The sequence below is a fragment of the Salmo salar genome, chromosome 14, assembly GCF_965601325.2.
Source record: "Salmo salar chromosome 14, fSalSal1, whole genome shotgun sequence".
NCBI lineage: Eukaryota > Metazoa > Chordata > Actinopteri > Salmoniformes > Salmonidae > Salmo > Salmo salar.
Genome location: NC_138304.1, coordinates 14343640 through 14404587, shown reverse-complemented (window position 1 = coordinate 14404587; position 60948 = coordinate 14343640). Strand labels below are relative to the sequence as shown.

General features: G+C 42.6%; 2 protein-coding genes and 1 pseudogene across 2 annotated transcripts; 2 read left to right on the top strand and 1 right to left on the bottom strand.

The window, feature by feature from the left end:
- Positions 1–19177: 19177 nt before the first annotated feature.
- rps28 (ribosomal protein S28) lies at positions 19178–20935 on the bottom strand. The gene is made up of 4 exons (XM_014139846.2): positions 20824–20935; positions 20487–20534; positions 19929–20053; positions 19178–19305 (listed from the first exon to the last, which is right to left on the bottom strand). The coding sequence occupies exons 1-3, from the start codon at positions 20860–20862 to the stop codon at positions 19931–19933; spliced, it is 210 nt and encodes a 69-aa protein (XP_013995321.1). The 5' UTR covers positions 20863–20935; the 3' UTR covers positions 19178–19305; positions 19929–19930.
- Positions 20936–23210: 2275 nt separating this feature from the next.
- On the top strand, positions 23211–24388 carry LOC106569004 (potassium voltage-gated channel subfamily V member 2 pseudogene; annotated as a pseudogene).
- A 4914-nt stretch (positions 24389–29302) lies between these two features.
- On the top strand, positions 29303–31882 carry insl3 (insulin-like 3 (Leydig cell)). The gene is made up of 2 exons (XM_045693765.2): positions 29303–29579; positions 31189–31882. Exons 1-2 carry the CDS (start codon positions 29393–29395, stop codon positions 31479–31481), a joined length of 480 nt encoding a protein of 159 aa, XP_045549721.1. The 5' UTR covers positions 29303–29392; the 3' UTR covers positions 31482–31882.
- The last annotated feature ends 29066 nt before the right edge of the window (positions 31883–60948 follow it).

The following is a 60948-nucleotide window of genomic DNA, read 5'->3' as shown; positions in this document are numbered from 1 at the left end:
ACAGTACACATTTTTATTGTAACCCTGGACAAGCACACCTTGTCAACTAATCATCAAGCCCTAAATTAGTTGAGTTTTTTTTGTCAAGGGTTACAACGAAACTGTGTACTGGTGGGGGTACTCCAGGACCAGGATTGGGAAACTCTGCGATAGTGGAAACCAGATTAGATTTAACCTTAGCCTGCAGCTTTGATATGTGCTGAGAGAAGGACAGTGGCATGTCAGTCAGAAAGATATGGTGCCCAACAACAGCAAGTGTCTTCAAAAGTCTGTCAAGCAACAAATTAAATTGGTCCAAACATATTATAATTCACACAGGTACTAATGATTTGATGGCAATGAGAGGACATGTAACTACTGCAATGCAGCAAGTGACAGTCAGAGCTGCAGAAAGATTTCCTAATGCCAAAATCACTATGTCCACCCTGTTGCCATGTGGCAACGTGTCCTTCAACATTATTCAGAGCAACAACACTGAGCTGTCTAGAGGCTGTGCTCACTTGGACAATGTTTGCCTAGCGATCCACAGTGACGTTCAACCCCAGCTGATGTACGACCTAGTACACTTGAACAAACAGGGCGTCAAGGTGTTTGTCATGTAACTGAAAGAAACTGCTCTGGGACAAAGCAAAAACCAGGAATTCTGCCATACATCCTCCAAGATCATGACCACCAGCCACCACCCAGAGAGACCAGCACCACCCTACAGTGTCTTGCAAAAGTATTCACCCCCCTGGCATTTTTCCTATTTCGTTGCTTGGATTTCATGTAATGGACATACACAAAATAGTCCAAATTGGTGTAGTGAAATTTAAAAAATGACTTGTTTAAAAAAATTCTAAATAATAAAAAACAATAAAGTGGTGCGTGCATATGTATTCACCCCTTTGCTAAGAAGCCCCTAAATAAGATCTGGTGCAACCAATTACCTTCAGAAGTCACACAATTAGTTAGATTGCACACAGGTGGACTTCATTTAGGTTTCACATGATCTCAGTGTACACATACACCTGTTCTGAAAGGCCCCAGAGTCTGCAACACCATTAAGGAAGGAGCACCACCAAGTAAGCGGCACCATGAAGACCAAGGAGCTCTCCAAACAGGTCAGGGACAAAGTTGTGGAGAAGTACAGATCAAGGTTGGGTTATAAAAAAATTGCCAAAACTTTGAACAGCCCACGGAGCACCATTTAAATCCATTATAAAAAAAATGGAAAGAATATGGCCCCACGACAAACCTGCTAAGAGAGGGCCGCCCACCAAAACTCACGGACCAGGCAAGGAGAGCATTAATCAGAGAGGCAACAAAGAGACCAAAGATAACCCTGAAGGAGCTGCAAAGCTCCACAGTGGAGATTGGAGTTGGAGTATCTGTCCATAGGACCACTTTAAGCCGTACACTCCACAGAGCTGGGCTTTACAGAAGAGTGGCCAGAAAAAAGCCATTGCTTAAAGAAAGAAAATAAGCAAACACGTTTGGTGTTTGCCAAAAAGCATGTGGGAGACTCCCCAAACATATGGAAGAAGGTTCTCTGGTTAGATGAGACTAAAATTGAGTTTTTTGGCCATCAAGGAAAACACTATGTCTGGTGCAAAACCAACACCTCTCATCACCCTGAGAACATCATCCCCACAGTGAAGCATGGTGGTGGCAGCATCACCCCCCACCCCACTACCCCCCCATACTAACAGGACAACACCACAATCAGAAGAGACCCAACAGTCCAGCAAGACAGCTATGCAGAAGTGGAATGAAGAGTAGAGCACCCTGGTGCAGCCAAGTTAAACCAGATAAGGCATCTGCTGAACATAAGCTGCTCATAAATCCATGAATTCCTTCTTTGTTATTATCAGAAATAGAATTATTAGAAATACAACCTAATTATGACCAGTTTTATGTAAGCTACCTAGGAAACGGTTCAAGTTAGCTTACATAAATATATGAAGCCTCAGAAACACAGTTTATGAAATTAGTAATGTGCTAATCTTAGTTAATATTAATGTATTAGTCATTTCTGAGACTCACTTAGACAGCACATTTGATACAGCAGTAGGAATACAAGGATATAACATCTATAGAAAAGACAGGAATGTCTACGGGGAGGTGTTGCTGTATATATTCAGAGGCATATTGCTGTAAAGCTCAGAGAGGATCTCATGACAAATGAAGTAGAAGTGATGCGGTTGCAGGTTCACCTGTCTCATCTGAAGCGTCTTATTTTAGGGTGCTGCTATAGGCCACCAAGTGCAAACTGTCAGCATCTGGAGAAATCAATGTCTTCGTAAAGTATTCAGACCCCTTGACTTCTTCCACATTTTGTTATGTTACAGCCTAAAATTGATTAAATAAAACATTTCTCTCAGCAATCTACATACAATACCCCATAATGACAAAGCAAAAACTGTTTTTTAGAAATGTTTGCAAATGTATTAAAAAAACAGATATACCTTATTTACGTAAGTATTCAGACCCTTTGCTATGAGACTCGAAATTTGCAGGTGTATCCTGTTTCCATTGATCATCCTTGAGATGTTTCTACAACTTGATTGGAGTCCACCTATGGTAAATTAAATTGATTGGAAAGGCACACACCTGTCTATATAAGGTCCCACAGTTGACAGTGCATGTCAGAGCAAAACACGAGCCATCAGGTTGAAGAAATTGTCTGTAGAGCTCTGAGACAGGATTGTGTCGGGCACAGATCTGGGGAAGGGTACCAAAACATTCCTTATATATTGAAGGTCCCCAAGAACACAGTGGCCTCTATCATTCTTTAATGGAAGAAATTTCGAAAGCAAGACTTCCTAGAGCTGGCCGCCCAGCTAAACTGAGCAATCGGGGGAGAAAGGCCTTGGTCAGGGAGGTGACCAAGAACCCGACGGTCACTCTGACCGAGCTCTAGAGTTCCTCTGTGGAGATGGAAGAACCTTCCAGAAGGACAACCATCTCTGCATCACTCCACCAATCAGGCCTTTATGGTAGAGTGGATAGATTGAAGCCACTCCTCAGTAAAAGGCACATGACAGCCCGCTTGGAGTTTGCCAAAAGGCACCTAAAGACTCTCAGACCATGAGAAACAAGATTCTCTGGTCTGATAACCAAGATTGAACTCTTTGGCCTGAATGCAAAGCGTCACGTCTGGAGGAAACCTGGCACCATCCCTACGGTAAAGCATGGTGGTGGCATCATGCTGTGGGGTGTTTTCAGCGGCGCTCAGGACCTCAGACTGGGGCAAAGGTTCACCTTCCAACAGGACAATGACCCTAAGCACACAGCAAGGACAACACAGGTGTGGCTTTGGGACAAATCTCAATGTCGTTGAGTGGCTCAGACAGAGCCAGGATTTGAACCCGATTGAACATCTCTGGAGAGACCTGAAACTAGCTGTGCCGCAACATTCCCCATCCAACCTGACAGAGCTTGAGAGGATCTGCAGAGAATGAGAGAAACTCCCCAAATACAGGCGTGCCAAGCTTGCATACCCAAAAAGACTTGAGGCTGTAATTGCTGCCAAAGGTGCTTCAACAAAATATTGAGTAAAGTTTCTGAATACATATATAAATGTGATATTTTATTATGTGTAGATTTATGAGGGGGAAAAAACTATTTAATCAGTTTTAGAATAAGGCTGTACCCTAACAAATGTTGAAAAAATAAAAGCATCTGAATACTTTCCGAAGGCACTGTAAGTGAAGCTTCTAGCTTCTAGGCCTTGAATCCAAAGTGGTCAAATGAAGCAGATGATAAACTACAGGACAGTTTTGCTATCACAGACTGGAACATGTTCCGGGATTCTTCCGATGGCATTGAGGAGTACACCACATCAGTCACTGGCTTTATCAATAAGTGCATCGAGGACGTCATCCCCACAGTGACTGTACGTACATACCCCAACCAGAAGCCATGGATTACAGGCAACATTTGCACTGAGCTAAAGGGTAGAGCTGCCGCTTTCAAGGTGCGGGACTCTAACCCGGAAGCTATCAAGAAATCCCGCTATGCCCTGCGACGAACCATCAAACAAGCGACAATACAGGGCTAAGATTGAATCATACTACACCGGCTCCGACGCTCGTCTTATGTGGCAGGGCTTGCAAACTATTACAGACTAAAAAGGGAAGCACAGCCGCGAGCTGCCCAGTGACACGAGCCTACCAGACGGGCTAAATCACTTCTATGCTCGCTTCAAGGCAAGCAACAATGAGGCATGCATGAGAGCATCAGCTGTTCCGGATGACTGTATGATCACGCTCTCCATAGCCGACATAAGACCTTTAAACAGGTCAACATACACAAGGCTGCGGGGCCAGACGAATTACCAGGACGTGTGCTCCGGGCATGTGCTGACCAACTGGCAGGTGTCTTCACTGACATTTTAAACATGTCCCTGATTGAGTCTGTAATACCAACATGTTTGAAGCAGACCACTATATTTAGTCCCTGTGTCCAAGAACACAAAGGCAACCTGCCTAAATGACTACGGACCCGTAGCACTCACGTCCATAGCCATGAAGTGCTTTGAAAGGTTGATAATGGCTCACATCAATACCATTATCCCAGAAACCCTAGACCCAGTCCAATTTGCATACCGCCCAAACAGATCCACAGATGATGCAATATCTATTGCACTCCACACTGCCCATTCCCACCTGGACAAAAGGAACACCTTTGTGAGAATGCTGTTAATTGACTACAGCTCAGCGTTCAACACCATAGAGTCCATGAAGCTCATCACTAAGCTAAGGACCCTGGGAGTAAACACCTCCCTCTGCAACTGGAACCTGGACTTCCTGATGGGCCGCCCTCAGGTGCTAAGGGTAGGCAACAACACCTGCCACGCTGATCCTCAACACTGGGGCCCTTCAGGGGTGCGTGCTTAGTCCCCTCCTGTACTCCCTGTTCACCCATGACTGTGTGGCCAAGCACGACTCCAATTGGTAGGCCTGATCACCGACGACGATGAGACAGCCTATAGGGAGGTCAGAGACCTGGCAGTGTGGTGCCAGGACAACAACCTCTCCCTCAATGTGAGCAAGACAAAGGAGCTGATATTGGACTATAGGAAAAGGAGGGCCAAACAGGCCCCCATTAACTTTGATGGGGCAGAAATGGAGCAGGTTGAGGGCATGACAACACCCTTTCTCCATCAGGAAATATCAGAAATATTTGAGAGAGAGCAAAAGCCAAATTGAATTCATACCAAAACATTTAACGAGCGATCATCTTTCTCTCTTTCATATCGTCTGAAATCCACAAAGATTGGAAAGCTGCCACGGTCATCCCCCTCTTCAAAGGGGGAGACACTCTAGACCCAAACTGCCACAGACCTATATCCTACCCTGCCTTTCTAAGGTCTTCGAAAGCCAAGTTAACAAACAGATCACTGACTATTTTGAATCCCACCGTACCTTCTCCGCTATGCAATCTGGTTTCCGAGCTGGTCATGGGTGCACCTCAGCCACGCTCAAGGTCCTAAACGATATCATAACCGCCATCGATAAGAGACAATACTGTGCAGCTGTATTCATCGACCTGGCCAAGGCTTTCGACTCTGTCAATCACCACATTCTTATCAGCAGACTCTGTTTCTCAAATGACTGCCTTGCCTGGTTCACCAACTACTTCTCAGATAAAGTTCAGTGTGTAAAATCAGAGGACCTCTGGCAGTGCCACGTGGTTCAATTCTCAGGCCGACTCTTTTCTCTGTATACATCAATGATGTCACTCTTGCTGCTGGTGATTCTCTGATCCACCTCTACGCAAACAACACCATTCTGTATACTTACATTTACATCATTTAGCAGACACTCTTATCTAGAGCAACTTACAGTAGTGAATGCATACATTTTATTTCATACATTTCTTTTTTTTTCCATACTGGCCCCCCGTGGGAATCGAACCCACAACCCTGGCATTGCAAACACCATGCTCTACCAACTGAGCCACAGGGAAGGCTATACTTCTGGCCCTTCTTTGGACATTGTATTAACTAACCTCCAGACGAGCTTCAATGCCATTCAACTCTCCTCCCGTGGCCTCCAACTGCTCTTAAATGCAAGTAAAACTAAATGCATGCTCTTCAACCGATCGCTGCCCGCACCTGCCCGCCCGTCCAGCATCACCACTCTGGACGGTTCTGACTTAGAATATGTGGACAACTACAAATACCTAAGTGTCTGGTTAGACTGTAAACTCTCCTTCCAGACTCACATTAAGCATCTCCAATCCAAAATTAAATCTAGAATCGGCTTCCTATTTCGCAACAAAGCATCCTTCACTCATGCTGCCAAACATACCCTCGTAAAACTGACTATCCTGCCGATCCTTGACTTCGGCGATGTCATTTACAAAATAGCCTCCAACACTCTACTCAGCAAATTGGATGCAGTCTATCACAGTGCCATCCGTTTTGTCACCAAAGCCCCATATACTACCCACCACTGCGACCTGTATGCTCTCGTTAGCTGGCCCTCACTTCATATTCGTCGCCAAAACCACTGGCTCCAGGTCATCTATAAGTCTTTGCTAGGTAAAGCCCCGCCTTATCTCAGCTCACTGGTCACCATAGCAGCACCCAACCGTAGCACGCACTCCAGCAGGTATATTTCACTGGTCACCCCCAAAGCCAATTCCTCCTTTGGCCGCCTTTCCTTCCAGTTCTCTGCTGCCAATGACTGGAACAAATTGCAAAAATCACTGAAGCTGGAGACTCATATCTCCCTCACTAACTTTACACATCAGCTGTCAGAGCAGCTCACAGATCACTGCACCTGTACATAGCCCATCTGTAAATGGCCCATCCAACTACCTCATCCCCATACTGTTATTTATTTTTGCTCCTTTGCACCCCAGTGTCTCTACTTGCACATTCATCTTCTGCATATCTATCACTCCAGTGTTTAATTGCTAAATTGTAATTATTTCGCCACTATGGCCTATTTGTATATATACTGTATACTGTATATATACTTTTTTTCTATTGTGTTATTGACTGTATGTTTGTTTATTCCATGTGTAACTCTGTGTTGTTTGTGTCACTTTGCTTTATCTTGGCCAGGTCGCAGTTGTAAATGAGAACTTGTTCTCAACTAGCCTACCTGGTTAAATAAAGGTGAAATAAAAAATTAAAAAAATGTACACCCTACACACCCTGGTAGATAAACATGTCCTCCAAAAGAATACCAAAATATATGCTTGCTTTTTCGACTTCCAAAAAGCATTGATTCTACACTGCTCAAAAATACTTTTTTCTTTACATAGTTGAATGTGCTGACAACAAAATCACACAAAAGTAATCAATGGAAATCCAATTTATCAACCCATGGAGGTCTGGATTTGGAGTCACACTCAAAATTAAAGTGGAAAACCACACTACAGGCTGATCCAACTTTGATGTAATGTCCTTAAAACAAGTCAAAATGAGGCTCAGTAGTGTGTGTGTGGCCTCCACGTGCCTGTATGACCTCCCTACAACGCCTGGGCATGCTCCTGATGAGGTGGCGAATGGTCTCCCCCAGACCTGGACTAAAGCATCCACCAACTCCTGGACAGTTTGTGGTGCAACGTGGCATTGGTGGATGGAGCGAGACATGATGTCCCAGATGTGCTCAATTGGATTCAGGTCTGGGGAACGGGCGGGCCAGTCCATAGCATCAATGCCTTCCTCTTGCAGGAACTGCTGACACACTTCAGCCACATGAGGTCTAGCATTGTCTTGCATTAGGAGGAACCCAGGGCCAACCGCACCAGCATATGGTCTCACAAGGGGTCTGAGGATCTCATCTCGGTACCTAATGGCAGTCAGGCTACATCTGGCGAGCACATGGAGGGCTGTGTGGCCCCCCAAAGAAATGCCACCCCACACCATGACTGACCCACTGCCAAACCGGTCATGCTGGAGGATGTTGCAGGCAGCAGAACGTTCTCCACGGCATCTCCAGACTCTGTCACGTCTGTCACGTGCTCAGTGTGAACCTGCTTTCATCTGTGAAGAGCACAGGGCGCCAGTGGCGAATTTGCCAATCTTGGTGTTCTCTGGCAAATGCCAAACGTCCTGCACGGTGTTGGGCTGTAAGCACAACCCCCACCTGTGGACGTCGGGCCCTCATACCACCCTCATGGAGTCTGTTTCTGACCGTTTGAGCAGACACATGCACATTTGTGGCCTGCTGGAGGTCATTTTGCAGGGCTCTGGCAGTGCTCCTCCTGCTCCTCCTTGCACAAAGGCGGAGGTAGCGGTCCTGCTGCTGGGTTGTTGCCCTCCTACGACCTCCTCCACGTCTCCTGATGTACTGGCCTGTCTCCTGGTAGCGCCTCCATGCTCTGGACACTACGCTGACAGACACAGCAAACCTTCTTGCCACAGCTCGCATTGATGTGCCATCCTGGATGAGCTGCACTACCTGAGCCACTTGTGTGGGTTGTAGACTCCGTCTCATGCTACCACTAGAGTGAAAGCACCGCCAGCATTCAAAAGTGACCAAAACATCAGCCAGGAAGCATAGGAACTGAGAAGTGGTCTGTGGTCTCCACCTGCAGAACCACTCCTTTATTGGGGGTGTCTTGCTTATTGCCTATAATTTCCACCTGTTGTCTACTCCATTTGCACAACAGCATGTGAAATGTATTGTCAATCAGTGTTGCTTCCAAAGTGGACAGTTTGATTTCACAGAAGTGTGATTGACTTGGAGTTACATTGTGTTGTTTAAGTGTTCCCTTTATTTTTTTGAGCAGTATATTTGGCATACAGGACTGTTCTACAAAGTTATTGAAAGTGGTGTAGGGGGTAAAACTTATGACATAATGAAATCAATGTATACTGGCAATACGTGCAGCATCAAAATTTGCAAGAAAATAACAGAATTCTTTAACTAGGGGTGGGGCCTTCGCCAGGGTTGCAATCTGAGCCCTGCACTCTTCAATATTTACAATATTTACAACGAATTGGCCACTATTCTAGAAACATCCTCAGCCCCCTCTCCACAATTCAGAGATGAAATGCCTGCTCTTTGCAGATTACCTATGCCTGATGTCACCCACTGCACATGGCCTACAGCAGAGCCTGGACCTGCTAGAGCAGTACTGCCAGACCTGGGCCCTGGCAGTAAACCCCAAAAAGACTAAAATAATGATTTTTCAGAGAAGATCCAGATCTCAGGGAATTATACCCAAGTTCTCAATTGGTACAAAATATATAGAGTACTGCACACACTATAATTACTTTTAAAAATAAGCTCAACTGGACACCTTCATAATGCAGTGAATGAACTGAGAGAGAAAGCACGCAGGGCATTCTACGCCATTAAAAAACTAATTCAAATTGAAATACCTATAAAGATTTGGATAAAACTAATTGAATGTGTCATTGAACCAATTCTACTTTATGGCAGCGAGGTGTGGGGTCCACTTGCAAAACAAGATTTCACCCAGTGGGCCAAACACCCCATTGAAACCCTGCATGCAGAGTTCTGTAAGATTATCCTACATGTCCAGAGGAAAACTACAAACAATGCATGCAGTACAGAATTAGGCCAATATCCACTAATAATACTTTTTTTAAAAAGAGCAATTAAGTTTTGGAAACATCTAAAATACAGTGACCCCTCTCATATCATTACCAAGCCCCGCATTACCAAGAGTCCGCTCATCCAGCTGGTCCTGGGGCTGAGTTCACAAACCTGTTCTACTAACACACTGAAGCCTCAAGGCCAGAACATCCAATCAATCAGAATAAACCAAATTACAACACAGTCAAAACAAAACTACATTACTTATTGGGAAACACAAACACAAAGCTAAATGCAGTGCTATCTGGCCCTAAATTGACAGTACACCGTGGCAAACTATTTGACCATGATTACTGATCAAAACATTAGAAAAACCTTGACAAAGTACAGCCTCAGTGAGCACAGCCTTGCCATTGAGAAGGGTAGACAGGAAAACATGGAAAGAATTCCTGTAGAGGAAAGAATGTGAAACCACTGCACCACAGCAGAACCCGAGACAGAGCTGCATTTCCTGACAAAATGACAAAAATATAAAACAATTAGAGTGTCATTTCCCCAAATTTGAAACCCTTATTCAAGGTTTCTATGACCTCTCTGATGAGGATAGGCTACCCGTCCTGTTGGGGGTGGACTTAGAGAGCTGTAGGTTGGCAGCACACATGAATTATTATTATTAATTATGTTAATATTTGAAATGTCCAAAGTAAGCTTTGGCAATATGTACATTGTTACGTCATGTCAAAAAAGCTAATTGAATTGAATTTAGAGAGAGAGCGAGAGAGAGCCACTCACACACACACACAGAGCCACCCACACACACACACAGAGCCACACACACACACACACACACACACACACACACACACACACACACACACACACACACACACACACACATACAGAGAGAGAGAGCCACACACACACACACACACACACACACACACAGGGAGCCACCCACACACACACACACACACACACACACAGAGAGAGCCACCCACACCCACACACACAGAGAGAGAGAGCCACCCACATACACACAAACACACAGAGAATTTAGAGAGAGAGCGAGAGAGAGCCACACACACACACACACACACACAGAGCCACCCACCCACCCACACACACACACACACACACACACACACACACACACACACACACACACACACACACACACACACACACACACACACACACACACACACATACAGAGAGAGAGAGAGAGCCACACACACACACACACACAGAGAGCCACCCACACACACACACACACACACACACACACACACACACACACACACACACACACACACACAGAGAGAGCCACACACACAGAGAGAGCCACCCACACCCACACACAGAGAGAGAGAGAGCCACCCACATACACACAAACACACAGAGAGAGGGCCACACACACACACAGACAGAGAGCCACCCCACACACACACACACACACACACACACACACACACACACACACACACACACACACACACACACACACACACACACACACACAGAAAGAGAGCCACACACACAGAGAGAGAGAGCCACACACACACACACAGAGAGAGAGTGCCACCCACATACACACAAACACACAGAGAGAGGGCCACACACACAAACAGAGCCACCCACACACACACAGAGAGAGAGCCACCCACACACAGAGAGAGAGAGAGCCACCCACCCACCCACCCACCCACACACACACACACACACACACACACACACACACACACACACACACACACACACACACACACACACACACACACACACACACACACACACACACACACACCCAGAGCCACACACAGAGGGAGAGACCCGCACAGAGAGCGAGACAGAGAGGGACCCGCACAGAGAGCGAGACAGAGAGGGACCCGCACAGAGAGCGAGAGAGAGAGGGACCCGCACAGAGAGCGAGAGAGAGAGGGACCCGCACAGAGAGCGAGAGAGAGAGGGACCCGCACAGAGAGCGAGAGAGAGAGGGACCCGCACAGAGAGCGAGAGAGAGAGGGACCCGCACAGAGAGCGAGAGAGAGAGGGACCCGCACAGAGAGCGAGAGAGAGAAGGACCCGCACAGAGAGCGAGCGAGAGAGGGACCCGCACAAAGAGCGAGTGAGAGAGAGACCCGCACAGAGAGCGAGCGAGCGAGCGAGAGAGAGAGAGAGAGAGAGAGATGAATTATATTGGAAAAACGCTAAAGAAAACTGCAAGACTGAGTAGGAGACAAAATGAGCAACAAACAAAGAAGATATGCTTTTAAAAAGTAACTATTTTTCATAAAATTGTACAGTTATCTTAGCTAGCTGACATCAAAGTAAAACAGTCCTCCAAAGACACAAGAGACAATAATACAAGAAACAACGCTTCTATTGCAACATTGTAGCGTTGCTATGGAAATTGTTTACCCACCAGTCTTCCAAACTGAGAAAGCTAAGAAAAGTTTCAAAGGTTTATTGATGGGACAGAACCATAAATGGCTGTTTGCAGATCTTACCAGTTGCAAAACCTTCAGAGAAGTCCTTCAGAGAAGTACACCACATGATGCAGTCCACACCATGTATCATTCAGATCATCAGCCTGAGGTAACCTCTGGCAAAAGACACCTAGAATAATCAGAGATAGGAGAGGTGCATGTAATATGCAGACTACTGGGCTAGACAGACCCTTTAATTCACACACACACACACACACACACACACACACACACACACACACACACACACACACACACACACAGGGTTGCAGATTGCATTGCACTTATTTTTTGTGCAATCTTATTCCATTCTTATTAATTTGTTTACAACTATTCTTTATTTTATTGGCACTGGTATTATAATAATAATATATATATATATAATATATATATATATATATATGTGTGTATACGAATTTTTTTTTTTTTCAATGTACTTTACTCAAACCAGTTTATATATCTTATTATAATTGAGATCATTAACTATCAGCTCTTGGAATATCCAGGGCCTATACTCTTCCTATTTTGGTTATTAAAAAACAAATCCAGAATTTCTTAAAAACATCAAGGGACAGGACATCATAATCCTACTGGAAACATGGTGTCATGGAGACATAGATACTCAGTGTCCCTCAGGCTATAGAGAAAGTTTTACTACCATCAATCAAACATAAAAATGTTAAACGGGGCCGGGACTCATCATTTGCCATAAGCAGGACTTAGCACTGAATGAAATGAAAAAAGGTACTAATCACATTTGGCTAAAACTTAACAAAGGTACAATCTATTGTGACAATGATGTATACATATGTGCAGCTTATGCTCCTCCTTCAGATTCATCATATTATGATGATCAGTTTTTTGACAATCTCCATACAGAAATCATGAAATTTCAGGCAGAGGGTAAAGTGCTTCTTTGTGGAGATTTCAATGCAAGAACAGGTTCTGAGCCTGACTACACTGATGCGGTTCTATACAGTTCTTCAATAACTCACAATACCAAAACAATAAAGGTGTCAATTCGGCTACTCAAAACATCAATTGCATATTCCAAAAAAGCAGCATCAAAAGCAAATTTGAGAAAACCAAAGAAATGCAACATTAGAAACAAAAAACAAAATGTTTCTGAAAAATGGTTTGATAACGAAGGTAAAACAATTAGAAAACACCTAAGACAAATGTCAAATGAAAAACATAAGCAGAAAAACAACCCAGAGCTACGCTATGAATACTTTGAAACTCTGAAACAGTATAAACATACACTGAAACGCAAGAAATTGAATTATACCAATAAGACACTTGACCAAAGTCAGTTCTGGGACATGTGGAACAATTTAAGCATGACAAAGCCATAAGAATTAGCCATACAAGATGAAGGAATTTGGAAAATATTTTGATAATCTATACAAAAACATCCTACAAAAAGACTTACAATATAACCAATTAGAAATTCAAGAAAAATTTAACATCCTTGAATCTGTCATTTAAAACAATGAAAATCCATTAGATTACCCAATAACCCAACAAGAACTAAATGAAAAGCTCAAATCTATGAAATCAAAGAAGACTTGTGGTCTAGATAACATCAGAAATGAAATGCTGAAAAACAGCACACCTGAGTTGCAAAATGCTGTGCTTAAATTGTTCAACATGGTATTAACTTCTGGCTGCTTTCCTGATGTCTGGAACCAGGGGCTCATCTCCCCTATCCACAAAAGTGGAGACAAATCAGACCCCAATCATTACAGGGGAATTTGGGTAAACAGCAACTTGGGAAATGTTTTCTGTAGCATTTTGAATTCAAGAATTCAAACCTTTCTTCAAGAAAAAAATAGAATAAATAAATATCAAATTGGCTTTATCCCCAACCATTGCACTACTAACCATATATACACCTTACACACACTAATTAATAAACATGTCCACTAGAAAAAAAGAGGGCAAAATCTTTGCTTGCTTTATTGACTTTAAAAAAGCAGCATTTGATTATATTTGGCATGAAGGGCTATTCTACAAAATTCTCCAAAGTGGGCTTGGTGGTAAGGTGTATGACTTAATAAAATGTATGTACACAGAAAACAAGTGTGCAATAAAAATCTAAAACCAAAGAACAGAATTCCTTTCACAATGTCGAGGTGTGAGACAAGGCTGCAGTTTGAGTCCAAATCTTTTCAACATTTATATCAATGAATTAGCAGACATGTTGGACCATTCTCCAGCCCCAGGACTCACACTATTTGACACAGAGGTAAAATACCTGCTATATGCTGATAATTTGGTACTTCTATCACCAACCAAAGACGGTCTTCAACAGAACCTTAACATTCTAGAGCAATATTGCCATATTTGGGCCCTGGCAGTAAATAAAAGTTAAAAAAAAATGAAAATCATGCTTTTCCCCCCCAAAAAATAGATGTCAGAAACACAAATATAAATTCACCCTGAACAACACCATAATTCAACACACAAAAAATTACTAATTTCTTGGTCTGACCATATCTGCATCGGGAAACTTTAATATGGCAGTGAATGTACTTAAAGAAAAAGCCTGCAGAGCATTGTATGCAATAAAAATGAAACTATTCAAAATCAACATCCCAATTAGAATTTGGATCAAAATATTTGACAGTGTAATCCTACCAATAGCTCTTTACAGAAGTGAGGTTTGGGGGCCATTCAATAAACTGAACTTTAAATGTGGGAAAAACATCCAATTGAAGCCCTACATGCAGAATTTTGTCGGAAAATTCTTCAAATCCAAAGAAATACACCAACTAATACATGTAGGGCAGAATTGGGCCGCTTTCCAGTGGTAATGACAATACAGAAAAGTTCATTAAAAATGTGGCTACATCTAAATTCAAGTCTGCAACTTAAAGCATTTCAAACCCAAGAGCTGAGCCCAGAAACGAGCCCTCAGTCAGCTAGTGTTGGACGTAACCGACCAAGCTGACACCAGCAATGCTTCAAAAGAAAGAATTCCAATAAACAATGTCATGAACCAATCAAAGGACTCATATTTACAACATTGGAAAAACTAAACAAAATCCCAAAGCCGACTAAACTGCTATCTGGCCCTAAACAGAGAAAATGAATTGGCTGATTATCTCTACTCTGTCAGAGATACGAAGCAAAGGCAGATCCTTACCAAGTACAGTCTGAGTGACCACCAATTGGCAATAGAAACCGGCAGACATAAAAATACATAAATATTCCTCACCAAGAGATTCATTATTCACAGAAATGACTACATTTATTCCAAATTTTTACTTATTAAACCCAGAGGAAAAACTAAAAATACTTATGGGCGAAGGAGCAATGGCTCCTCTTGCAGCCAAATATGTATTTGCCTGCCATAGCCTAAGAGACACTGAATAATAACATCTGCATAGTAAGCAGTAACTTACTTATTATTAGTATTATTGTTATTACTATTATTGTTATTACTATTATTATTGTTGTTGTGATTATCATTCCAAATAGTAGTGGTATGGGTAGTAGGGTGATGGTAATGATAGCAGTTTAGTGGTGGTGGTAGTAGTAGTAATGATGATGGTAGCTGTAGTACTGACGTAATGGTGAAGATGACAATTACATAGTTTTAAGTTAGTTTTCCATGTTTAGCTTTTTATATTTATTATATTTCTATATTGACTGTTTACCATTTTATTGTTGTTTTTGTTAAAAAATATATATTATTATTTACTACCATTTTATATTATTTGTTATTCTTTATACTTTTATTACAAGGCACACACACACACAGAGAGAGAGAGACAAACAGGCAACCCTTCGGTTGCTGGCTAGCCTCTCTAATCGCTAGGCTACCTGCTGCCCGTGTAGATGAGTCAGATATGAGTGTTGTGGAGTGATGAGAAGTAAGCTGACACCTTGTTGTTTTCACCCCTTTTGGAGATGTTGTTGACTAAGAAGTCTGATAAGCAATATGCTTGGAGTCTCTCCCTCTTATCAAGTGCCAGGCTGCTCTTCCTAGTCATTCACATCGGCCGCTTTCAATGAAACTTCGCCAAGGGTATCAAATGTGATTGAGACTAAATATGTTAGGTTATCAGCTTACCTAAGAGATATTATATTTATATCCGTAATGTCAACTGAGTTGATTACAAACTGTGACAACCCAACAACATGTTGTTTAGAGATTGATATGTATGGTAGTGTCTACTTGGCATGTTTTCCTCTGAGGTAAACATAGAATTGATAGATGTAGTTTCAATAATTGTAGATGGTTTCAATGACCAAAACTTCATTAATGAAGACCCTGAGTTTTACCTGAAACATTGGGCCCTGCTAAACTTCGGGCTCTTCCTGGTGAGGTCACATGGTTAGGTACAACTCAATATGATATGTAAACATGAAAGTGGGGTAAACTCGTGCATCCTAGTCATTTTGTATGTTGAAATGTTACTTCAGGAATGAAAACAATGGTTACCCCATGGTCTTTCATACACCTGTTTTCTGAGAAATGACAGCTCACGATAATGCCAAACGATACCACGTGTCATTGGACCCACTCTTCGAAGTCCATGAATAGCTTGGCAAAAGTTGATCCGGTCCATTTGCAAATGTATGCCAGTGAGAGGGGCCCGTAATAGTTCGGAAGTAAATCACTTTGGGTTTCAACTTACGTCTTTCTGAGTGAAAGTTGCACCAGGACACAGGGTAACTAACAGGTCATTTTTAATTGTGTCGAGCTGTTGATCCACTGAACAGTCACAGGACTCTACTAGACAGCAGCAAATGCTCCTCTGCTCTGTCATCCTTTTATCATATTTAAAACGGGTTTCCCCATTCGCCAAATTCCCTCTTAAACAAGACACGAGAGCTCACATTCTGATTGATTACTTTCATAATCATCATCCTTACTTACCAGAAGAGAACAAAATCACAATTGATCGGATAAGAGGAACGAGACATACATACAAAAGCATTATAGACAATGATAGGTCAGACACAAGTCCTGTTTAAAGGAACTTGTGAGGCATTTGTCACAGTATCGAGAAGCATAATGATATTGTCAATCAAGCTTAATTTAGATAGCATTCATATGCCATTCTGGTCTCAAAATACATACTCCACCACCTAGGTATTTGGACAGTGATGTCAAAATGTTTCATGAGGTGACAGTACAGAATGTCACATTTTAATTGATGGTATTTTCATACATAGATCTATCAAGTGGTTTCATTTCTAAAAAGTAAATCCGATACGTATGAAAAGACTGTCTCTACTGTCACCCTACAGGATATTTTGGATTTGAGATTAAATGTACTGGAGCCACATTTAACATCACTGTCCAAATACATGTGTAGATGAGTGGAATAGGTACCACAAACAGTATGTCCATGTCCTGTAGAAATAGGTAGACGGTAAGTGTTGCTGTTACAGAATAGAAAGCAATTTCACCACCAACCACACAGAGGTGTTGAAAAGGTGGACATAGCAAAAGGAATACTTTGAGATCACTCAAACTGTCAACGAGTTGACCTGCTTTTCTTTTCAGTTATTTATGGACTTGTTTAACTTTGCCCATTGAGGCTGGAATTCAAACTTGCACCGCAGAAAAACACTGTATTTAAAAAATATATGTTTACACTGCTTAGTGGGTGAAACACAATTGCATTTTGATGAAAGGGTGTATTTTTGCAGCCTTTTGCAAGTTTGCTTGAATCTGGCCCAAAATGTTGTAGACAGGGAGTTCATGAGTTCAAGTTAGTGTATCACCCAGTGACTGTTCATGAAACATCGGTGTAAAAATAACCCCGTTGCAGATGTCACAGCCCTCTCTGTGGACTACTGAAAAGTAATGTTAAACTAGGAACGATGCTTCCCTCTACTGGAAATGAGTTAACTCAACATGAACTTGATTTTGCATCATAACGAAAAGCCCCAACAGGGTAGTTCCATTACAATTATTTGGCAATTCAGGCTACAACAACCTTCAGACAAAAAAGTGTCAACTTCTGAAAAGATAAGTTTGATAGTAAAATATTGAACAATAAAGGGTAGGCTAAACTTTGTGGAAATGATAGTGAAATAAGATTTCAGCATCAAATATTTGACCTAAGATGCTGGAGCAGTGAAACTCTAGCTGTATAAGAATATAAAAAACTAAAAATCACCAATATCAACACAGTAGGAAATGTTGGGCACTACACATCCTGTCATATTACACTAGTATGTGGGATCAGGAATTTCCATTTTTGTAGACCAATGACCTATGTTCACACAGCATCATGCAGCCAGAGATGTAAGAGGAAGCGAGACATCCCACTTGCAAATATTTTTTTTCTGGTTCATATAGTCAATGAACAGACCAGACCCCGCTACTGTCACATTGGTCTACGGGAGAACCACCCCTTAAGCAGACTAACCATATCCCCCCCCCCCCCCAATGGTAAAGACGTCATAATTTATCCATCTTTGATTCATACCGCCCTTACCTACAGTAAACTCTGATCTGATAAAAGCGATCATGGAACCCTTGCTCTCAAATCATGATCAGGCTACAAAACCCAATCCAAATAAAGGGAAAAACATTCCATGTGCAAACATACATTCCACCTCAATATTTAAATCTAATGAAAAAACTAATTAAAGTTACTGTAGTGGCACTGTTTAGGCCTACAAATGAGCTAGTCCTAAGTACAGGCTCAAAATCCACCCTTAGCCCTCCTACCCACCCCTGTGGATCTGAAACTATCGGATAGGTGTAAGCAATATGGTGAAAATCCCACCCCGTCTAGCCAATCCTTTCAAATCTACAGGAGTGCAAAGGGGGGGCCATGGCTCAGTTTAAAATTCAGCAAACGTAGATGAGTGTTCCAAATACTGTACATTAGCAGCACACCATTTAGTTCGTGATGACCAAATCAGTACACCGCTGCCAATTCATCCCCCTGTACAGTACATTTCTGTATGCTGCTCTTCTGACAAAAGGAGAGCAATCATTCAAATCAAACCTTTTAAGGTTCTACTTCAGCACCTGCACACATTTTGCAGTAGGTGGGAATTGTATGTTCAAAATAGGATCATCAATGCAACAGGTGGCATCCATACCATATTCAAGGACAAACAAGAGTACTTTAAAATAAACCACCATTACAGTTAACTTTGATTCACAACATGTCTACACACATTGGTCATTGAACAGGAAAAACACAAATCTTCACCTTGAACAACAAATGTTTATTTTTTCTTAAACTGCACAAGTGAGATGTGGGGCCATTGCAGATGAACTGATGGGGTGTCTGCACCCCAGACGTTGGTTTGGCATCTCACAACTTCGCCAGGCACTGCAAGGAAAGATGTGGGAATTCATTAAATTTACGCACATACCATTTTTTAACAGCAAAATAACAAGACCCAAGGACACAATTTTAACAGACACCTATCCCTGGGATGACATACAAGTGGAAGTGGAGCCGAATGACTTCAGACAGTCCAGACAATTATTTACCTTATACCCTAAAGTAATAGTTTTATAGAGGTTGTGGTGAGTGGTTTTGACTTCCCTTGAAGGCCATTGATAGCAACATTGGTTTATAGTTCCCTTAGATTTTCACACCAAAAGCTACTTCAGGAATGGGCACCCATCCTGCAGGATTGGGTTCCAGCCCTACTTCGACACACCTGATTCCACTAAACTGCTCCTCACGACCACGATTAACTGAATCAGGTTGAAGCAAAAACATGCCCACCCAACTGCTGTCTAGGAGTACACATGACTGCCCTACTATACATCAGGGCTCTCCAACCCTGTTCCCGGGAGAACTACCATCTTGTAGGTTCACTCCAACCCTAGCACACCTGATTTGAATAATTAGCTGGCTGATATGCTGACTCAGGTGAGTTACAACTGGGTTGGAATGAACCTACAGGAACAGGGTTGGAGAGCCCTGCTTTACATGGCACACACCTTTATCGCAGCCTCCTGGCTTCCCTTTCAGACTCCAGAAGTGTCAGCACATCACCCTCTCTGACTGGCCCCTTCACATTCCTGATGATCGACCGGTTGCTGTCATCCATGAACTCCACACGGACCTGAAAGAGACAGGCAGGATACATTAGAACATGCAACAGCCACCCACGCACTACACTGTTTACAGATTCCATAACACAGAACCAAGGAGCTAAATACATCTGATCACACCAAGTGATTAAACTAGTGCATTTCTATTAATAAATTGCATTTCAATGTATTGACAGTTGGGATACACATGTCATTGATTAGCTACCTACTTTGTTTTACCATGGCTAATTTGGTTGTGGCGAAAGGTCACTAATCTAGCTAGCTATGCAGGATACTCTTATACATTAGCATGTGGTATAGCCAGAAGAACAGACGTGGAATCAAGGACTACTAGTTAGTACACAATACATCACCATTAGCTAGCTAACTTTGCTAACCATCGACATTGATTAACTGATTGGCTATCAAGTTAGCTAATACTACTAGCGTTTCAGTAACACATACCTGGGTACACTGTCCCTGGGAACCAGTTCTCCCGAGCACCTTGGTGACCTGGAGAAGTGTAAAACGGTTAGTTAGCCGACTAAACATCTGAGGTAACGTGGGATGTAAGAGTGCCTGTGTTTCAGCTAAATTACCTAGCGAGTGTTAAACTAGATACATTAACGGTTGCTGTAATTTAGCACTTCCAGCACGCGCAGCTCACCAAGCTAAGAGGCTCCGTTCAAGTATAAACGTGGCAGGAACTTTAACAAAAATTCGCTCAAATGAAACACTGAGTATTTACGATTGTACACATTAATATCTTGAAAGTCTCTTAAATATGATTGCGTTTTCTTACTCTTGCAAGCTTGATCGGCTGCACGCGGCTGGCATCCATATTGTCAGGTTGACTGGAAAGGAAGTCACGTGGTGAGAGTACGGTATATATTCAAACTGTAATCCAAAATATTTTCAACTTTTAATACATTTACGCACTTTATAATTGTATTATTTCATATTATGTATGATATGCTTTAAAAAATACACCTCCCTGGATTAAAAACATAGTATATTTAAAATAAATGTACATTTCCGGTTCCGGTATTGTGGTTCATTCCACTCCATAAAATAGGCGGATGGGGGCGATGAATAATCAGTATAATGCCTTTCATTTCTTATTATAGTTGCATAAAAAATATATATTATTTTATAGGTATATTTTAATTGCAAAGACAAAGCCCGATTAACTAATTAAAGCAGTGTGGAGTCTCATATCAATATAAAGTTGAATTTCGAAGGACTAGACAAAACAAATGCACTTGTAATGGCACTTACAAATTTAGTCTATCAATAAAATGTGTCTATCAATGAACATTTGAAAGATATTTTATTTTTTATTTATTTACATTTTTTTTTTTTTAAATTTATTAACCTTTATTTAACTAGACAAGTCAGTTATGAACAAATTCTTATTTACAATGACGGCCTACCAAAAGGCAAAAGGCCTCCTGCGGGGACAGGGGCTGGGATTAAAAATACAAAGTAAAATAAAAATATAGGACAAAACACACATAACGACAAGAGAGACACCACAACAGTACATAAAGTGAGACCTAAGACAACAACATAGCATGGGAGCAACACATGACAACACAGCATGGTAGCAACACAACATGGTAGCAGCACAAAACATGGTACAAACATTATTGGGCAAAGACAACGGCAAGAAGGTAGAGACAACAATACATCAGGCGAAGCAGCCACAACTGTCAGTAAGTGTCCATGATTGAGTCTTTGAATGAAGAGATTGAGGTAAAACTGTCCAGTTGAGTGTTTTTTTCCCCCAGCTTGCTCCAGTCTCTATCTGCAGCGAACTGAAAAGAGTAGCGACCCAGGGATGTGTGTGCTTTGGGGACCTTTAACAGAATGTGACTGGTAGAATGGGTGTTGTAAGTGGAGGATGAGGGCTGCAGTAGGTATCTCAGATAGGGCGGAGTGAGGCCTAAAAGTGTTTATAAATAAGCACCAACCAGTGGGTCTTGCGACGGGTATACAGAGATGACCACTTTACAGAGGAGTATAGAGTGCAGTGATGTGTCCTATAAGGAGCATTGGTGTGCAAAACTGATGGCCGAATGGTAAAGAACATCTAGCTGCTGGAGAGCACCCTTACCTGCCAATCTATAAATTACGTCTCTGTAATCTAGCATGAGTAGGATGGTCATCTGAATCAGGGTTAGTTTGGCAGCTGGGATGAAAGAGGAGTGATTACGATAGAGGAAACCAAGTCTAGATTTAACCTTAGCTGCAGCTTTGATATGTGCAGAGAGAAGGACAATGCACCGTCTATAGCAATACTCCCAAGTACTTGTATGAGGTGACTACCTCAAGCTCTAAACCCTCAGAGGTAGTAATCACACCGGTTGGGAGAGGGGCATTCTTCTTACCAAACCACATGACCTTTGTTTTGGAGGTGTTCAGAACAAGGTTAAGGGCAGAGATTACATTTACATTGTTTACTAACATTGGAGTAAAACAAGCTTATATTTTGGGTTTGAACTATGCTCACGAGGCATTTACAAGTTATGTTCTTCAAGAAACAATGGGAACATATCATTAATTTATTAGGTCCAAAAATGGATGTAGTAACAGCAGATTGCTACTTTAATGTATAAATACTGTCTATAGGCCAGTGGAAATAAGGGGGAATTGATCTGCACGATACAATTGCAACCAATGGGATTAATGTGAAATGATGGAGATTGGAATGAATGCATAGATATGAAGGTATACGTGAGGTTGTTTACTGTGATTCCTTTCTGTCCAGTTTGAACTGTATGTACCTGTACGCCTTTAATAGCCCTGTCACAAATGAACGACTGCTGTCTCTGCTCTGCATTTCCCTCCTCCCAGCACCAAATCCTTAAATCACAACGCTAATCCTCACTGACAGTATTTTTTTTAACTCCTGTTAGGATAGAAAGAACAGCAATGGAATTAGAGAATCAGTGAGGAGGATGAATCCCCAACTCATGCTCTAGATCGTCTTGCACGTCCAATCAAACACGGTATAGCTTTTCCTCTCCCTGCTGAATTTGTAAGAAAAGGATGAAGAAAATCTTCCTTTTGTTCTTCGTTTCGAGGAATAGAAAATGTGTGGGATATTGGATTTGCTGGTAATGTCTTTCTTTAATGACTTAACTTTCACTGGGTGAGCAAGATTTATTTTCTTCTCATACATTTCCAATGGAACAACCTTCAAGAATCCCTTGCCACCTAATAAAGTGGCGCTCCAGATTGTTTGCCAGTGTGAAGCTGAACACCAGCTTCTCCCAGAGCACAGAGGAACCAGACGCTAGCTTCCCTTTTGGGCAGGAAAGCTCTGTGAAAGCATGGACGTCTATGGACTACCTAGGCAGCCCTGCTCCTCAGACAGTGGTTCTGAAGGAGAAAAGGCCCGAGAACAATTGGGAGAAAGAAAAATGTGTCGCCAGACAATCCAACATATTCACAATCAATGTCGGTGGGAAAGTCTTTCAATTCCCAATCCACCTAGTTCTCCTCTACCCCAAAACCAGGATTGGCTCTCTGGCCCTCTGTACCGATCCTATGAAGAGGATGACACTCTGTGACGACTATTCGGTCCGCAAAAATGAGTTCTTCTTTGACCGGGACCCCACTTTCTTCCATTACATCTTCCACTTCTACTGCAGTAATGTCATGTGGGTGATGGAGAGTCTATGCCCGCTCAATTTTGAGGAGATGAACTTCTGGGGTCTGCGCATTAGGGACACTCCGAGGTGTTGCCGCATCCTGTTTGAAGAAAAGATGGATGAGATCAAAGATGGCCTGAAGGTCAACCAGGAGCTGATCGACGAGATCAAGCTGGCCCACGGGGGCGAGGAGGCCATGTTCAAGACCATGTTCCTGGGGGGGTTCCGCAAGGCCCTCTGGGACCTGATGGAGAACCCTTACTCCTCATTAGCGGCTAAGGGCTTCACCGTGTTCTCCAGCCTTTTCGTCCTCATCTCCATTGTGGCGATGACCCTCAACACGGTGAAGGAGCTGAGGAAGTACATCATCTACGGCATGACTTACATGGAGTGTGTGGAGATCGTCTCCATCGTATTCTTCACCTTTGAGTACTTATTGAGGCTGCTCACCACCTGTGACATCAAACACTTTGTGAAAAGTGCTCTAAACTTTGTGGACCTTTTGGCCGTCATGTCCTACTTCATCCAGATTATTTTTAACATTTTCACAGATGTAAATGATGCCAGTGCCCAGGAGGACCTGAAGACTATGGCCGGGTCAGCAAGGTTAGCAAGGTGGTCAAGCTCATGCGCATCTTCCGCATCCTCAAGTTGGCCAAGCATTCCACAGGCATGCGAGCGTTTGGCTTCACCATCCGGCAACTGTTTTAAAGTCACCATTGGCCTCATAGTGAAATCACTGAGCAGTTTCCTTCCTTTCCGGCAACTGAGTTAGGAAGGACGCCTGTATCTTTGTAGTGACTGGGTGTATTGATAGACCATACAAAGTTTAATTAATAACTTCACCACGCTCAAAGGGATATTCAATGTCTGCTTTTTTATCTACCAATTTGAAAGGCATTGGAAAACCTTCCTGGTCTTTGTTGTTGAATCTGTGTTTGAAATTCACTGCTCGACTGAGTGACCTTACAGATAATTTGTATGTGTTGGGTACAGAGAAGGTAGTCATTCAAAAATCATGTTAAACACTATTTCTGCACACAGAGTGAGTCTATGCAACTTATTATGTGACTTGTTAAGCACATTTTTATTCCTGAACTTATTTAGGCTTGGGGATGAATACTTATTGGCTCAAAAACATAATTCCACTTTGAGATTATGGGGTATTATGTGTAAGCCAGTGACACAAAATCTCAATTTAATCCATTTTAAATTCAGGCTGTAACACAACAAAATGTGGAAAAGTCAAGGGGTGTGAATACTTTCTGAAGGCACTGGATACACTGTAGTACTGTATACAGGACTCAATTGCAATAAATAGACTATGCAATGGTTGCAAAGAATGTGCAAAGAATAAAAGTTATTTCATCTCAACTGTTGTTTTTCTCGTTCAGCATGTTGAATGTCTCACATCCACACAGACTGCCGGCTAGGAATGTAGTGTATTAATTCTTAAAAATCGACGATGTTGGGGGAGGGGGGGTGGGGGGGTGTTAAGCTGACATATGGAATTGTTTTAAGATAGTATGACCATGTATCATTTAGCATTTTTGTTATATACAGTACCAGTCAAAAGTTTGGACACACCTACTCATTCCTGGGTTTTTCTTTATTTTGACTATTTTCTACATTGTAGAATAATAGTGAAGACATCAAAACTATGAAATAACACAAATGGAATCATGTAGTAACCAAAAAAGTGTTAAACAAATGTTTGAGATTCATCAAAGTAGCCGCCCTTTGCCTTGATGACAGCTTTGCACACTCTTGACATTCTCTCAACCAGCTTCATGAGGTAGTCACCTGGAATGCATTTCAATTAACAGGTGTGCCTTGTTAAAAGTTAATTTGTGGATTTTTGTGTGTTGTGACAAGGTAGGGTTGGTATACAGAAGAGGGCCCTATTTGGTAAAAGACGTAACAGACACATCTCAAAATCAACTGTTCAGAGGAGACTGCGTGAATCAGGCCTTCATGGTCGAATTGCGGCAAAGAAACCACTACTAAAGTACACCAATAAGAAGAATAGACTTGCTTGGGCCAAGAAACACGAGCAATGGACATTAGACTGGTGGAAATCTGTCCTTTGGTCTGATGAGTCCAAATTTGAGATTTTTGGTTCCAGAGACGCAGAGTAGGTGAATCTAATCTCCGCATGTATGGTTCCCACCATGAAGCATGGAGGAGGAGGTGTGATGGTGTGTGGGTGCTTTGCTGTTGACACTGTCTGATTTATTTAGAATTCAAAGCACAGTTAACCAGCACCGCTACCACAGCATTCTGCAGTGATACGCCACCCCATCTGGTTTGCGCTTAATGGGACTATCATTTGTTTTTCCACAGGACAATGAACCAAAACACACCTCCAGGCTGTGTAAGGGCTGGAGTGCTGCATCAGATGACCTGGCTTCCACCTGGCCTCCACAATCACCCGACCTCAACCCAAATGAGTGAAGGAAAAGCAGCCAAAGTGCTCAGCATATGTGGGAATTCCTTCAAGACTGTTGGAAAATAATTCCTCATGAAGCTGGTTGAGAGAATGCCAAGAGTGTGTAAAGATGTCACCAAGGCAAATGATGGCTACTTTGAAGAATCTCAATCTAAAATATATTTCGATTTTTTAAAAACACTTCTTTGGTTACTACATGATTCCATATGTGTTATTTCATCGTTTTGTTGTCTTTACAATTTTTCAACAATGTAGAAAATAGTATAAATAAAGAAAAACCCTTGAATGAGTAGGTGTGTCCTAACTTTTGACTGGTACTGTATACAATTTATTATATATTTTTTTACGCATATTTAACCAATGTTTGGAGTCGGTAGAAAACTACCATCTTACCTTCATTCATTTTTTAAACCGGTACCGCTTTCCATAGAGGGATAATAGTTTGTAGGTCAAACCGTTCAGATGCTACAGACGTTTTCGTGAGTAGACTGATTTCTGGGATGTCTCATGGTCTGACAAACACTGCTCTAGCTCTGACACCTTTCACCGCAGATGCAGAAGTGCTACAGGAACAGATACCTCTAGCTTTAACTGACATATTTTGATGGGGATTCTTTTAACTATGTAACTTAGATTGTGCGTCAATCGACTCTAGGGGGTTAACTATAACATGTTACCACAACTAGTTAATCAGTGATAATATCGAAGGATGTAGCCAACTACAAAAAACAACTGCACATCTGTGTGGGAAATAATAATACATGTTTGATTTAAATTACAAACAAAACAACTTTCTGCTCTACATTGGTAAAACACATTTGACAATAATTAAATCTATATTCAAGGTTGAAATGTGTGTCTCTCACACAACTACAGACAGAATATTAAGCAAAAAGTGACACATTTAAACATTGTGCTCTCTCTATGACATTCATTGAAATCATAATAATTTCAGATATAATAGAATGTGATTGATAAACAAAAGGTTATTTCACTTTCCCAGATGTCCACCTCCTTGACAATTCCCCGTCAGAAGAAGCGTAGGTTGATTTTGGCAATCATGCACTTCACTCTGAAATGACCAGCATGCATCTCGGTCAGCACAGCCTCCTTCTCCTCCTTAGTAAAAAATCACCTTCCTGTGTGGCTGTCCATCCTTCCCATGTAGGTACATGATTGCCTAACAAGTTGGATGAGAAGAGTTGTTGAAATACTCAAGTCTAAGTACATTTGCATTGCTGTCTTTCTCTCTCTGTTTCTCTCTCTCTCTCCGTCTCTCTTCCACTCTCTTCCCACCTCTCTCTCCTTCTCTCACTTTCTTTCTCACCCCCCTCCCCTCAGCAGCCTCCACTGAACTATATGTATAGCTAGCAACATATAGATGACCAACTAGCTAGATGGAAAAAGGTTTTTCATAGCTTAATCTGTCCAATTATCTAATAGAAGTTAACTGCTTAGCGTTGAATTCACCCTGAATTGTGAATTTCTCTGAATGTTGCGCCTCTTGTTGAGATCAGTGGTGCCTTCATAGTACTTCGCCTGGTTGGAAAGATACAAGAAAATCTCCTCGAGGGATGACATTGAAGTGCAAGCCACATACAAACAGAAAGCTACAATAACAGTTACAGTAGCTAGCTAGCTAGCTAGCTGATGTTAGCTAAATAAAACTGTCTGGCTAGCTGGCTGGCTAGCTATTCGACTAGGCAGGCTGAGGTAAATATGTACAGTAGCTAGCAACGTCAATCTATTGTCATGAATCTTGCCCTGGAATCAGAACTGAGAGATTTCCGCTAGATGGCTAATTTGCAAACTATATTGTAAAAATTCATGAAAACAAAAATCAGCTGTTTTGGTCTTAATTTAAGGTTAGGGTTACGCATTAGGGTAAGCAGTGTGGTTAAGGTTAGGTTTAAAATGAGATTTTATGACTTTGTGGCTGTGCCAGCTAGTGACCAGTCTACAGAGCTGCCTCCAGAACAAGATTCATGCCGAAAAATGCCAAGCTGCATGTTCAACATCAATTAAAGCGAGAAGCCAGTTGCCTGGCGGTGTCTTCTAGGTCAACCTGGAGCCAAGTAGGGAAAGACAGGGAATGCACACACACACACACACACACACACACACACACACACACACACACACACACACACACACACACACACACACACACACTGTGAAAATAATCCGTGTGACGGCTGTGACTCCACCATGGGACTCCTTGCTATTGCTATTCTAGATATGATGCACTTTGCATTTTATTGTCTGCATATGTTATTTTAAGGCGAACAAAACAAGATGTAACTGAAGCTCAATGCCAAGTACCGCATAATGTGCGTATTCAACAAATGTTTGAAATATGAAGCTGTGGTATGAATGCGCATGGTATGTCATTATCCTTGACTTTGTTTTGCACCTGCATCCTGATTTTATTAGCTCCCCTTCTTCTAGATAAGTCCAGACACATAGCCACAGTTGGTAAATAACACTTCTCAAAGAAAATATGCAAACTAATCACAGAGAAAACAATAAAAAATAAAAAGTCCCTAAATGTCAAGATTTATGGAGTAAGTTATGCGCCATATTTTCACAATAGAGGCTCATCAGGGTTAGATAATGAAATATTTCATAATGTTAGGATACAACACAACAACTTTATTGTCCATATGTTACAGGGAACAATGGAAATGAGTCTTCCACTCACTCCCTTTTTCTCAGCGTCTGGCCCAGGATTCAAAGCAGCCACCTTTCAGCCACAGGTCCAACTCCTTAGCGACTGGGCTACCTATAACAAATAGCAGATTTATTATCCATCAGGTCAATATATGGATCACCCTATGGTTTTGGGGCCATAAGAGGCTTTTCTTGTATATGAGTAAACCAAATCTTTATAATGAAAAGGAAAAACAATTTCAGATCACCTGGAAGTATTCATTTTCCTATACTTGCACCACTAACCCCAGTTCACAAACCCCCATGCTATAGATCACCATTTGACATGTATTTATCTCAAATGAGAGTTCCAGCCTTGAGGGGAACTCTCTTTTACATGAAGTGATCTCAAGATCAGGACATCCTTTTCCTTGGCCAAGGGCGAATGGCTCCTTACGAGAATCCCGGCCTGGAATAGACAGCAGGGCACTATATAAGGCCCTAGGAAGCTCTCACAAGCTACACATCACATCCCTCCTCACCTCATCGTACCATACTCGCTGCATCGATTTGCTGTTTGTGTGATTTACTTGGGCGCAAACACCCTCATCAACATCATGGATGCTAAGTGTCTTGTGTCTCTTGTGGTAGTTCTCATGGTTGGGGTGTATGGGACCCACGGGCAGGATGCCAGGGTGAAGCTGTGTGGGAGAGAGTTTATCCGTATGGTAGTCACATCGTGTGGGAGCTCCAGACTGAAGCGCTCCACTCCGGAGCTTGGACAACACCCCGTCAACCACCACAGTGAGTACAACTCTCAAGGACCTAATAGCTTGTTTCCATACGTTTATTACACTGCTGTTTGTGCCGGAGTTCAGTTTAGTTGAATCCGAAAGGCATGCATGTATTTTTATACTCAAACGCATCCAACTGGGTACACACTGGTTGAATCAACATTGTTTCCACGTTATTTCAAAGAATGACGTGGGATAGACATTAAATTGACGTCTGTGCCCAGTGGGATGAGAATGGAGATTGGGGGTAAATGGAATCCTCTTCTCAAACAAGCTGACATCCAAAGCACAAAGTATATGAGGATGGAGTTGGAGAACCCCTCCTTCTCGGGAGGAGAAGTTGTAGAATTGAGCATTTTTCAATCACCTGAAACAGAGCCATAATCATCATTCTTTTTTTCTGCATAGCTTATCTTCTTTACCTGTTCCATTGTCATTTTAATGAGGGCGTCCTTCTGACTGTAAATCACACATCTCAATATACTGCAATAACATGCCTAAGATATTACATACAAATTACAACACAGTACATGGGATCATAACACCTATCATCGATACAGGCATATATCATGGCGTCATAATTAATACAATAATATCATGATATTTAAACACTTAGCATGCCAGATTACATTTAAAACAAGCATTTTTTTCAGCATATCTAATTTTACCTCTTGAGCTGTCTGTATTCTCGACTGGTGGTTATTTTTTCAAGAAACTAATTATGTTTACTCTGTATCTCTGCAAAATCTGGTTAAAAGATTGAAAGGAATGTGAGTCTTAATCAGTACATTTTGTAATTGGTTGCTAAATTCTAGCAACCTTCCAGCCGATAGCTAAGATAGTTAGATAATCTACTCTAATTTGATTGATAGCCTGAAATGGCTTGTTAGCTAGTTATAAGGTTGGGAGATAGGTTCCCAATCTGGCTAGCTAGCTAAAGCAAACTTTATAAAATTGCTAGGTGGTAGTATTTCAGAGAAACAACAAAACATTTTTGTTTTATTTATTCATCAAGAAGGAATGAATAGGCTACATAGCTTGATCACATTAATTTACAAACATACCTCCTGCGGGTGCTGCCCATCACTGACTGCTAAAATCAAATCAAACCCTGTGTGTCACTCGTAACTCTTTTTCTTGCTCCGTGGTGCACCTTTGAAGTAACCACTTACTAGGGAGAGTAGGGGGTTCCAGCCAGAGTGCCCCCTCTGCAAAATACCCCTGACAGATATTTTTATAAACAATTTTGATAAAACTTGGGCTTAAAAATTAAGTTTAGTAACTCATTTAACATCTACAAAATATGAAAACAGGATAAATCCCAAGTGGTGCAGCAGTCTAAGTATCTCAGTCCTGGAGGCATCACTACAGACTCTGGTTCGATTCCAGGCTGTATCACAACCGGTCGTGATTGGGAGTCCTGGGTTTGGCCGGGGTAGGCTGCATTGTAAATAAGAATTTATTCTTAACAGACTTGCCTAGTTAAATAAAGGTTAAATAAAAATAACAGATTCAATTCTGAGGGGGCATGTGCCCTTGTGCCCCCTATAGGCATGACACCTCTGCTGACATCTGCCTAAATTGTGAATGATGCCTAATTCTGTTTTTTCCTTCTACAGGGGTAATTCTGGATTGGCTGAACAGCAATCAATTTGCCAACCTGAGGACTTCAGAGACTGGTGAAGATGTGGTGACACAGCAAGATGACCAGGACTCCACAGAGAGCATGACAGAAGACCAGCAGACCCATCCAGGGTTTCCCAGCACACCTCCACAGGTCCAAGTGGACATGGAGCCTTCAACCGTCCCTCTGGGATACACCGTGTCCTCCCGTACCCGCCGAGACGTGGGGCCTGCTGGGGTATGCTGCCGATCCGGCTGCACCATGAGCGAACTGGTCCAGTATTGCTAAGCTATAGCTAATGCTAGGCAAGAGTAACATTTCACAAGGAATTGTTGGTCAGCCATTGCAAGGATGGATTAGGTTAAAATCAGGCTTATTTACATTTGTTGGGATGTTTGAAGGGCCATTTTGCAGTTGCCAAACCTTTGCATTAGAGCTAATGCAGTTAGTTCTACTGAAATGTTTTACTAAAATGTTCATGTTGTTTTCTTGATATCATGAATTGTGTGTTAATCTAATCGTTAGAATATTGTTGCGGAATGACTTGTGTAATGACAAAATCAAGACAAAAAGAATGTTGTCGAAAGAGGCTTTAATTATAATAATAATTTTTATTTTATCATATTAATATTATACTTGATTCTCACCTGCACAATGAAGGACAACAAAGAATGCCAAATGAGAGTTGTCAAGAAACCTTCCTGTTCACCTTGAATCACAATGTAATAAAGCTTTTGAAGATCACCGGTGAGTGGTGGTTACTTAATAGTTGTCTGTCTTATGCAAAAGATGCTTTTCTGACTTCAAACTTCAAATAGGGACAATAAGCCCTCACTTCTCCACAATGTGTTGCGAGCTCCATGCTATGTTAAGTGCTTTGAAAACTATAGTGACGTGCTATACAGCAGAAATGCAATCGATCCATGTATCATAGAGAAGGCATCCCCCCCACAGAGCATCCCTCTCTAGTAAAGATCAAATGATCAGCCTGCCCTCTCACTCCACTTGAAGCAATTTCCATTCTCATTACAATCTTTATCAGCGTACATCATTGAAATAGGCAGAGAAAATCCTTTCAAAAGTCTGTATGGCAGTAGCCAGATTACAGCTCCCAATACATACTCGGTCTGAATAGACACGGAATCCAGTTGACTCTCTCTGATAAGGATGAATCGGATTGGGCCAAGTGCTCCAACTACGACACCATAACACAAATCCCCTTAACCCCTTCAGCTCCGCACAGTGTGTGTGTGTGTGTGTGTGGGGGGGGGGGGGGGGGGGGGGGGGGGGGGGGGTCCTATAGTGGAACATTTAGCCAACATCCTATCTGTAGAATAGGGGCTAGTATATGATTACTGTAGTATTATGTCAGCTCAGATGGTGTTAGAGCCATTTTGAACCAAAATAAAATGTGTTGAAATTATATTACGGAACGCGTAATAATTTTGTATGAAATGTATAGAAAACATTATTTGGGAAAAATAAATATCTTTATAAAACCAATTTTTTGGTTTGTTTTATTGTGACACCTGGTGATTACCTGTATTTCACCAGCAGAGTCGCATTTCAGGGGTTAATGGCAATATGGTGCCGGTCAGTAATTAACAAGTGGAACTGGCAGTGATAGATACCAAGCAGGTCTACAGATACAGTTTTCAACCATGTCAATCGTATCGTGTCCTTTCATTTGTATCTTGCTGTATCCTTTCATTTATACCATATTTGTTGGCTTATTTGAGCAATTTTTTTTATAATCAACCGTGGATTTTGTTCAAAAAGATGAACTTACTGTATGCTGTTTAGCAAAGTTGCACCAGGCAAGGTTTCAAAAACCGTATCGCTAGCAAGGATTTAATAGTGTTTCTAAACGTTAAAACATAGTGTCGGGATTGTAGTTCACATTAGCCAGATGTGGTCCGTATCAACTGAGAACCCAAGGGGGAAGGCTATAAAGGCGTCCCATACATAGAACTTGGCTAGGCGAAGCGAACGTCTGTGCTTGCATACTCCTTAAAGACCTTCGCTTGAAAAAACGCAATATTATTGTTGTTTGTCCTTCTTGAGCCACCGTTGCAACAAGATACCCAGTAACACTTCTTCAAAATAGTCTGAATTAATCTAAGATAAATCAAGAAATCTGGAATTAACTTTGGCGGTCTTAGTCGTGCAATTTTACATCCAGCTAAGCTGTTTGGTGCAGTGAAAAAATTTGGATGAAAACTAGTTACCACAGCCACAAAGTCATAATATGGCTAAACCCCACCTATTTCTACAATTTCTCTTCCCTCATTGTTGAATGACAGCAAACACTTCATTGAAGAATCACGTCCATAGTTCCCACCCCTACTGTTGACCAATCACTGATGAACCGGTGTAGACATCGGCTGCCGAACTTCGACTTGCCGTAAGACATTTTTTATGTGCACACCAGCTGAAACCCCCCCCCCCCCCCCCCGCAGAACACCAAAAACGAGCAGAAACGTCACAAAACGTAGTCATAATATTTGCGCAAACTGTTTCGACTGGGAAGCATGCGAACAGGCTTAAGCCCCCTTGGGCCCCCATGTTTTCTCAAGAGCTAGAGTACAATCACTGCCTTCACAACCTGGAACTGTGTGACAAAAAAGAGTAATACATGTCATAATCATTGCAATCAAAGAAATCTCCCAAGTTGTTTTATTTGATCAATTGGATTAATATGGTATCGTGTTATTGGAAACACGCTGTTCTGTGAGCAGGCCTGCCGGTTTGGACTAGATGGAGTACAGCAGAAGTGACTTTCGTAGCAGGTTAGGAGAACTTATGCAGCAGTTTAGGACAATTAATGCATCCGGTTATGAGAATTAGGTTAAGGTTAGAGAAAGGGTTAGGGTTAGCTAGAATGTACAATAATTCAATTCTGCCGGATTAATGGGAAACAAGTTGGAACCAACCTGTATACTGTCACGCCCTGACCTGAGAGAGCCTTTTTATGTCTCTATTTAGGTTTGGTCAGGGTGTGATTTGGGTGGGCATTCTATGTCCCTTTTTCTATGTGTTTGCATTTCTTTGTTTTGGCCGGGTGTGGTTCTCAATCAGGGACAGCTGTCTATCGTTGTCTCTGATTGGGAGCCATACTTAGGCAGCCTGTTTTTCCATTGGGGTTTGTGGGTAGTTATTTTCCTGTTTAGTTCTTGATAACCTGACAGAACTGTTGCTAGTCATTTTTGTTTATTTTGTAGTGTTCATTCTTTCTATTAAAAGTGAAGATGAATACATTCTCCACTGCACCTTGGTCCCATCCTTTCAACGGCTGTTACATATACAGAGCAATAGGAATGGTGTCTTTATGCAGGCACTAACTCGGCCATGGTTTGTTGGACAACGCCTACTGGATAAACGCTGAAAATAAGGTCTGTGGTAAATACAGGCTTAGGAGATCTTGTACGTTTGTTCTATGAGATCATTTTCATCAGCAGACGTCACTTTTTGCGAATTTTGAAGCATTTACGTAAAAAAAAAACACATAAAGCAGATAAAAGGCTTCATAACTCGTAAAGGTCATATTAACTGACTGATAATATCTCATAGAACAAAACATATAAGATCTCCTAAGCCTGTGTTAACCTCCGACCTTATTTTCGGCGTTTATCCCAAAACCCTATTCCTTCCTTTGCTCATAGGAATGGCTGAATGAAGCAGAGGTGAATCATTTCCGTTTTTAAGACTACAAACTGGCAAGCTCTATTTTGGTGTCTATTAGAAGTGGCTATATGGAAAAAGACGGATGGTTGGTTTCCTGGCTTAAAACCAGGGGATAGTTGTTAAAAGGGGCAGCAGATGGCCTAGCGGCTAAAGCGTTGGGCCAGTAACTGAAAGGTTGCTAGATCAAATCCCAGAGCTGACAAGGTAAAAATCTGTCATTCTGCTCCTGAACAAGGCAGTTAACCCGCTGTTCCTAGGCTGTCATTGTAAATGAGAATTTGTTCTTAACTGACTTGCCTATTTAAATAAATAAAAAATCTCATTATATTTTCACCTCCCGTAGTAGGTTATTGACTCGCTGAATTTATCCATCCAATAAGCCTAATATCGAATGATCACCGTTCACATTGATTGCCCACAGTTGCGGTTCAAATTGCACATTGACTTTTGAAGGTGCCCTATAAATTCTGGGATGAACCAAAATTGAATAGGGGTGCACATGTTTATATTTCAACACTAATGGGGGTGCCTCTGGGGAGTAACCAGCAATTCTGTAAATTGAACCCTATATATTAGGACTACTGCATTTCCTGCAAGGTTGATTAATTTGAGAGAAAAACAAACATATTGAGAATTTCTTGTCATGTCCTGAAATAAGTGATATTAAATGGGATTAACCGTCCACAACCAATACTGGTTGGGTTGGGTCATGGCTAGAAGGTATCCAGTTTTTGTCAAATGAACGTCAGATTTCTTTTACGCTTCGAACACACCGACTGTGTCATTGCATCACTGCTACGTAACATTTTGCGCAGCTAGGCAACTATACTGATGCAGGTATCTTTTGCAGATGGTCGCATGCGGTTGGACACATGGAGAGAATCATTTTCGCAGTATCCTCAAAACCGTGTCTTTTTGACACAACTGCTGACAGCTACAGGGACATAAACACAAAAAATGCTGCTTGGAGACAAGTGTCCACGATAGTAGGATTGCCAGGACAGTTTAGTAGTGAGCTTGTGCTAGATGTGGCTAGTTAACGTGACCCACAACAATGGGTCCTGGAGAAGACTAGCCTACCTTCATCAGAGCAGAAGGCACCCCAATTTTCTTTTCATTTGGTAACATTGCATAATTAAAAAAGGATTCTAAACCAACTTTGGGAAAAGTTATAGTCCTACTGAACATTGTGTAAAAGTACATCTGATGTCAAATAGGGACGATTAACTAGAGAGCCCTTTAGCTAGCTAGGTTCCACATAAAAACAATGTATCAAATATCAATCAATTATGGTATCAAAGGCTTTAAAAATTTACTAGAATGTATCTTACCGGAGACAAATCGCCAGGCGTTCAACTGGGCTGATGGACTCCCGGTAGTTGGTATCCATCCGGATGATCCTGGCTCCAACCATCTGGAGCAGGTGATCGAACTGGCTTCGGTCCAGACGAAAGTAACTTCGGAATTCCTCTCCAAACAGTCGAAGCTCTTGAATGAGACGGTGGAGCTCCCCTGCCTGCTTTCGGGACTGTAACCATCTCTGGACCCACACAGACCTGGGCTTTCGGCAGGGCTGGTCCCGGCCCAACAGCGCGATCAAGACCATCTTCCTCAACGTTGGTCTCATTGTTGAAAGAGCCGACTCTGCTATCTTGACTATTATGCATTTCGCTCCAAAGCTGCATTTTGGAGGGAAATTATATTATAGGCTCTCACAATGAATTTGTGGATGTCATCGAATAAATAATATACTTGGCAAATACATTTAAAAAAATGTAAAGAAATTCTCCAGTCAAACTTTTTATTATGTAATCCCACTTTTTTTTTACTGGATATGTGTGCAACAAAAATTCAACATTCAAAATGTTGCTACTTTCTGTCAAGTCTACGCATACAATTTGATGCGTAGAACGCACAGAACGCACTACAACTGCCTCTGCAACGCAATGCTGCAAGGCAAACGCAGCGTTCCATTGGAAATGAATGTACTTCTGGTGTATCGAAACGCCATGTCACGGTCGGTGTGTTCGAAGCGTTACGTTAATTTGACAAACGCTGTATCTCTTCTAGCCGTGACCGTTGGGGTTGGAAAGGCAAGTAGTGTATTTGCAGTGTGTTGTCCACCACCAGAGGGCATCAGATATCTATTGTATATGAACATTGCATTGTCTGCATTTCACTATTATAGTTTCTCTTATTTTACCAAATTGTGAGTGACTGAGAACCACTGATTTGCCAGATATTGAGCTCATTCTGTCACATCTATATCTAATTGCTACCAATGTCCTTCCTGTCTATAGTTTGTTTCTACAATCCATATAACGGTGCCATTTACCTTCAGATACTTGATCTCTTCCTGATAAAATCTCCAATCTGATTGTAAGATAATCATCAGTATAGCCAGTAATTATTCATAATGAACACAACATTAAATAGCTTTTGATAGCTGTTAAACTGCCTTGATAGAGGAAAGCCCCAAAAATTGTCAAAGACTCGTCACCCAAGTCATAGACTGTTGTCTTTGCTACCGCACGGCAAGCGGTACAGGAGCGCCAAGTCAGCCAAACAATTAACCAAATGGCCACCGGATTATTTACATTGACACCCCCAACCCTCCATTTATTTTTTACACTGCTGCTACTTGCTGTTTATTATCTATGCATAGTCACTTCACCCCTACAAATTACCTCGACTAACCTGTACCCCCGCACATTGACTCGGTACTGGTACCCCCTGTAAATAGCCTCGTTATTGTTATTTTATTGTGTTACTTTTTATAATTTTTTTTACTTTAGTTTATTTGGTAAATATTTTCTTAACTCTTTATTGAACTGCACTGTTGGTTAAGGGCTTGTAAGTAAGCGTTTCACTGTAAGGTCTACACATGTGGTATTCGACGCATGTGACTAATAAAGTTTGATTTGATATAGACGACTACCTCTGTACATTTTTACTCTTGAGAGAGACACTGAAGGTTCTAAACTTGCAATGGTAATGAATGGAAACTCTCTATAACGCTGCCCAAGTTTTAGAGTTGAAGAAGGCTGCATTAGAGAATAGCACCTTCTCCTAGTGCCCACAGTCTATCACACACACACACACACACACGCACACACGCACAAGCCAGGAGAGTACGTTGGAATGGTGGGTGTCAATTTTCATGTAAATGAAATGACTCACAGGACTCCTGTTTCCAACAGTAAAAGTGTCTTGGTTAGAAACATTAGAAGTGTGTGTGTGTGTGTGTGTGTGTGTGTGTGTGTGTGTGTGTGTGTGTGTGTGTGTGTGTGTGTGTGTGTGTGTGTGTGTGTGTGTGTGTGTGTGTGTGTGTGCGTGTGTGTGTGTGTGTGTGTGTGTGTTTAGGTATACATCTAGAGCATGTGCAAGCATGTTGGAATGCATGTATGGGTACACAAAGTGTACTAAATTCATCTCTCCTCTCTCTACCTGGGCTCTGTGTTCGGTGGTGACTGTTAAAAGACATGACCAGTGACAGCTGCAGCAGAAACATCCTGTGATCATGCCTCCCTAGGGAATCTCCTCCTCAGGTGCAGAACAGCAGAGTGGGACAGTTTTACCTGCAGCCCTGTCTCAGGCTGTTTTGATACGCACTGATGACTGGAGGTGTTACGACTGTATTATCTGTGCCTTATATAACACCTAATAAACACTAGAAGTTGAAAACATCTTTGGCTCATATCATACGAATGGGTTATTGTTGGGTTATATCAGGATCTTTTTTTAGCCCAGCATCGGGTTTCGTCTTGCAAGAGGCCTAAAAAGATGAAACACATCAAACAACGCAAGATGAAACCATTGCTACGGTGTCCATATTAGGACTGCCTCAGTCTGAGAAGGACTTGGTGTCATGCAAGACGAGTATCTTAGAATCGGAAGGAAGTGACAATGAAATGATCAAGTGGATGACGGTGCCCCCTAGTTTACAGGATGGCCTCTGGTGAGTGATGGTGGGCTGTGGCTGGTCGTGACACGTCGTGATCACAGGAAGGTAACAGTGGCCTTGTTGGGTCCCTCGGTAAGACGACTTGCCCACGTCCCTGCCTGCTCAACCGTCCAATGTCCAGGGATTTATGAATCCACTTCATTTGGTTTAATACAGTTCGTAATGTCCAGATACACAATTGACGTGACATTTATAAGACATTTCAAAGCAATATTTTTTGAGGATGGAAATGGGTGAAGGGAATCATCGCACAATTGTCTGATAGTTCCTTTTTTGGTGTACTTGTATAGATCCCAGTGGTGAGGTACTGTAGTTGGGGAGATGAAGAGACTTGGTGCACGGGCACCGTAGCATAAGTCTAAGTAGCTACAGACCAAAGTCAATTAATTAACTTTACTCCCTTAATCCCTTCTGGCCCTATAGTCTGTTCATCCATATGCAAGTCATTATATCCAGTTAATCAGGTCAGCACAATGCCGGAACACATGCATATACACACACACAGTCTTGTTGGGACACACAATTCAGTTCCATTCAAAATGCTATTTTCCCTAACCCCTAACTCTAAACCTGACCCTAACCCAGACTCTTACCCTAACCTTAACCCAAAAACCTAACCTTAACCTTAACCCTAGCTCCTAACCCTATCCCTTAATGTAATTCTAACCGTAACACTAATTCTAACTAAATGTCCCCGGTTGGTCATACTTTTGTTCGTGGGGACTTCTGGTCCCCACAAGAATAGTTAAACACGTCCACACGTCCACACGTCCACACCACACACACACACACACACACACACACACACACACACACACACACACACACACACACACATCTAAGACATTATCAGTGCCTTACGATAACCTTGGCCATTGGGAGGTAGTGATGCTGAACTAATAGACTGAGTTGATAGAGGGCAGTATGGGAGCAGCGGACTACTGTTACTGCAGGCCTATTTTGCTCTAACGTGATGCAATCGCTGCCCCAAGACTCATCTGATGCTATTGCCCTATGCTGTATCAACTATAGGATACGTTACATCTGATCTGTTTAGCAGACGGTCTTGCCCTGACTGACTTGCGCACAGGAGTAATGCGATAGACCAATGTCCCAATCTTCTTTATGTAAATAGCATCCTTTTATGTTCTCCTCCATAGCCACTGACTGCAAACTACCTGACAGAAAACAGCTACCTGACAGCAACAATGCGGTGACATCCCATCCAGTCTTCTTATCCTTCTGCGCCAATAAGGTAAGGAGGACTGAGTGAGGGGGTATTCCTCGAGTATTGTTGTTATGATGTTGCATTATTATCCTCTGCGCTCTCCGCAACCACTGACATGGTTAACAGGGTGCTCACTATTGCCTTGTTTTTGTATCCTAACTGTGATACTATGCTCTCGCTCTCGTTCTCTGCCTCTATGTTTACTCTACAGTGATGCTATCGCTCCGTGTGCTGCGATAACTCCCGACGTGATGCCATTTCACTTGGCAGCGCCAGCTCATTAATGTGATGCAATTACTAACCGGTCCTGTGCTCGGTCTAATGTTTGATGCCGTGGCGGGTGTGTTCTCCGAGGGGTCTACGGTTGATACTGATTGGAGAGGGCAGACAGACTCAGCTGTGCCCGCATCTGCCCTGGAATGCGGTGGCGGGCGCCCGTGCCAGGGAAATGCCTTCACCTCTCGCTAGACGATGTGACCTGCCACAGACTCTGAGAGCCGGAGAGAGAGGAAGAGAGAGAAGGGAGAGAAGGGCGAGTGAGTGTGTGTGTGTGTGTGTGTGAGTGAGAGTGAGCGAAAGAGTGAATGAGGGGAGAGGAGGATGAGAGAGAGAGTGGGGCAGGGGGGCAAGGCCCCAGACACGATTACCCCAGCTGCTCTGTCACAGCTGCTCCCCATTGCACCACTGCACCTTCCATCTCCCCTGTGACTGAGCTGTTTACTGCCAGTGGGATGTTGAGAAAATACTCACGAATGCTGGTGCTTAGCTGGTGCTGTTTGCTATTCATTTGGTCTGTCTCTTTCTATGTCATAATAGTGGAATAATTTCAATTCAAATCTTCAAACACTTATTTTTGTCTGATTCTTCTTTTAAATGATTAGCAGATCTGGAATAATGAAATTACACTTATTACCATTCATTTAACACTTACACTCCCGTTCAAAAGTTTGGGGTCACTTAGAAATGTCCTTGTTTTTAAAAGAAAAGGTAATTTTTTGTCCATTAAAATAACTGATCAGAAATACAGTGTAGACATTGTTAATGTTGTAAATGACTACTGTAGCTGGAAATGGCAGATTTTTAATGGAATATCTACATAGGCGTACAGAGGCCCATTATCAGCAACCATCACTCCTTTGTTCCAATGACACGTTGAGTTAGCTAATCCAAGTTTATAATTTTAAAAGGCTAATTGATCATTAGAAAACCCTTTTGCAATTATGTTAGCACACCTGAAAACTGTTGTCCTGATTAAAGAAGCAATAAAACTGTCTGCCTTAAGACTAGTTAAGTATCTGGACCGTCAGCATTTGTGGGTTTGATTACAGGCTCAAAATGGCCAGAAACAAATAACTTTCTTCTGAAACTCATCAGTCTATTCTTGTTCTGAAAAAGGAAGGCTATTCCATTCCAGAAATTGCCAAGAAACTGAAGATCTTATACAATGCTGTGTACTACTCCCTTCACAGAACAGCGCAAACTGGCTCTAACCAGAATAGAAAGAGGAGTGGGAGCCCTGGTGCACAACTGAGCAAGAGGACAATTACATTAGAGTGTCTAGTTTGAGAAACAGACGCCTCACAAGTCCTCATCTGGCAGCTTCATTAAATAGTACCTGCAAAACACCAGTCTCAATGTCAACAGTTGTAACGCTCTGGCCATAGAGGGGTTTTTGTTCTTTATTTTGGTTAGGCCAGGGTGTTACATTGGGTAGGCGTTCTATGTTCCTTTTTCTATGTTTTTGTATTTCTTTGTTTTGGGCCGTGTGTGGCTCCCAATCAGGCACAGCTGAAGCTCGTTGTTGCTGATTGGGAGTCACACATAAGGAGCATGTTTTTCCTTTGGGTTTTGGTGGGTAATTGTTTCTGTTCAGTGTGTTTCCTGTCAGTACTGTTTGGCTGTTGGTTTTCCTGTTTTTTTGTATAGTGTTCTCTTTGAATTAAATGTCAAGATGAACACTAACTCCGCTGCACCTTGGTCTTCTTCCGACGACAGCCCTTACAACAGTGATGAGGCGACTCCGGGATGCTGGCCTTCTAGGCAGGGTTGCAAAGAAAAAGCCATATATCAGACTGGCCAATAAAAATAAAAGATTAAGACGGGCAAAATAACACAGACACTGGACAGAGGAACTGCCTAGAAGGCCAGCATCCCGGAGTTGCCTCTTCACTGTTGATGCTGAGACTGGTGTTGTGCTTTTCTTTCAAAAACAAGGACATTTGTAAGTGACCCCAAACTTTTGAACGGTAGTGTATGTCACAAGAGGACATGTTGTATTTTACTGTGATGGACAGTGGTGGAAAAAGTACCCAGTTGTCATACTTGAGTAAAAGTATATATACCTTAATAGAAGGTTACTCAAGTAAAAATGAAAGTCAAATTCTAGTTGAGTAAAAGTCTAAAAGTATTTGGTTTGAAATATTCTTAAGTATCAAAAGTAATTGTAATTTCTTAAATGTACTTAAGTATTAAAAGTAAAAGTATAAATCACTTAAAATTACTTATATTAAGCAAAGCAGACCGCACCATTTTCTTGTTTTTTAAATTTACGGATAGCCAAGGGCACACTCCAACTCCCCAAGATTATTTAGGCCCTGAAGCAAGGATATGCATATTCTTGGTACCATTTGAAAAGAAACACTTTGAAATGTATGGAAATGTGAAAGGAATGTAGTAGAATATAACACAATAGATCTGGTAAAAGATAATACAAAGGAAAAAAACAACGTTATTTTGTATTTTTTTGTACCATCATCTTTGAAATGCAAGAGAAAGACCATAATGTATTATTCCAGCCCAGGTGCAATTTAGATTTTGGCCACTAGATGACATCAGTGTATGTGCAAAGTTTTATACTGATCCAATGAACCATTGCATTTCTGTTGAATGTTGTATCAAGACTGCCCAAATGTACCTAATTTGTTAATTAATAACTTTTCATGTTTAAAATTGTGCACTCTCTTCAAACAATAGCATGGTATTCTTTCACTGTAATAGCTACTGTAAATTGGACAGTGCAGTTAGAGTAAAATGAATGCACAAATTATAAGTCGCTCTGGATAAAAGTTTCTGCTAAATGACTAAAATGTACAAATGTATCATATTGAGGATGTTCACGAATGGGACAGAGCCATATATAGTGGTTCCTCCTTTAAAAGTTGCGTCGCACTGGAGCACACCTTGCGGGCTGCTGCACAATGTTATTTAACTTCTTAAAGTATAGGGGGCAGTATTTTCACGGCCGGATGAAAAACGTACCCAAATTAAACTGGTTACTACTCTGGCCCAGAAACTAGAATATGCATATTATTAGTAGATTTGGATAGGAAACACTCTGAAGTTTCTAAAACTGTTTGAATGGTGTCTGAGTATAACAGAACTCATATGGCAGGCAAAAACCTGAGAAAAATCCAACCAGGAAGTGGAAAGTCTGAGAATTGTAGTTCTTCTTTTGAATCTCTATCGAAACTACAGTGTCTGTGGGGTCACGTTGCACTTCCCAAGGCTTCCATTGGCTGTCAACAGCCTTCAGAAAGTTCTTTCAGCATTCTCCTGTCACTGGGCAGAGAATAGTAGCTCAGTCAATCAGTGGACTGCCTGGGGACAAAGGTATTGGATATGCGCGATCCCGCGAGCGTGCCATTCCTTCTTTTTCTTCTTGAATGAATAGGCTATTGTCCGGTTGGAATATTATCGCATTTTTACGTAAAAAATACCATAAAGATTGATTTTAAACAGCGTTTGACATGCTTCTAAGAACAGTAATGGAACATTTAGACTTTTCATCTCTGGTACCGCGCTCGTGCGTTATGCCTTTGGATAGTGCTCTGTACGCACAAACAAAACGGAGGTATTTGGACATAAATATGGATTATTTCGAACAAAAACAACATTTCTTGTGGAAGTAGCAGTCCTGGGAGTGCATTCTGACGAAGATCAGCAAAGGTAAGAGAATATTTATAATACTAATTCTGAGTTTAGGTGACCCCGAACTTGGCGGGTGTCTGTATAGCTTGCTGTGATGGCGAGCTATGTACTCAGAATATTGAAAAATGTGCTTCCTCCGTAAAGCTATTTTAAAATCTGACACAGCGATTGCATCCAGGAGTAGTCTATCTATAATTCTTAAAATAATTGTTATATATTTTGTCAACGTTTATGTTGAGTATTTTTGTAAATTGATGTGCACATTCACCATAGGTTTTGGTGGGAATACATTTTCTGAACGTCACGCGCCAATGTAAAATGCTGTTTTTGGATATAAATATGAACTTTATCGAACAAAACATACATGTATTGTGTAACATAATGTCCTAGGAGTGTCATCTGATGAAGATCGTCAAAGGTTAGTGCTTCATCTAGCTGTGTTTTGGGTTTTTGTGACACATGTCCTTGCTTGGAAAATGGCTGTGTGGTTATTTTTGTCTATGTACTCTCCTAACATAATCTAATGTATGCTTTCGCTGTAAAGCCTTTTTGAAATCGGACAATGTGGTTACATCAAGGAGAAGTGTATCTTTAAAATGGTGTAAAATAGTCGTATGTTTGAGAAATTGAAATTATGATATTGTTGCTGTTTTGTATTTCGCGCCATGCTATTTCACTGGCTGTTGAATAGTGTGGGACGGTCACGTCCCACCTTGCCCAGAGAGGTTAATTAATTTGATTAACATTATGGTGTTTCTATTCCGAGAAAAACGAAACCCTCTGTGTTTCCGTTAGGATGGAATGGAAAATATGGCGCTCTACAACGTGACATTGGAGGATTCTAAATTGTTTGCCTTCATTAGATAACTTTGTTCCAATATTTCTGTAAATCAGTGATATTTATTCCCATAGTAATTCATTATGGATCCATAACTAAATCAACATATGCATTTTGAATGAGTATTTTTATCATTATTTTATTAACGAAAGCATAAAGATACTGATGAAGATATACAGTACTGTACAGTAAATGCTTTTACATTTGGATAATAAAGCATTAAAATCATTTTGAAGATATAAGCCACCTGCATTTGTTTCTTAGGCTACTGTGCAGTCTGACAAGTAAACATAACCTACAATACATACTGTAGTAAACATGGGAAAGTGTCTAAGAGCAGGCCATATATGTACTAGAGAGTGCGGGCATGCGGGAGACCGGGATTTAATTCCCTGACAGGGAGGAAGGGGTACTTGTAAATAAGAATCTACTGGAGACATTTCAAAAATACTGGTAGACTTGGGGATTTTGGTCACGGACAGTGCTATTCGCAAACACTATCATCAGATGCCTGTTTTATGCCGAACTCGAAAGCCCAGCAAAATGAACAGGTACAGTAGGCGACAATACCGTCAAGTAGGCCTAATAATGCTTAAATAAAATCGACTGCTGGTCTTTACTGTATGCTGCACATCTTTACATTGTATTTCATTTCCAGCGAGACTATTCAAGCCATCGACTCACTGATGAATGAAGATGATGAGCGATCGGCAAAGGCCATCTGTAATCCGCTGGCATCACGGCACAACATCAACATCGCACTAATCACAGTCAGAAGACAGTTGAAGAAACTGGCGTGGACTTATGGAAAGGCTCGGTAAGACATGTTTTATATTTATACAGTTGAAGTCGGAATACATTTAAACTCATTTTTCACAATTCCTGACATTTAATCCTAGTAAAAAGTCCCTGTCTTAGGTCAGTTAGGATCACCACTTTATTTTAAGAATGTGAAATGTCAGAATAGTAGTAGAGGGAATGATTTATTTCAGCTTTTATTTCTTTCATCACATTCCCAGTGGGTCAGAAGTTTACATACACTCAATTAGTATTTGGTAGCATTGCCTTTAAATTGTTTAACTTGGGTCAAACGTTTCAGGTAGCCTTCCACAAGCTTCCCACAATAAGTTGGGTGAATTTTGGCTCATTCCTCCTGACAGAGCTGGTGTAGCTGAGTCAGGTTGGTAGGCCTCCTTGCTCGCACACGCTTTTTCAGTTCTGCCCACAAATTTTCTATAGGATTGAGGTCAGGGCTTTGTGATGGTCACTCCAATACCTTGACCTGGTATTTTGATTCACATTCTGTACGCTTCTCTTGTTTCGTTTATCTGCATTTATCCTTATTAAACTCACCTTCTGCACCTGCTTCCTGACTCCCGGCGTATACGTAACAATTTCATTATTATAATGGGTGGTGGCCCATGGCCCATCACCACCCACACCCCCACAATCGCCCTTGAGCTCTAGGTCTGGACACACCCCCCCTCCCCCAACCTCTCCCTCCTCACCCCTCTGCCACCTCACCCTCCTACTTGCATTGGGTGCTCTCTCAATTCAATTTCAATTCAAGGTTGCTCTCTCTCTCTCTCTTTTTGCTTGCTCACTCTGGCTCCCATGCATAATTAAGGCTCCAGTGGAGGTGCTCTCTCTCTCTCCCTCTCTCTCTCTCTCTCTCCCTGCAGTGGTGGTGGTTGCCGACGGGCGAGCAAGAAGCTTTAACTTCTCTCCCAGGCCTTTACAGTAGAGACGGGCCTGTCTCATCAAGCGAGCACGTTAAAATGTTCAATCACACCCCCTGATACTGCGGGGGGCTCTGGTTTCACTTAACACTGTCATCTTATCCACCCGCACTCATCAATACACAATGCAGGAGGAGCTGCTGCCGTGGTGTCGTAGCAAGAGCCTGGACCTGGGCCTAATCCAGGCCTGCAGATGATGGGTGGCCCGTATACTGGATGCAGGCTAGGGCAGCAAGGCCCGGTTTATCAGTTAATGCATATCCTGCTTCTCTCCACCAGCTTATTACCAGAAGCAGATAATCTAGTTAGCCAGGTGTCAGACCAAGGTGGTTATTACAGTGGGGGAAAAAGGTATTTGATCCCCTGCTGATTTTGTACGTTTGCCCACTGACAAAGAAATGATCAGTCTATAATTTTAATGGTAGGTTTATTTGAACAGTGAGAGACAGAATAACAACAAAAAGTACAGAAAAACGTGTCAAAAATCTTATAAAATTATTTGCATTTTAATGAGGGAAATAAGTATTTGACCCATCTGCAAAACATGACTTAGTACTTGGTGGCAAAACCCTTGTTCGCAATCACAGAGGTCAAATGTTTCTTGTAGTTGGCCACCAGGTTTGCACACATCTCAGGAGGGATTTTGTCCCACTCCTCCTTGCAGATCTTCTCCAAGTCATTAAGGTTTCGAGGCTGACGTTTGGCAACTCGAACCTTCAGCTCCCTCCACAGATTTTCTATGGGATTAAGGTCTGGAGACTGGCCAGGCCACTCCACGGCCTTAATGTGCTTCTTCTTGAGCCACTCCTTTGTTGCCTTGGCCGTGTGTTTTGGGTCATTGTCATGCTGGAATACCCATCCACGGCTGAGGGAAGGATGTTCTCAAACAAGATTTGACGGTACATGGCCCCGTCCATCGTCCCTTTGATGCGGTGAAGTTGTCCTGTCCCCTTAGCAGAAAAACACCCCCAAAGCATAATGTTTCCACCTCCATGTTTGATGGTGGAGATGGTGTTCTTGCGATCATTGCAACTCCACGAGGTGAGATCTTGCATGGAGCCCCTGGCCGAGGGAGATTGACAGTTCTTTTGTGTTTCTTCCATTTGCGAATAATCGCACCAAATGTTGTCACCTTCTCACCAAGCTGCTTGGCGATGGTCTTGTAGCCCATTCCAGCCTTGTGTAAGTCTACAATCTTGTCCCTGACATCCTTGGAGAGCTCTTTGGTCTTGGCCATGGTGGAGAGTTTGGAATCTGATTGATTGATTGCTTCTGTGGACAGGTGTCTTTTTTACAGGTAACAAGCTGCGGTTAGGAGCACTCCCTTTAAGAGTGTGCTCCTAATCTCAGCTCGTTACCTGTATAAAAGACACCTGGGAGCCAGAAATCTTTCTGATTGAGAGGGGTTCAAATACTTATTTCCCTCATTAAAATGCAAATCAATTTATAACATTTTTGACGAGTTTTTCTGGATATTTTTGTTGTTATTCTGTCTCTCACTGTTCAAATAAACCTACCATTAAAATTATAGACTGATCCTGTCACGTCCTGACCAGTAAAGGGGTTGTTTGTTATTGTAGTTTGGTCAGGGCGTGGCAGGGGGTGTTTGTTTAGTGTGTTTCGTTTTTTTGGGGGTAATGTTCTATGTTAGTCTATTTCTATGTCTGTGTCTAGTTATTATATTTCTATGCTTAATTTATTGGGTTGACCTTCAATTGGAGGCAGCTGTTCCCCGTTGCCTCTAATTGAAGGTCCTATTTAATAGGGGTGTTTTTTCATTGGGATTTGTGGGTAGTTGTTCCGTGTATAGCGTATTGCCTTACAGGACTGTCTTCGTTGGTGTTTGTTATTTTGTTCAGTGTTCACATTCCTTCTCAATAAAAGAAGATGAGTATACACATTCCCGCTGCATTTTGGTCCCATCCTTACGACGAACGTGACAGAACTACCCACCACCAACGGACCAAGCAGCGGGCCCAGGAGGAGCAAGGATCCTGGGCCAGGGAAAGAAGGGAGTGGAGGACGTCATGGACATGGGAGGAGGTAATGGCAGGGGACAAGACCCTGCCATGGAAACAGGTGGAGACAGCGAGGGAGGAACGGCGACAGTACGAAGAGCGAGCCCAACGACGGAAGCACGAGAGGCACCCTTAATACATTTTTTGGGGGGGCACATGGGTAGTTTGGCTGGGCCAAGGGTGAGCCCTAAGCCAACTCCCCGTGCTTATTATGGGGAGCAGCGGATCATGAGAGCGCCGGTCTATGCGGAAGTGCGCACGATCTCGCCCATGCGCACGCACAGTTCGGTGCGAGCGATCCCAGCCCCTCGCAAGTGCCGTGCTAGAGTGGGCATCCAGCCAGGTAGGAGTATGCCTGCGCAGCACATCTGGCCACCAGTGCGTCTCCTAGGCCCAGGCTACCCTGCGCCTGCTCTACGCACGGCAGCCATCAGGCCTTTGCACAGCCCAGTTCGCCCTGTGCCAGCACTCCGCCCGTGCAGGGCTACTGTGACTACCCAGCCAGGACGGGTGGTGCAGGCTGTGCGCTCCAGCCCTCCAGTGCTTGTTCATGGCCCGGTGTACCCTGTTCCTGCTCCTCGCACTAGCCCTGAGGTGTGTGTCTCTAGTCTGGAGCCTCCAAAGCCAGCCCCACGCATCAGGCCTTCAGTGCACAGTCCCCGTCCAGAGCTTCCGACGACAGTTCCCCGTCTAGAGCTTCCGACGACAGTTCCCCGTCCAGAGCTTCCGACGACAGTCCCCGTCCAGAGCTTCCGGCGACAGTGCCCCGTCTAGAGCTTCCGGCGACAGTTCCCCGTCTAGTGCTTCCGGCGATGTCTTACAGTCCGAAGCCTGCAGAGACGGCCCACAGTTCGGAGCCTGCAGAGACGGCCCACTGTCCGGAGCCTGCAAAGACGGCCCACAGTCCGGAACTGTCAGAGACGGCCCACAGTCCGGAACCGACAGAGGCGGCCTACAGTCCGGAACCGACAGAGGCGGCCTACAGTCCGGAACCGACAGAGGCGGCCTACAGTCCGGCGCAGCCAGAGTCGCCCGCCAGTCTGGAACCGGCGCAGCCAGAGTCGCCCGCTAGTCCGGAACCGGCGCAGCTAGAGTCGCCCGCCAGTCCGGCGCAGCCAGAGTCGCCCTACAGTCCGGAGCTCCCAGAGTCGCCTTCCAGCCCGAGGTCTCCAGCGACGCGCCTTAGCCTAGAGACTTCTGTAGGGGTATGCAGGCATGAGCTTTTCAAGGGGGGTGGGCAGGCTAGTTTATGGACCTAAGCCAGAGCCTGAGCCTGAGCCGCCTCCATAGTAGGAGGATTGGGGAGGGGGTGGGGTGTAGCACAAGAACCGTCAGTGATGGTGGCCACCCTCCCTTTAGTTTGGGATTATTTTTGTTTTGGGGTTTATTTTTGTGTTTTTTGTTTGAGGTGCATCCGGGGTCTGCACCTTTGGGGGGGGGGGGGGGGGGGGGGGGGGGGTACTGTGACATCCTGACCAGTAAAGGGGTTGTTTGTTATTGTAGTTTGGTCAGGGTGTGGCAGGGGGTGTTTGTTTAGTGTGTTTCGTTTTTGGGGGGGGGAATGTTCTATGTTAGTCTATTTCTATGTCTGTGTCTAGTTATTCTATTTCTATGCTTAGTTTATTGGGTTGACCTTCAATTGGAGGCAGCTGTTCCTCGTTGCCTCTAATTGAAGGTCCTATTTAATAGGGGTGTTTTTTCATTGGGATTTGTGGGTAGTTGTTCCGTGTATAGCGTGTTGCCTTACAGGACTGTCTTCGTCGGTGTTTGTTATTTTGTTCAGTGTTCACGTTCCTTCTCAATAAAAGAAGATGAGTATACACATTCCCGCTGCATTTTGGTCTAATCCATACGACAAACGTGACAGATCCTTTCTTTATCAGTGGGCAAACGTACAAAATCATCAGGGGATCAAATGGGGATCAAATACTTTTTCCCCCACTGTTTTTTCAAATTAAATCTTCCCCTTTTAGCTTTGTGGGAATAACATTCCTGTTTCTTTACCATGCAGCATTACTGAAGGTATGCTATGTAGTAAACCCTTACACCTAAGCACTTAGAAACTCTGAATATTGGTTCTGATCATGTCTTGTCCTATGTCCTATAACGTCAAGCCATGGAGATATGAATATCAATAGTATATTAAAGAGAGTCATGGTGCATTAAAGGGATAGTTCACCCCCAAATTAAGTTTGTTAAAAGCTTACATACTTCCCTGTGGTCTATAGGCAAGCTGAGTCCATACTCTGTGCCATCTGTTGTGTAGATTCTGTTAGCCTGCATTATGCTAATTAGATGGTGCCAATCTTTGCCATTTATTTGGAAATTAAGCCTGCAAATTTCTCCCTGTGCGTTTACACAACAGATGGAATGGAATATGGACTTTGAGGTACAAAAACGACTGGAAACTGTTTCTACAGGGTGAATCCCTGTAATAATAATGCAATACTGTATAGAGCGATATAGTGGAGATTAATACATTTCCTTACGACAAAAAGTTAGTATACTCTCTCCTCTCCTGGGGCAGAATGCTACAGTGCCTTCAGAAAGTATTCATACCCCATTGTGTTGTGTTACAGCCTGAATTCAATTTTTTATTTGTTTTCTTTTTTATTTAACTAGGAAAGTCAATTAAGAACAAATTCTTATTTTACTACCCCGGCCAAACCCTCCCCTAACCCGGACGACACTGGGCCAATTGTGCACCGCCCTATGGGTCTCCCAATCACGGCTGGTTGTGATACAGCCTGGGATTGAACCAGGGTCTGTAGTGATGCCTCTAGCACTGAGATGCAGTACTTTAGACCACTGCGCCACTCGGAAGCCCCAAAATGGATTCAATAGATTTTCCCCCCACCCATCTTCACTCAATACCCCATAATGACAAAGTTAAAACCTGTTTTTAGAAATTGTTAACATTTATTTCAAATTAAATATCTAATTTACATAAGTATTCACACCAGTGAGTCAATACTTTGTAGAAGCCCGTCTGGTGTTCAACCTTCCCAAGTTCTCTCACGTCACCCCGCTCCTCCGCTCTCTCCACTGGCTTCCAGTTGAAGCTCGCATCCGCTACAAGACCATGGTGATTGCCTACGGAGCTGTGAAGGGAACGGCACCTCCATACCTTCAGGCTCTGATCAGGCCCTACACCCAAACAAGGGCACTGCGTTCATCCACCTCTGGCCTGCTGGCCCCCCTACCTCTGAGGAAGCACAGTTCCCGCTCAGCCCAGTCAAAACTGTTCGCTGCTCTGGCACCCCAATGGTGGAACAAGCTCCCTCACGACGCCAGGACAGCGGAGTCAATCACCACCTTCCGGAGACACCTGAAACCCCACCTCTTTAAGGAATACCTAGGATAGGATAAAGTAATCCTTCTAACCCCCCCCCCCCCCTTAAAAGATTTAGATGCACTATTGTAAAGTGGTTGTTCCACTGGATATCATAAGGTGAATGCACCATTTTGTAAGTCGCTCTGGATAAGAGCGTCTGCTAAATGACTTAAATGTAATGTAAATGTAGAAGCACGTTTGGCGGCGATTACAGCTTTGAGTCGTCTTGGGTGTGTCTGTATCAGCTTTGCACATCTGTATTTGTGGATTTTCTCCCATTCTTCCTTGCAAAATGTCTCAAACTCTGTTAAATTAGAGCGGCGGAGAACAGCAATCTTCAAGTCTTTCCACCGATTTTCAATAGGATTCAAGTCTGGACTTTGGCTGCGCCACTCAAAGACTTTTACATTCTCGTTCTGAAGCCATTCCAGCATTGCTTTGGCTGTATGCTTGGGATCATTGTCCTGTTGGAATGATAAATTTTCACCCGTCTAAGGTCATTTGCACTCTGAAGCAGGTTCTCATTAAGGATTTGCCTGTATTTGGCTCCAATTATTGTTCCCTGTATCCTTACTAGTCTCCCAGTCCCTGCCGCTAAAAATCATACCCATACATGATGCTGCCACCACCATGCTTCATGATAGGGATGGTGTTGGACGGGTGATGAGCTGTGCCGGGTTTTCTCCAGACATAGCGCTTTTGTCTCATCAGACCATAAAATATTTTGCTTTGTGCTCTGAGTCTTTCACGTGCCTTTTTGCAGACTCCAGCCGTGCTGTCATGTACATTTTTCTCAGGAGTGGCTTCCGTCTGGCCAATATCACATAAATCCCAGATTGATGAAGTATTGTCGAGACTGTTGTCCTTCTGGCAGGTTCTCCCATCTCAGCCAAGGAACTCTGTAGTTCTGTCATAGTGGTCATTGGGTTCTTGGTCACCTCCCTGACCAAAGTACTTCTTTCCCGGTTGCTCAGTTTGGTCGGATGGGTGGCTCTAGGCAAAGTCTGGGTAGTTGCATATTTTTTTTATTTCCCAATGATGGAGGACACTGTGCTTTCAACACTGTAGAAATTGTTTTCTACCCGTCCCCATCTCAGAGATCTACGGACAGTTCCTTGGACTTCATGGTATAGTTTCAGCTCTGACATGCACTGTCAACTGTGTGACCTTATATAGACAGGTGTGTTTCTTTCTAAATCACGTCCAAACAATTGAATTGGCCACGGGTGGACTCCAATCAAGTTGTAGTGACATCTCAAGGATGACCAAAGGAAATTGGATGCACTTGAGCTCAATTTGGAGAGTCATAGCGAAGGGGTTTGACTAATTTCTGAAGGCACTGTAACTTGAGATAAACGTGCATAGCTAAAATGTTCACTCACATCTCCCACTGATATAATTGAATTTATGCCTAAATCGGAGTTAGGCTACACAAGCGACACTCAAATTAGGATTCTGCCCGTGAAGACAAAATTGGTAATGGGAACACCCCACACAAGACTTTACTCCAATTTCTAAATTTCTTTTAAAGGTCTGGCTTAGCCGAGAGATGCTATTTTGGCACTTGTATGTCAAATGTATGCTCAGCGTTTCTCCCCTTGCTCTTTTAGACACACACACACACCGAATTGCTGATGCACAGCTTCCTTCTCTCTTCTCACGGAAGTAAACTTTTAAGCCCTGAAATCCCTCTGTACGGTCGAGGCTTTGCAATACAATCCTGTGCAGTTCATGATGAGAAGGCAAATCCAATTGGAGGTTTCATGGAGATACAGATGAATACATCTCTCTTTCAGCCACATGACATCCACCCACAACACACACTGTGAGGGAATTCATAACTGGCGGGGAATCTCTGTGGGCAGCGCTTCACTGGTGAGTGTGCATCACCACCTGCCTTACTGGGAGCCTTCCTGGGTTGAGGCTTCATCCGCTTCCTATCTAATATTTATTAGCTGCTGGGATATTCCTGACAAGGAATCAATTTGATAGGCTAACAATACTCTGTGGGTGGTCTGTATATGTGTGAGGCAGAGAGAGAGTATGCACAGGTGTGCGTGTGTGTGCGTGTGTGTGTGTGTGTGTGTGTGTGTGTGTGCGTGTGTGTGTGTGTGTGTGTGTGTGTGTGTGTGTGTGTGTGTGTGTGTGTGTGTGTGTGTATCTTACTGTGAGTGTGCTTGGGTCTGAGTGTGCGGCCAATTTGATTTAAATGTGTTTTTATTTGCATAAATTGCATCTTAAAAATGTCCCTCATCTTTAGGATTTACACTCAGTGTGCACAATGTTACTGAGAACTTGAGCAGAATTTTTCAAAGCAGCAGCATCGAACGTGTTTGGGAAACCCTGGTCTAGATATACAGTGTATTGACTTTTTCAACGTTTTGTTACATTAGCCTGATTCTAAAATGTATTAAAATTAAATTTTTCCCTGTTCAATCTACACACAATACCCCATAATGACAAAGCCAAAAATGTTTTTAATTTTTATTTTGCAAAGTATTCAGACCCTTTGCTATGAAACTCAAAATGTATCTCAGGTGCATCCTGTTTCCATTGATCTTCCTTGAGATGTTTCTACAACTTGTTTGGAGTCCACCTGTGGCAAATTCAATTGATTGGACATGATTTGGAAACGCACACACCTGTCTATATAAGGTACCACAGTTGACAGTTCATATCAGAGCAAAAACCAAGCCATGAGGTCGAAGGAATTGTCCGTAGAGCTCTGAGACAGGATTATGTCGAGGCACAGATCTTGTGGAAGGGTACCAAAAAAATGTCAGCAGCATTGAAGGTCCACAAGAACACAGTGGCCTCCATCATTCTTAAATGGAAGAAGTTTGACTCTTCCTAGAGCTGGCCGCCCTGCCAAACTGAGCAATCAGGGGAGAAGGGCCTTCATCAGGGAGGTAACCAAGAACCCGATGGTTACTCTGACAGAGTATGAGAGCTCCTCTGTGGAGATGGGAGAACCTTCCAGAAACACAACCATCTCTGCAGCACTCCACCAATCAGGCCTTTATGGTAGAGTGGCTAGACGGAAGCCACTCCTCAGTAAGGCACATGACATCCCGCTTGGAGTTTGCCAAAAGGTACTGAAAGGACTCTCAGACCATGAGAAACAAGATTCTCTGGTCTGAGGAAACCAAGATTGAACTCTTTGGCCTGAATTCCAAGCGTCACGTCTGGAGGAAACCTGGCACCATCCCTACGGTGAAGCACGGTTGTGGCAGCATCATGCTGTGGGGATGTCTTTCAGTGGCAGGGACTGGGAGACTAGTCAGAATCGAGGGAAAGATGAACGGAGCAAAGTACAGAGAGATCCTTGATGAAAACCTGCTCCAGAGTGCTCAGGACCTCAGACTGGGGCGAAGGTTCACCTTCCAACAGGACAATGACCTGAAGCACACAGACACATTTTTAAAAAGTGAAGGGGCCTGAATACTTTCTGGCACTGTAGTAAAATGCACTGTAGTAAAATATAATGTGCGTATAATGAGATGAAATGATTAGTAGATTTTAGAGTAAATTCTGTTATTACCTTCGATTGACTAATTTGCTTGGGCCAGGGGTTCCATGGATATTAAGAATAGGAAAGGCGAATTTGGATCACCTTGTCTGCTGCTTCTAGTGATCCTGAACGGAGCAGAACAGATATTGCCTTTTATAACTATGGCTGATGGATTGGCAAATAGTATTTTAATCATATTAATGAAATTGGAGACAATTCCCATATGTTCCAAGTCAGAGCAGAGATATGACCATTCTAGTCTATCAAATGCTTTTTCTGCATTGAGAGATATTACAGCCCAAGGAGCTGTTGTTTTTGATGAAGCATCTAAGCTACCTGTAGGTAATAGTTGACACAGGTTATCTGAGGATAAACGCTTTTTAACAAACTCGCTTTGGTCCATGTGGACCAATTTAGGTAAGTCCCGAAAACAGTTTAATATCTGTGCTTATCAAAGATAGGGGGCGATAGTGAGAACACGTTAACATCTTTACCTTTTTATTAAAAAAATCCAAATTAGTACTATATTCACATCTCACCCAAATTAACCGTTGTGAACGGCTGTATTAATCATTTGAGCAATTGTGGACCTAATTGATTCCAAAATGTTAAATAGACCTCTGGAGGAACACCGTCCCATCCAGGTGATTTGCCTTTATCCATGCCATCCAATGCCCTTTTGAGTTAATTGAGAGAGATTTGGGCTCCCAGCGAGGTGGCCTCCTCTTTTGAGAGAAGAGGAGGTCATAATTATTTTAGAAAGGACTTAGTTTGGCTTGGTGTGGATTTACAATCAGAGGTGTGCAGTTCCTTATAGGAGTGGGAGAATCTTTGATTGATTAATTTTGGCTCTGATAGTTTTTCCCATGTTTCAGATTCAATAGTTGCTATATCAGCTAATTGATCATTACTGCGTAGCATGTTGGCCAGTAAACAACTGGGACGATTACCATGGAGGTAATGAAAGGTAAAGGGAAATGGGAAGAGGAGATACCTAGTCAGTTGTACAACTAAATGACTTCAAACGAAATGTGTCTTCCACATTTAACCCCTGGTTGATTCAAACTCGATAGATGGTAAACTTTGCTCTCGGTCTTATCAATAAATTAAGTTCTGTCTTGACTTTGGAAAGAGTAATAGCTACCTGGTCTGAAAAGGGTGTTTGTTGACAACATTCTAACACAGTTAACAACATTTCCAAATCTAATATCTTCTTTAATTGTGTTTTATTCAACCCAGATGCAAATGCAGTTGCGTTAGTTTTTATAAAAATCCTGGGGTGATCGACTAAATTTTCATTGATCATTATGAATTAATTTACTTACATTTCAAATTGATCACAGAATGTAGGATTTTGTAGTAATGAAACATTGAAACGCCATCTTGTGGCTTTTTTTTTAAAGAGATTCTGAAATTTGAAGTTGGCAGTAGTAAGCGTGGTGGTCAGACAAGCTCACATGTCCAATTTCTATTTTCTTGATTAAACAAAATAGTATGAAATCGATTCGTTTTATGTCTTTTTTGAGTAGAACGTGTACTCTTTTGCTTTATGATTATGTGCTCGCAGGCATCAATGAGGTTGTAATCAGAGAGTACATGCTGGAGAGCCTTGGTTGCGTGTGGATTGTAATTGGTCATAGATTAGATTTGTCACGCATGTCCAAAATGGCATTCATGCCTCTCCCAATAACTACATGGAATTCCGTTAAATTTAACAATATGCTGTTCAGAGAATCAAAAAATGTAGGATGATATGAATTTGGACATATACATTAATAAAGGCAATTGTCTTTCCATTATGGATACATAAAAAGGACATAGATTCTGCCTTCTTGGTCTTTGCCTTTACCCAAGATGGTAATTTTGAGTTTGTTATGTACCATCATGATTACACATTTAGTTTTGTTTGGGGCTGATGAAAAAGCAGCCAGTTTGTACAAATGGTTCTCTATTCTATGTGAGTCATTTTGGAGCCAGTGTGTTTCTTGGAGCATTGCTATATCAACATGGTTTCTTGCTACTATATCAAGACAGCTGGAATGTTTAATAGGACAGTTATCTATTATTTAAAAAGATCTACATTTTTGTCTACAGTAGTGAGTGCATACATTTCCGTGTGGGAATTGAACCCACAACCCTGCTATTGCAAGCACCATGGTCTACCAACTGAGCCACACAGGACCATATTATATACTATTAATGATGTAATTGTTATCTTTAGTGTAAATAAGCCCATGGACGTGAAGCAAAAAGCAGGACCCACAGGGAAACCCACCCATTGGTCGTTCGCCACCCCAAAGCCTTAATATTTAAAGACATAGTAACCATTCTTAGCATAACGTACAGCCCTGCTATAGTATGCAGAACAAAAATATAAATGTAACATTTTCAAAGCTTTTACTAAGTTATAGTTCACATGAGGAAATGGCCAGAATCTATAGATTTCACATGACTGGGCATACAGATATGCACCTGTTGGTCACAGTTACCTTAAAAGAATGGGCCTTGCAATGGGCCTCAGGATCTCGTCATGGTATTTTGTGCATTCAAATTGCCATCTATAAAATGCAATTGTGTTCGTAGTCCGTAGCTTATGCCTGCCCTCACCATAACCCCACCAACACAATGGAGCACTCTGTTCACAACGTTGACATCAGCAAACTGCTCGCCCACACGATGCAGTTGTGAGTCCGGTTGGATGTACTGCCAAATTCTCAAAAATGATGTTGGAGGTGGTTTAGTTTCGCTGTTGGCTGGGCTCCCTGCCTGTGCCATTAAACCCCTACAACTCATCCAGAACGCCGCAGCCCATCTGGTGTTCAACCTTCCCAAGTTCTCTCACGTCACCCCGCTCCTCCGCTCTCTCCACTGGCTTCCAGTTGAAGCTCGCATCCGCTGCAAGACCATGGTGATTGCCTACGGAGCTGTGAAGGGAACGGCACCTCCATACCTTCAGGCTCTGATCAGGCCCTACACCCAAACAAGGGCACTGCGTTCATCCACCTCTGGCCTGCTGGCCCCCCTACCTCTGAGGAAGCACAGTTCCCGCTCAGCCCAGTCAAAACTGTTCGCTGCTCTGGCACCCCAATGGTGGAACAAGCTCCCTCACGACGTCAGGACAGCGGAGTCAATCACCACCTTCCGGAGACACCTGAAACCCCACCTCTTTAAGGAATACCTAGGATAGGATAAAGTAATCCTTCTAACCCCCCCCCCCCCCCTTAAAAGATTTAGATGCACTATTGTAAAGTGGTTGTTCCACTGGATATCATAAGGTGAATGCACCAATTTGTAAGTCGCTCTGGATAAGAGCGTCTGCTAAATGACTTAAATGTAATGTAATGTAATGTTTATGGTACAGAAATTAACATTAAATTATCTGGCAACAGCTCTGGTGGAGATTCATGCAGTCAGCATGCGAATTGCACACTCCCTCAACATTTTAGACATCTGTGGCATTGTGTTGTGTGACAAAACTGCACATTTTAGAGTGCCCTTTTATGGTTCCCAGCACAATGTGCACCTGTGTAATGATCATGCTGTTTAATCAGCTTCTAGATATGCCACACCTGTCAGGTGGATGGGTTACCTTGGCAAAGGAGAAATGCTTCTAAGAGGGATGTAAACAAATTTGTGCACAACATTTGAGCGAAATAAGCATTTTGTGCATATGGAACATTTCTGGGATCTTTTATTTCAGCTCATGAAACATGGGACTAAAACATTTTTTGTTCAGTGTAGTTCACTAAACTACAGAGTATGATGTTCACTGAAGTTGTTGTCTCTGGCTCTTTCGATATCAGATTCAGAATGAATAATAACAAGGTTTGGGCTAGTTTGAAAGGGTTTGATCCACCTTTGGCCAGGAGTGTTTCCAATTCACATGACCTGACAAGAAAAACCCCAGCCCTATAGTCATAGCACAGATGAAAAGGGAAGCTATCTATAATAATAATATTTTGGCATTGCCTACGAATAGGATCCAGAGTTTTACCAGACCAGTTCATGAGATCAGGAAAAATTCCAGGCCCCAGAAAAAACACGTATGAATTTTGCCACACCACTTTTGAACCTGTGGTGCCAACTCTGTATGCATACATACCTACAGTATATGGTAAGTAACATTCAGGCATACCATGCCACAGTATGGTGCCATACCACGTACTATCAGTGTCATTGCATGAACAGCATGAGAGAGCTTCTTTCCTAGAAATACAGTGATAGAGCAGTTGTTGTCTGTGAGTGGGCATTTCGTAACACTTCTTAGTGTGTGTATGTTCAACAGACAGAGAGAGACAGAGAGACAGAGACAGAGACAGAGACAGAGAGAGAGAGAGAGAGAGAGAGAGAGAGAGAGAGAGAGAGAGAGAGAGAAGCGACGGTGATGGTGGCGACTGGCGTGAATCGACAGGGGACTTCTTTCTCACTCACATTCCCACAGTCTGTCGTCCACACACACAATAAAAGAAAACTCACTCCCTCTCTCCATCTCCCTCTCGCATCCATCACCGTCTGCACGGAATGAATCGTGAAACAGATTTCTCTCACATACATTACGGTTAAGAAAAGACTGGGGAATGTGTTTTATACCGGGTTTGATTTTTATGTGGAGTTTTGAGGTCGTCCATCATCGTGCCGAGTGGCACCCTTGTGCAGTGTGACCCGTAACGAGAGGTTGTTATGGTGCGTCATCAATCAACCATCGGTCCTGCGCCGCCACCAACCTCTCATGCCCGATACGCTGCGGTGGGCTCGGCTGGATTCCCATCGTACCATCCCTTTACCACCACAGAGGTCATGCAGACATTCACCGCCATCCGTCATTTGAATGGCGTTGAAACAGTGTTTTCTCTTTCCACGTGAACCCTGGTAGAAGTTGCTTCTCCCACATGCCCGAGGTACAATATCAGAGGGGTTGAGAGATAATTGGTCTCCGGGATGTCAGGTGGAAGGGAACGCTTTGTGTACATTTGGCTGGACTTGTCTTCATTTACCTGCGCAATGACACTTGGGTCAGAGCCATTAAGAAAACACGGTGTCACCTCTATTATATGGTATGGGTAAAACCCTACTGTATAGACAACAGGGGTCACCATGCCACTTGGTCCCATACAAAGGAGAGTATACTAAATTGCATTATACTAATATATTAAAGCCCTACAGAGCAGAGACAGTAGAGTACAAGGCTTAGATTGTAAAAACCTATTTTCTGTATGGCTATGTATTTTCGGGCCACAAAGCCCCAGGACATTGAAAGGCTTCTTTTACGAAACACTCTTGATGTTTGAATATAATCTTTCAGAGTCAAAATCTTCTGAGTAGAAATAGGGTTAAATAGACACAAGATGCAGTGGGAGCCTGCACATGGACACTCAGGGTAGCGCTCGACTAATCCTTTTCCTGTCAAAGTCAGGGGGATTATGATTTCAGCAACCCTCCTTTTGCCCTTCACACTCACAGGGAAAGTCACCAACATCCATAATTAGGCCAGATCAACCCCTATCCACTTAAT

Excerpts from the sequence above, each read along its gene's own strand:
- rps28 (XM_014139846.2), bottom strand. The coding sequence starts at position 20,862 with ATGGATGCCAGCCGCGTGCAGCCGATCAAGCTTGCAAGA. Across the intron at positions 20,535-20,823 it reads AGCCGATCAAGCTTGCAAGA|GTCACCAAGGTGCTCGGGAG; the intron begins GTAAGAAAACGC and ends ACACTTCTCCAG. Across the intron at positions 20,054-20,486 it reads CCCAGGGACAGTGTACCCAG|GTCCGTGTGGAGTTCATGGA; the intron begins GTATGTGTTACT and ends TGTCTCTTTCAG.
- insl3 (XM_045693765.2), top strand. The coding sequence starts at position 29,393 with ATGGATGCTAAGTGTCTTGTGTCTCTTGTGGTAGTTCTCATGGTTGGG. Across the intron at positions 29,580-31,188 it reads ACACCCCGTCAACCACCACA|GGGTAATTCTGGATTGGCTG; the intron begins GTGAGTACAACT and ends TTCCTTCTACAG.